Source organism: Capsella rubella, unplaced genomic scaffold, assembly GCF_000375325.1.
Source record: "Capsella rubella cultivar Monte Gargano unplaced genomic scaffold, Caprub1_0 scaffold_4, whole genome shotgun sequence".
Classification (NCBI taxonomy): domain Eukaryota; kingdom Viridiplantae; phylum Streptophyta; class Magnoliopsida; order Brassicales; family Brassicaceae; genus Capsella; species Capsella rubella.
In genome coordinates, this window is record NW_006238920.1 from 3,276,877 (window position 1) to 3,348,965 (window position 72,089).

The 72,089-nt window shown below is 33.7% G+C and overlaps 6 protein-coding genes across 7 annotated transcripts; 2 read left to right on the forward strand and 4 right to left on the reverse strand.

Moving 5' to 3' along the window:
- The first annotated feature begins 5,295 nt into the window (after positions 1-5,295).
- On the forward strand, positions 5,296-7,572 carry LOC17890255. Its single transcript, XM_006294798.2, has 8 exons — positions 5,296-5,408; positions 6,163-6,386; positions 6,478-6,517; positions 6,591-6,661; positions 6,743-6,837; positions 6,923-6,990; positions 7,096-7,206; positions 7,284-7,572. Exons 1-8 carry the CDS (start codon positions 5,311-5,313, stop codon positions 7,414-7,416), a joined length of 840 nt encoding a protein of 279 aa, XP_006294860.2. The 5' UTR covers positions 5,296-5,310; the 3' UTR covers positions 7,417-7,572.
- Positions 7,573-7,834: 262 nt separating this feature from the next.
- On the reverse strand, positions 7,835-10,938 carry LOC17887593 (peroxisome biogenesis factor 10). Its single transcript, XM_023784236.1, has 11 exons — positions 10,735-10,938; positions 10,623-10,654; positions 10,443-10,532; positions 10,196-10,290; positions 9,898-10,105; positions 9,740-9,809; positions 9,571-9,649; positions 9,350-9,483; positions 8,997-9,094; positions 8,543-8,619; positions 7,835-8,283 (listed from the first exon to the last, which is right to left on the reverse strand). The coding sequence occupies exons 1-11, from the start codon at positions 10,913-10,915 to the stop codon at positions 8,181-8,183; spliced, it is 1,167 nt and encodes a 388-aa protein (XP_023640004.1). The 5' UTR covers positions 10,916-10,938; the 3' UTR covers positions 7,835-8,180.
- Positions 10,939-30,061: 19,123 nt separating this feature from the next.
- Positions 30,062-30,796, forward strand: LOC17890365 (putative F-box/kelch-repeat protein At5g03000). Its single transcript, XM_006295779.1, has one exon. It carries the CDS (start codon positions 30,062-30,064, stop codon positions 30,794-30,796), a length of 735 nt encoding a protein of 244 aa, XP_006295841.1.
- A 10,713-nt stretch (positions 30,797-41,509) lies between these two features.
- LOC17888686 (S-adenosylmethionine mitochondrial carrier protein) lies at positions 41,510-43,490 on the reverse strand. 2 transcript variants are annotated; one of them, XM_023784841.1, is made up of 7 exons: positions 43,105-43,490; positions 42,967-43,044; positions 42,747-42,873; positions 42,532-42,650; positions 42,373-42,451; positions 42,066-42,299; positions 41,510-41,985 (listed from the first exon to the last, which is right to left on the reverse strand). In XM_023784841.1, exons 1-7 carry the CDS (start codon positions 43,386-43,388, stop codon positions 41,662-41,664), a joined length of 1,245 nt encoding a protein of 414 aa, XP_023640609.1. In that variant the 5' UTR covers positions 43,389-43,490; the 3' UTR covers positions 41,510-41,661. The 2 variants fall into 2 exon arrangements, with proteins under 2 accessions (XP_023640609.1, XP_006294383.1); XM_006294321.2 differs by lacking the exon at positions 42,967-43,044 and having other exon boundaries at positions 43,105-43,489.
- Positions 43,491-44,387: 897 nt separating this feature from the next.
- LOC17889192 (beta-glucosidase 30) lies at positions 44,388-48,440 on the reverse strand. Its single transcript, XM_023783835.1, has 11 exons — positions 48,288-48,440; positions 47,808-47,863; positions 47,640-47,715; positions 46,620-46,697; positions 46,418-46,505; positions 45,952-46,326; positions 45,247-45,464; positions 45,123-45,157; positions 44,923-45,025; positions 44,688-44,796; positions 44,388-44,577 (listed from the first exon to the last, which is right to left on the reverse strand). The coding sequence occupies exons 1-11, from the start codon at positions 48,361-48,363 to the stop codon at positions 44,388-44,390; spliced, it is 1,404 nt and encodes a 467-aa protein (XP_023639603.1). The 5' UTR covers positions 48,364-48,440.
- A 9,134-nt stretch (positions 48,441-57,574) lies between these two features.
- Positions 57,575-59,744, reverse strand: LOC17888706 (serpin-Z3). Its single transcript, XM_006294316.2, has 2 exons — positions 59,367-59,744; positions 57,575-58,590 (listed from the first exon to the last, which is right to left on the reverse strand). Exons 1-2 carry the CDS (start codon positions 59,742-59,744, stop codon positions 57,802-57,804), a joined length of 1,167 nt encoding a protein of 388 aa, XP_006294378.1. The 3' UTR covers positions 57,575-57,801.
- Positions 59,745-72,089: the final 12,345 nt, after the last annotated feature.

Consider the following 72,089-nt stretch of genomic DNA (forward strand, 5'->3'; position numbering starts at 1 on the left):
TGTGGCAATAACGTGGCTAAACGTTTTTTAGTTGTTGTTAATTTATAATATGGATGATGTTGATGTCGTATCACTTTCCATACAAAGACTATAGCACTAGAAACCTTGAGTTTAACCCAACGCAAGGTTTTCCTGGCAGCAGGAAAGAACGCTTCTTTCTTTGTTGCCTTAAATATAATTTCACAGCTAGAGTAAAAAAAATTACAATGAACAAGAAATATTTAAAAAAAAACTCCATGGTGACAACATCAAGATCATCCATTTTAAAAATTAAAGAAAAGGGAAATGGGTGAGAAGAAGAAATATTTGACCATGTATGATTATGCGAAGTTGCCGAGAAAATGGTGTTGAAAAAAAAATATATATATATATATATATATATATATATATATATATATATTGCACTCTTTATGTATATATATATATATATATGTATATATATTGCACTCTATATGTATATATATTACCTAGTGCGGTTTTAATTTGTTGGATTGTTATGTAAAATAGTACCTAGTTTTTTAAAAGTAGTTCATGTCTATATCTACTGATTAATTATGCAATTTGTTTTTGCAAAAAAAATATGAAAAAAGAAATGTTAAATGGTGATATATGTGAATTATTGGTAAATTTTTTGAAAACAGCTCCGCTTTTAAGTTCTTCATTTAAGGTATATATATGGAAGAATTTTTTTATATAATTAATATTATAGTGAACTACAGTATTATATGTTTTGTTTTTATGACAATATATATATATATAATCATTTATTAAGAAGATTACCATAGTAATTGAATTTATTAATCATTTAAAACAATCTTCATAATTTGAAATCAGTTAAATCATTGGGTATTTTTTTTACAGTCTCAGTTGTCATATAACAAGTACAGGGTAGCAAAGCAATTTTGATATGGTAACTTCCTTGTCTTTCTATCATAATTAAAATCTAATTATTTGTAGTACGAAGTTCTCTCTTTCAACAACATGAAAATAAACCAAATTATCACACTTATATTCACAAGGCTTGATCTCTCAAGCTATAATATCTCTTCCCCCATTTTCTTATAGTATACAATATTGCTTCTTTCTTCCTGATATTTTTCTTAAAGATTGATAAAGAGAGTAATTAAGATGATGGTGTGTGTGTTTTTTTTTGTTTTTTTTACAATGTAAAGCGATTGGACAACAAAATCATTGGTTACTATATATTATCTAACCTTGTGAAGCAAGTTGTTTATGTTATAAATTTTGCCAACTCTAATTTGACACTTATAGTATATATATATATGTTATAAATATTTATTATCTTACGTATGTGCTATTGTTTCTCACTGCACCAAAATAATTGGTTCCAAAACTATAGAAACAATATCATCAAATAACCATTTTAGTTAATTATATAAAAAATTGATTTATAAATTGCTGACTCAGCAAAATCTTGGATATGTTTTTGATATTGACCATAACCTAATTCTTAAATTTGTCTAAATCCAGATTATTTGCATCCAGTTTTAGCTTGATTTTCTATTCGCACATATTTTGACATTAGACAACCTCATTATAAATTTTAAAAATAATTTAATTATAAAAATAAAATATTTTTAGACTTTAGATGAGGACTGTTAATTTGAAGAGAGAATTCTTTTTTAACGTGGAGAGAGAGAGAGAGAGATGTCATCTTAGATCACATAAGACGCAAGAGAATTTTAATAGAAACACGTATTTATCCAGAGGGATCATACATTCATACTTGGCTACTTCATAAAGATAGCTAGATCTTAAGATAAGTAGATATAATAATAAACATGAGTCTTCATTATTATTCATAAAATCTTAAGTTACCTAGCTCACCAATTAAACCTCAAGCAAACTCACCATATATACCAACATAACAAAGTTTAGGCATCGTTGCTATCGCCACCGTCACTACCTTCTTTGACAAAATAGTCACCGAGACATCGACATTGACCACAACCTAAAATCTTAATTTTTCTAAATTCAGATTATTTGCATCCAGTTTTAGCTTGATTTCTAATCGCACGTATTATGACATTAGAAAACCTCATTATAATTTTTTTAAAATTTTAATTATAAAAATAAATTACTTAGACTTTAAATGGGGTATGCTAATTTAAAAAGATAATTGTTTTTCATGAGAGAGAGAGAGAGAGATAATTTTAAAATATAGATTTTATTATTATTATTATTATTATTTAATTGATTATATGTAAAAAGTGAAAGAAAGAGACATCACAAATACAAATTTAAGTGGATACAAATAAGAAAAGAGATTTTAATTATATGATCATATAAAATTGCATATATTCATAAAATTTTCTCCTCTCTCTTCCCTTTTCTCTCCCCCTCCCTCTTCTCCTTCGTGACTAGTATGAGTATCCAAAATTGCATAGGTTTTCGGGTTTGGGTGATCGTAATTTTTGTAGTTTTTAGGTTTTAGTAAGGGTTTCCAAGTTTGGGTGATCGTATTTACAGCATTTTTTTGGGTATTTTTTGTAGTTTTTAGGTTTGGGTGATCGTATTTACAGCATTTTTTTGATTTTTTAGAAGAATTTTTTTTTTTTTTTGGTCAATGCCTTAAGAGAATAAGGTAACCAATCGCAGGCCGCCACGTGGGGCCCAGAAATAGTAAAATACCAAGGCAGAGGACGTCCCTCTTCAATTTTTTCTTTTTGATTTTTTTTTTCTTTTTGGGTGGGGGACTAGGCAAGGACGGGCCAATGCCCATGCTCTTAGAGGTTTTGGTTAACAAAACTAGGCAGCAGTTGTTAAAAGATATTCTGTTCAAACTTTAAAGAGTGGCTAGATCTGCTTGTTTTGGTGGTTTTAACAAAGAAGATGAATCCGATCTGTTAGATTCCAGGTGTGGGTTGTGTAAAACGTCGTCTTGCTCCCAAACGTAGATCTGGTAGCAGCTCGTGTGCTTGTATTCGTTTTTTCCGCCAGGAGAGTCTAGACGTGAGCTCCAACCTTTAGCCCTCTGCTTGCTATTTACCCCTTCAGCGTATTTGTTCTCTATTTACGTCTATTGCTTGTCGGGTTTTGAAGTCCTTGTTCTTGGTTTCGAGAGATTGGCTCTCTTTATGATAGGAGGAGGTTGAGTTTATCATTGGTTTGGCCATAGGTATCCTTGGTAAACCACATTCATTGGTTTCTTTTAAGAAGAAGTCGCTTTGCTTCCTTGGGATCTATCTTTTTCAGTTTTAATTCATGTTGCTTTCTAGCTTAGTGTTAGGTTTAGACCGCTTTCAAGTTGTGTTTAAAAGTTCTGATTTGTATTTCTAGTTTGTGGTGTCTCCTTTGTTTGGAGTTTAGTTAGTTTTTGGGAAAATCTTGTCTTCCTCGGGCCTTTGTCTCCGAGGAAATTTATGTTATCCGCCAGATTTAGTCTCCCTTTTTTGGGCATTTGTATTCAGGGCCGGTTCTAGGATATTAGAGGCCTATATCAATTTTTACATATGGTTTTTCATAAGATATATAAACTATACATAATATCATATAGAAATTAAAAATATAGAAAGTAATAATAATGCACCATTTGAAGGATCAAACTCACTCACTCTAACACATATAGAGGTTACATAACAATTTTCCTAGGAACTACTTGTTCAGTAAATCAAATAATTGGTATATATAATGTGGCCTAAAGCACATGTTTTAGCTGCCCATATGGACGGGCCGGGCCTGTTTGTATTCTACCTTGATTCCACAATAAGTTTATATATAAAATTGCAGTGAATAAACAAAACAAAATGAGGAAAGAGAGTATTAAAAGAAATTATTATGTGGAAAAAGAAATTGTGTAACTAAGTAGTTACGCTTATATACATTTATTTCGAAAATTCTAAAGATATGTTTGAAATTCTAGTCACGAGGGCTTCAATTTGATATATTACTTTCCCAAATTTTACAAACGTGATAGGAGCGAAAACGGGCTATATTGCGTATTTATTTTAACTTTGCGGGATTGACTTGCATTTTTTTGGATGTGGATGGTAAACTTGCAAAATATGGCGACTTAAACGGAAATATTTACATAAATCTAACAGTTAAACGGATTAGAATATGCTACATTTTTTTTTGTAGTGTAGTTGATTGCGGTGAATCATATATTTGTGTAATAAGTTTAGATAAAATAGTAAAAGGAAAAAAAACGAGTAAATGATAATATACTGAGTATTGATACAATAGAGAAAAAAAAATGAAAATTTAACAGGACGAAAGACTATGTATCGAAAGATTATTCAATTTGACTATTTTTGTAGCAGAAGTAAGAATATACGTAAAAGTTACATACTTATAATACAGTTTTTGAAGGACTAACCCATAACATATTTCATTTTCTAAAAACATTATTAATATCTCGCTCTACCAATATAATTGTGAGTTTAGCAAACTAACCCGTGAACTACCTAAAATTTACATTGTTTGATATATAATATATTTTATCAATAAAATGTATATCTCCAAAATTACATCTATGTCTCCAAAAAAATTTCTAATATTTTAAGTTCTATTTTTTTTTTATATTTGAACCTTTTAGATTTTCAATATTCTAATATTTGAACCTTTTAATTATAATATTTTGAACTTTTAAATTTTATATGCTTAAATATAAATGGTTATAATATTGTTCATACTTATAATGATTTAAAACCATCGTCCAAACTATTCAACCAAGTGTAGTTGAGTATGATATGTCCCTTTTGAAAAATTCAAATTGCAAAATATGCAAAAAAAAATTAAACTTTTATTAAATTTTTTAATTATATAGTATAATATCATAAATTAAAAATAAGATCAAATAAAGGTGAAAGAAGAATAATAAATTTTAAATATATTATATTGAATTAGTTAGAGAAGTATTAGAAAATCCTAAAATTAGTTATGGAAATATAATCCTAAACTTAGAGAAAATTATATTCTCTGCCATGAACAGTGCTATTTCTTGTAAGAACTGCCACTTTCCATTCAATCTTCTCTACAATGCCATAGGACCCACTTTTAATTCATTAAAATGACAATTTTATCTTTAACTAAAACATTCTCTCTTTTCTTTCATTTCTCATCTCTTTTTCTCTATTCTTCTTCCATCTTCTCTTACTTTCTTCGACAACAAATCTCTCTACAATTCCGGCGGACTAATTCCGGCGAACTAGTTCCGGCAGACCATAACCAGTTCCGGCAGACCATAACCAGTTCGACGGACAAGATCCCACGGACAAGATTCGACAGACCAATTTCGATGGACCATAACCAGTTTCGTAGCATAACCAGTTTTGGCGGACCAGTGCCATGAGATCTGATGGACCAACAATTCCTGGGGACCATATCCGGCAAACTAGTTCCGACAGACGAGATACCGATGGACAAGATCTGGTGGACCGGAATCGGTAAACCGAACTTGTCTATCCTACATATCTCTTGAAACCACAAATAATTAAGTAGAAAATGAAACAAATGATGCATTTATGGAAGATATCCATCAACGTTCTATCTAGGTGTACACTTTGAATCACACATTTGTGTGTAGATAGACTAGATCCGGTGGACTAGATCTGGTGGACCATATCCGATGTCTGTAATATGTCCGTTTTTGTTTCCTAATTTATTGTCCATCATACGTATATAGTAAAGTAAATCTAGTTTTTCATAAACGAACTTGTCCACAATACATGTGTTAGATGAATAGAAAAGAAAATTGTCTATGATTGAGTGTGGACAAAATTTTTTTGTCTATTGATTAATGTCTATAATTAATGTTACAGCTGTCAAAATGTCACATCTCAAGTCAGCTTTTTTGTCTTTTTTTTCCAGGGTATTTTTGTTTTTTGGAACCATATCATTTATACTAATATGGCACTAAATAAAATACTAGAAAAGAAATGACACTCTCAATTTTTTTAGTTAAAAAAGTGGCATAACTAATAATATTTCCCTAAACTTATATATGGAAAGTATCCAATTTATGTATCAAAATCCAATTAAACATCTAATTATTGAAGTATCCAATTATTAAAATCAGGTTAATATTTTAATTTTTATCCGATCCATATTCAATTTTGTATTTTTATTTTACTAATATGAAAATCGTTTTCGAACTAATCCCAGTTAAATATCTAACAAGTTTATAATGTATCTGCATAGCCCATTAGTAAAAAGAGTCTTTAATATTGATAAGAAGATGCCTCTAGCGTTATCCCAAATGACATCACTTCACGCTACGCCGACGAGCCTCACGACGCTTCGCCACTGTTCTCACCGCACAAAGCTAACGTGCGCTGCTACATTATCACCTCCGCCATGGAAACAGAGCCGCCGAGTCATCTCCGTCTCCTTCTTCCTCTCCCGTCTCCTCCTCTTCCCTAACGGTACACATCCTTCTCTCTCTCTCTTTTCGATTTCAACAATTCAATTGGAAAAATCATTGATTCGAGTATTTGTGATGATGATGATGATCAGATGCTATGGCTGGTAGCTTAATTGATAAATATGTGAAGAGGTAAATTTGAAATCTTCTCTAAAGCTTTTTGGTATCTGAAGTTGGGATTTTGAAATGTTTGTGTGAAGTATAGGAAAAAACTTGATCCACTTGAAGCATATGTACCACCAGTGATTCTAGCTCAGCTACAGATTCAGGATCTTGGTAAGTTTTGCTACACATTTGTATTTTAATTAGTCTTTGTTGTATAGTTAACATTGGTGTTGTATGTTTATGGTGTTGGAGAGGGGTTTTTGAATGAGGAGAAACCTGAATTCGAGGCGTGTAGACGCCAATTGCGGTCTGGTCCTGCTAGTTCTTTGCGTGTGAACATTCGAGCTGTGAGTTTGAAGTTCAGTTGATGTTATCCGCAATCTTGTTTTTGTATATGTTTGGTGATGAAATGTGTAATGGAAACTCTCTCAGGTTGCTCAGTATGCTTCAGATGATGGGTTTTCCAAAACTGCGACTGATGATGTTGATCGTTGTTTAAGGTATTGATGTTTCTCGGTTGGGTTTAAGATTATACACAACAGATGATGACCTTTGCGTGTGTAGTTATGTTGGGGGTTTTTGTTTTGTTTTCTGGGGGTGTAAAGAGCATTGGAAGAACTGGATTCGTTGTTTTTACGAGCGTCTAGGAAAGATTCAAAGGCAACTGTTGAGTTGATGAAGTCGCAGCTTGGAACAGCGTTAACCGCTCTGGACAGGTAATTACTAAATAGTTCATACAGACATACACATCGTACTCATAGGAGAACGTTTTCTAACCGAGAAGAACTTGCAGCCTACTACAAACGGTTCCTTCTCAAGTGCTTGATAGAGGGAAAGCAATGGTGGAAGTCTACAGATCAGCGTCTGAACAAGATGCAGATGTTTCAGACTCCTCGGAGATACAGCAGCTCCAGTCCATACTGTGACTGACATCTCCACATAGACTCTTACTACCCCAATACAGTTGTTGATCTTACAACTTTGGTATCAAACTCTTCTGATTTTATGTATATTTTGTATCCGTGTAAAACATTTGCATATATTCAAACCTGAAAAGTCAGCAACATGACATGATCCACACACTTACCAGTGCAGCAGTAAACAGCTTATTTCGCTATATGACGATGACACATTCATATTTCTCTATCAACTGATAACCCTTTCATAGAAGAAACTGCAACAGCCAACTTCATTGTCTCTAGCAACAAGCCAAAACAACTAAGATGTAAAAGTCAAAATCGTAAGAGTTATACTCAATTTTTATTTCTCCAAAAGCAGGACTGCATGAGTTGTTTAAATCCAATGTTAAGTTTGTGTCGTTAACATTAAAATTGTATTGACTACTATGAGAATCTTGTAATAGATCTCCAATTGAGATTATTATGAAAGATAAAAGAGACTAAAGAGTAAAGAGTAATATAGAATGCTAAAATCCACCTAACATATCCAAACCTCTATGGCTTCTGCACTAAATATCATAAATAAATGAAGTTTTTGAAATACATTTATTCTATGTCTTCCCATAACTTGACGATCTGAGTTTCCAAGTCTGAAGCCAAAACAGAGTCCATTCCTGTACCAGATGCAATGCCCAAAGTTGTCACCTTACAAGCTTGTGTGGGCTAAGGAGAAATGGAAACTCCTTGAGCTTCGTCTTCTGCAGTGTGCTATCATTGTTGATCCGTTGTGCTTAAAAATCAGAATCATACAAACATACCAAACTTGAATGGGAATTGGGCGTTCGACAAAGTGGACATTCTTGCTTCTCATTGCACCACTCCATAATGCAGCTCCTGCACATGATAGATGATTCTTTTAAACATGAGCACAATGTTTTCGTGTCCATTTCGGATTGTTAATTCTGTCATTAGAGTGGATATGTGTTGTACATACAAGGTTCAACTTATCAAAGCAGTCTGAACCAATTGGACACCAAGACACTAAACTTCGGATTTTGAAACTTATTTAAGAATTAGAGGTAAGACATTGTAAATTCGTTCAAGATCATCTCTAGAACAAGAGAAACAATTACGGAAGAGGTAGGTTTATTACCAACAAAACACATGACCACAAGGAGTGGCAGTTGGGTGCTGACGGTTGCTTAAGCATAAAGTGCATTTCCCTACTGCCTGCAACCACAGTACATAGCAAGGTAATTCAAAACAAGAGAAAAATAACCCCATATGGATTTTTAATTCAGACAAGCAACAGAATAGTCCCAAAGTAGGATTAACATATAACCTTGTCTCACTAGAAACTATATGTAGAGCAAGATCAGTCGGGTGACTATCTACCCTTATCAGATATCATGAAACTAAACTACCATTTTTTTTTTCTTGATTACACTTATACAAAATAACATTTGCGTAAGCGAATGGATTATGCTAAAAGGGTGTGCCTCGCTTTCAAGTATATACCTTTTGTTCGTTTCCAACAATGATCACTATTCAGGATACTAGCCATTTAAACGTAACAGAGGTTTCTAACTTGTTTATAATTAATTTACCTCCGTAGTTGAAGCTGAATCAGAGGTGGACCAGTTTCCCTTTTCAGCTTCTGAAGTTATCAAATTTCCGTCTTCGTTTAAAACAGGTAACCCTCTTCCTGCAGGAACAATACCAAAACTATATTTGTGATTAATGTGAAATAAGGTTGATGCATAACATGCAAAATATCTCAGCCTATGTTATTATCGTCTCTTACATTGCTCTCTAAAAGCTTTTACTGTGGTGCCAATTCAGATCGTAATTTATTGAAATTTTAATATTGACAATTCAACATATACAGCCTCCACGAATATTGTAACTGTTAGGAATTTCTAGATCGCTAAAATTCATAATCAAAGACATAGAGCCAGACCTCCTGAAGTTTGATAAGATCCTATAGATGCCTGCTGAACTGAGCTTGCGATAGATGATAAATTACTCCGACGCAATCCCTCAGCAGCAAGGATACACAATTGTACTAGAAGGAAAACCCCAAGAATTTGGTATCTGTTCAGCAAGACTTAAGGGAGTTCAGTTACTCCGTGATAGTAAAAATCGACAGCTGTAGGTGGAAGAAGACAGAAAGACCATTACCTAGGTCTCTGATTCAGTTGCTTTCCAATGAAAACATAACGAATCCCGGATGCACGTTTCGATATATGGTAATACAAACCTGAAAAGAAACAAATATTACCAGTTCAGAACATTATAAAACCAGTCTGCACAGTCTCTACAACTGTTAAAAATTTCTAACAAAGTTCACCTTCAAAGTAGAACAGCATCAAATTGGCACGCAGAACCAGTTGTAAGACTTCGCGAGCAACAGGGAGAACCTGAAAGCACAACCTTAAATAAAATCATTGCTAGCCAGAAAAAAACAAACTGAACCATGAAAATTAACACCTAAGAGGTATACATTACCACAGGCCATCTCTGAATAGCTCGGTGCCAAAATCTCTTAACTCTATCTTTTAACCTAGATACTACAGAAGCCGAAGTTTCAAGTTGAGAAGAAGATGAAAGATCTATCATTGACAATGACTGGTCATGACTACCACTCTCCCGGGAACTACCACCAAAAAACTCATCAGACTCATCAAAGGTAACTGCTTGCGTCGCAGCTCGAGTACTGCAAACAATTACATTCATTTCAGCAATACTTCACTCACAAGGGTCAAATCTTCCATCATAAACAACAATCAGAAAATTCAATGAAAACCTTATTCTCTCTACAATATAAGGAACTGCAGTCTGGTACAAAATGAACAAAGCACGCCTAGCTGGTGTAGGCGACAGTCCATAAGGTCCTGAAACCTAAATTAGCCCTTTCAACATCAGTAAAATATCCAATCTATTGATCTTCTAGTAACAGATTTTAATATTTTGTTCTCCTAAGCATAATTACAACTAGAATACTGAGAACATAGCCTCCGAAGGCAAATTGGGTTTGTGTAAGCATAAGAAACCTGTATAATGTCACAGTACTCCTCTCCTAAAGTTTGCTGCCCTGAGCCTGTGGTTAGAACATAGTAAAGCATCTGCCCAAGAAGCTTCATCTAAACAAAAAACACCAAAAGCTCTAATCAAAAATCTCAAAGAAACCTCAAAGGAATGAATATAACTTAGTCCATGAAACTTTATGTTACCTCTTTCTGGTAAGCTAGAGCGATTCTTGTACCTAAGAGTGATCGAAATCAGTGGAAAATTTTGGAGAAATTAATGGAATTCGAAGACGATGATGGATGAAACAATTAGTACCGAAGAGGTGACGGAAGGCATCGCGGCAAGCTTCGTGGATGAAAGAAGCGTATTGATCGTCTTTCTCAGCAGCTCTCATAACCTCCGGCTGAGCTGCTAACGGGAATTGCCGGATTCCGCCGTGAAACCCGCTTGAACCGGGTTCATCCTGACCCGGACCCGAATCCCCATTAAGCATCATCGTTTCTTTTCGTGGTTCGATGGACTTGCCGAACGAATGATGTTTATTCGGTTTTTATTTTTATTTTTATCAAGTTTATTCGGTTTTTTTTTATATATTATTTTCAGATAAACTACTTTTTAACGCACAGTACACTGCATTACTATGTTTAAAATATATATATATATATATATATATATATATATATATATATATATATATATATATTTATTAATTTTGTTTAATATATAAGATTGTATTTTGATTATTAATTCTAGAAATTTTTTGAGGAATGCTCCCTTTTAGTCTACTTTTTTCAAAAATACTTCTTTGTCCATCTATTTTAAAAAATACTCTTTTTTCAAATATGAAAAATTATAATATTATATATGGTTGATAAGATAATTTAAAACAATCTAAATAAAATGTCCGGAATTACGGTATAATTATAGATTACCGTTATCTGAGTTGTAAGAAGAAGATTCATTTTCGTCACTAACATCTAAATTAGACATTTTGGGAGCATTGGCAATGTTAATTGGTTTTGATGACACTCAGTTGACTTTCTCTATGTTTAAGTAGGCATGTCAATCGGGCTGTCTCGGCCCGGTCCTTATATATTTAAGCCCGGCCCGGCCAGATCCGAAAAATATTTGGGCCTATATTTCAAAGCCCGGCCCTGCCCTAACTGGGCTACAGGGCTTTTTAGCTTTTTCGGGCTTTTCTTGAAAATAAAACTGACTTCAAATTTTATATATTTTTTTGTTGAAAATGACTGAAACAATTCAATTTAAATATAAGTAACCACTAATATTTATTTAAACTCACTTTATTTTAAAAGAATAAAGTTTTTTTATTGCTGAAATTAAAAAAAAAATATTTCAAAAGTAAACAAATCCAAACAAAAGTGTTTAAACTCATACCAAATAAAACACAAATCAAAAAGACTTCAAATTAGGTATTAGAGCCAAGATTTGGCTCTCCTTCAAAGCCTTCAGAATTCTCCTCCCCTTCAGTGTCTTCTAAATCTTTCTCATCATTAAGAGCTATATACAAACATTTAACTTATGTTTATAATGAATTTTGACATGTATAAATCAATAAAATATCATATATAGTTTTTTAAAATTAAAAAAATTAAATAATTACAAATGACATTATTACCTGGATCATCATACGTAAATCCATCCAACCAAGTCCGTGTACAAACCAGTGCTACAACGTGTCTTGGTAGAAGACGACTTCTATATTTATTCAAGACATGCGCACCAATACTAAATGAAGACTCTGCTGTCACTGAAGTTATAGGAATACTCAAAACATTACAAGCCATACGAGCTAGCTCCCCATAACGTTGTGTTTGATTCTTCCACCATTCTAAAACATCCATGTCTTCATAAAAGGTCATTTCCAACCTATCGTCTTCTAAATACACAACCAATTTATACTAGGCATGACCAAAAGCTAACCTTAACCGTATTTTTAACCGTAACCGGACCGTTTATCAACCGTAACCGGACCGTAACCGTATAAAACGGTTAAAAATTGTAACCGGTTAAAAAATAATAATAACCGTAACCGTTAATTAACCGTTACCATAATTAACCGTAATTAATCGTCGGTTAACCGTACGGTTAAACGCTCGGTTAACCGTACGGTTAAACGCTCGGTTAACCGCATATTTAAAATTTTAAAATAAATTATATTATAACTGTATACAATACCCAGATTTAACTAATTCACTATAAATAATTGAAATCAAATATGTTTTTTACTTGTAAAATAAATAATATTTCATAAAACTTTATCTCCAATATTAATATTATAATAATCATCAAATAACCGTAACCGTATTTAACCGTAACCGTAATTAACCGTAACCGTATATAACCGTAACCGTCTTAACCGTATATATAATGATTAAGGTTATGGTTAAAAAATTATAACCGTTAACCGGTGGTTAATTAACCATAACCGCATTAACCGTAACCGTGGTCATGCCTAATTTAGACTTTCCTTCTTCTAGAATAGTACGTTTCTCATATGCTTTGAAATCCTATTATTGACAAACCAAAATAAATAAAACTCTAGTAATCAAATGGTTAAATTAAAACCAAATATATAAAGAAAGAATCTAGTAATCAGATGGTTAAATAGTTTAAGAGCAACAAATAAAAATGTCAGATATCATTTCACCGCTACTATGAGGACACTAATATAATAGTAAATAACATAATAGGATAAATATTTACATACATGTAGAAACATCCGGCGTTAATTTATTTGCGCTAGGTGGACATAATGGAACCTCTTTATCGATATGTATAGTACTATTTGTAATATTAGTAATATCTGAAAGTGTACCATTGTATCATGACATTTGGTTGTAGGTAGGAGAGTAAAAGTTTTGATGAAGCTAATCTAAGAAAAAAATTGAACAAAATATAAATTTAATGATACGTCAGAAAAATAATTAAAGGCTAATTTTAACTGTACCTAAACTGATGCAGATTTGTAGGGCTAATTTTTTATATTTGTTAGTCTCGGATAGGATTCAATGGCAAACGATTTACCATTAACTGATAACGATTGGTTGGATTCCTACAGACTGTGACAAGCTTCCCAAGTTCTGAACCTTTTTCTCTTACGACTTTGTAAGAGTTATATCAATACTATTAAACGAAACAGTAAGAATGTCAGTGAATGCCTATATACGGAATATAACATGCTTATGTCTGAAAATAATTCATCATTGGTTAAGATAGCTAGGTTTTCCTTCTCCATGATATACTGGTGGTCAATAGGTAGTGTAGAAGTTGGTGTTCGATAAACAATACCTAACTGAAAGAGAAATACGTAAATGAGTTTGAGAAAATGATTATAAATTAAAATTTCTTAATCTCTTAATGAAATACATTTGTAGTTAACACTTGTATTAGAAGGAGGAGAGATAACTGAATGTTGACGATTTGTAATATCACTAGATTTTAACCCGCGGTACACCGCGGGATAAATATTTTCTTTGTAATTCATGTCTTTAAAAATTGATAGATTTTATTTCAGTTTATTTAATAATTATCAAAATTGCATAATATCAAACTTTATTAAATCAGTTCAATTATACATGTGTTTATATCGGTGTTGTTAAAAAAATAGTAAAATGATCCGTACTAAACTGTGAGATTAATAATATTATTTTTCTTTTGTAATATCCACTTAAACATGTTCCGTCTTACAACCCGTAACATGTTAAAAAAATGGAAAATTCAATAATATTTTTGTTTAAACTTGGTGTAGAGCTAAATACTAATAACACTGAGAATTTTTAAAATTTTCAAAATATATTAAATTTTCTATGTACTTAATAATCAATCCCGTCTTAAAACCCGTCCTGTCATTTATTCCCCCAAAAATTAAACCCATGTTTATATTCCCTTCATTTGTAGTTGCAAGGTTATAATCTTATTTATAAGGATTCTGAACTATTATCAAAAAAATTCTACTCAAAATAAGATCATATAAAAATTTTGAAGAAATTTTGAGAAAATGCAGAAAATAATAAATGATATTATATTTATTAGGGAGAGATTTTAGGGATTTTGTTAAAAATGATTATTATTAGTTTTCAAAATTTTAACTAAATAATTAATGCCAATGGCATAGCGTTGTAAATAACTTTCAACTCTAAAGTTTTGTTTTTCAAAAAGTGCTGCAAAAATGTTATTATAGATTTGCCAATTTTAAAAAAAATTGTTGGTACTATTTAAATTCATTTATAGAAATTTTGAAATAAATTTCGTTTTTTTTTAAAATTGCATCATACAAATAATTAGAAGATTATTTATGTATTATTTATATATATGATTAAAAATTACTGTTAAGATTTTTTTTAAATGTTTTTGTTAATAGATCAAATTAGATAGATTTGAGGAGAATGAAATTAGGGATTTTTTTCTGATTTAATCGTTTGTTGATGTGTATCTGATTTTTTTTGTTTCTAAAATTAGGGAGAAATTCAATTAATGTGAATGGCAATGGCTTGTAAATAAGTTCTAACTCCATGGTTTTTTTTACAAAACTGCTGCAAAAATGTTAATATAGATTAAGAACTCTTTAGAATACTGACTTGACGGTTACAACGGAATTGTGTGAGTTTGAACTAAATTGCCTTGGCGACTTATGTTCTTTCCCACATCATTTTCTTTGAATAGTTGTGGTTTCATTATCCTTTCTTGTAAGGTAGTTCTTAAGTAAGGTAGGACTCGGTGTCCTATAACCAATACATATTGACAACCAAAGAAGGGTTATTATGTTCGCAAAATATATCAACATAATTCAATTGTTAAACAATCGTAAATAGATATTTTTACCTGAATTAGAAATAGAAGAGCTAACTAAAGATTGGCGATTAGTAATATCATTTAAAACTCTTGGATAATAAGATTTCACATTGCCTCCGGAACTGGTTATGTTTGAGCACATCGGGCTAGGAATTATATTCTCATTTCCACAAACATTTGTAGACAACATCCTGTTTTTGGGTTGTTTAGAAATGTTAATTGAAAGATTTTCGTTGGCTTCTTTTCTCTTCTTCATAGTGAGAACTTCATAGGGTTTAATATTAAGGAATAAGAAAATATTGTCGCTTGGGGTAATCACGACTTATTTATTTGTAGGATACCTTTAATTTTGGTATCTAATAATAACGACTAAGATTTGATTGAAGATTATCTCCAGTCCTTGATTTAATTTATTAAATGCAAACATTTAGAAGCAAAAATCTCAGAAAAATCAGTACATTACCTGAAGAAGATCTCGTCATCCTCCTCTTGAGATAGCTCTGATCTACGTGAAGTACCGTCAGAAGTCTCATCATTCTCGAGTGCAGCCAACGTAGCTTCCTTGTTCTTCTTATATTCCTCATGGACTTCTTGAGCTTTCTCATCAACAAAGGTTCCATCCTTTTTGGTTTGAGTCCTGATAAAAACTTCACCAATAGTTGGAGGTCTTCCCAATTCCACTTCCTGAAATGTTAAAACAATGTTAAGGTGAGAACAAGACCATCAAATGTAACATATCAATTCAAATTTAATGTTCGTAAGTAACTTATTATCTCTCGTTCGACTTGTAAGTAAGACTTTTGTCTCGATATATGCTTGTGAGGACCACGACCAATATGGTCTGACATTCTAGCTGTTGATGTTGTTGCACTCTTTGCTCGGGCTTATTCAGTATCCCAATAAGCACACATTTCCTTCCATAGAGTTCCCTCAATCCAAATTGGTTTCTTTCGTCGAGTTGCTACCTCGGAAACCATGTCCTTCATACGGCGTTGACACACTTTATAGAACTTTGCTTAGTCTGTGTTTCCTTCCATGTGTGTTCTTTCTACAAAACGAGAGGTGTTAGTGACAAAAACAATTAACAGAAAGGTTACAACATTAGTATAACGGATAGAACTTTACCGCAAATTCAAGGAAGTATCTCTCTCTTCTTTTGGTAGGCACAACCCCAACTGTAATATGGCCCATCAAACTTGTTTGTGAAAACCTTTGTAATCTTCTGGGTAAGTGCTGACCTGTCCTTACCAAACCTACAAGCACAAAAGCATACAAACACAAGTCAAACTATTACAGAGACTAATCATAGAGACTCCACATTCTTAATCAATTACAGAGACTAATCATAGAGACCACACTATCCATTTCTGATACCAAGGCATACTTAGAACTACAATCCTAATCATACAAACTACACAATCGCACTCAATCGCAATCCCAATCTCATACTTAGACACAAGAATAATCGAAGAACTAAGTATACAAGCTTACCAAGTTGTTCTAGGCTCCAACTCGAGAGAGAGGACAGTCGTATACAATTCACGGCCTGGCACACGAAGCATCTCATATAAAGCAGCGAGCTGATCTTCTGGGAGAGTTGGTTCTGTTGCAACATCTTCCTCAGAACCAGATTCATCATCTTCTTCCTCATGTTAGTTTTTCGCTTGAGAAATGTGGTGTTGACACAGAGCCTCGAGGTTGAGGATAGGGTCGATGTTGATTCGAGCAAGCAGGGTGACTAAACACTGAAGGCTGGTTCAAGAGAGGAGGTGTATTCGATGTAGAGGCGATATGTTGAGGAGATGAACCATCTCTTTGAGCTTCATAAGCAGGAGATGCACCAGGATAACTCCTCGCAAGGTGGAAAAGATTCCTTGGAGGAGGATTCGTTGCAGGTTGAAAAACGGGGACATGACTCTCCTGAGAAACGTTTGTTGTGCCATGAGGGTTCGCCGGTGTGAAGGTGTACTAGCTGGGAAGCCCCTTCGGTCTCCAATTCAAATTTTGGGAAACCCCAACAGCCGCCGGTTGAGTTGAGTTGTTTCACGGAGCTCTTCTGCCGCCTTTCTTCTTTCTTAGAGGCATCGGATTTGACAGAAAACAGACTGACTGGGGAGAAAGTGGCGATTAGGGGAAAGAGGCGATTAGGGTTCTAATCACAATAAGATTGAAGAACAGAGAGATCGAGAAAGAAAGAGGCGCCTAGGGATCGTAGAACAGAGAAATCGAAGAACGGAGAGATCGAGGGAGAAAGAGAGGCGATTAGGGTTCCTAGAACAGAGGAATAGAAGAACAAAGAGATCGAGAGAGAAAGAATGATTAGGGAGAATGAGGCGATTAGGGTTCATTGTTTAGAGTGGGTGTCAATAGTCGAGAAAAAAGAGAGATTGGGCCAAAACAGGCCGAGACCAAAGCCAATTAATTTGGGTCGAAGGCCCAATTAAAAAAAGAGTGTCATTAATCTGTAGCGAAGTAGTCGCCCATTTGCGACTATTTTGCGACAATGAAAATCAGTCTGAAACTACCGACGATTTGGCGACTAAATCGTTTTTGTTGCTATTAAGTGACAAGCCAATGGCCATTTAGTCGCAAAATTTAGCGACTACAGTTTCAGTCGCGACATGCAGTTGCTAAATAGCTGTTTTCTTGTAGCCTTGTCCTGCACTCAAATCTTAAACAAGAAAGAACAGCAACGAACAGAGGCTAAGAGGGACGAAAATAAGCTCTCCTAACACCTTACACCATGAATCTATCCCACCCTTTAGGCTGGAACAACTGGGAAGAAGCGACACGCCAAGGAAGGGTGTCGATTGACACCACCTGGTTTTCCAGACACCAGTGTTACAACCTCTATCAATAATCTCAGGAATGAGGTCATATCGCCTTAGTATGTATTTGGATTTCTGGTGTAATCTAGGTTCTTTTGCTTGAGTGATGGCTCCATTGTTATCACAATAAAGATCAATGGGGCCAGAAATGCTAGGAACCACACCAAGTCCAGTAATGAACGTTTTGATCAAAACAACCTCCTTTTCTGCTTCAGAAGCAACAATATACTCAATCTCAGTCGTAGAGTCTGCAAAAGTGCTCTGCTTGGAACTCTTCCAACTCACTACACCTTCGTTAAGACAAAAGACAAATCCAGGTTGTGATCGAACGTCATCTTTGTCTCTGTCAAAGCTGGCATCAGTATAACCATTCACGACAACTTACTCATTTCCTCCATATATCAAGCATTTATCCTTAGTCCTTCTTAAGTACTTAAGGATGTTCTTGAGTACTAGTCATGCTTAAAATACATTCAACATCTGCGCGAGTGCAAAGCATAGAATAAATTATAGATCCTATAGTACAAGCATATGGAATCTTACTCATGCACTCTCGCTCATTATGTGTTGAAAGACATTGACTCTTGCTAAGAGTTATGCCATGAGACATTAGTATTAAGCCTTTCTTAGAATCATGCATATTTAATTTGCGTAAGACCTTATCAATATAAGACCATCTCCTATGGTTGAAATCTTTATGGGGTACTTAACGGGAAAAGGGTATATTTCAACCTGTACTATTTCAAAAGTGTAAAATCCTACCCAGACAAACGAATCGTGTGTATTGCAACCTGAACCCTCAAATAATTCAAATAAACAACCTAAAATTTGAATCGTTAGCATAATCCTACATTGACTCAAAGATCTGATGTGGCACTTCCTTCGGTTTTGACGGCTAAAAACGGCGTCGTTTTGTTGTTTTAACAAAACGACGTCGTTTCAATTTGGGGAAAAATCTCAAATTAGGTCTCCTCATTCGTCCCTGATTTCATCTTCTTCCTTTCATCTTCTTCCTTGGTTTTTTTTTAAATTAAGAACTTAACCAATTTTTTCCCCCTCCAATGGTAGAATTCTTAGTAGGGTTCTTAAGACATTTTTCATTAAGCAACATAAACACATTTACAACAAGATTATTAAAATCCCTTCTCATGAATATCTCTACTCATGAATATCCCTCATAGAAGATCCAACCATTCAAGATTTCGAAAACTTCAAATAACACAGATAATGAATCAAAATTGGAAGCAGTTGTCACATAACATAGATAGTCTGATACCTACAACCTAACAGAAACATGCTTCAAAATCAAAATTTCACACATAATTGACTAATTTGATTGCAGAATAATTGAAATCATAGATGTTCATGGAAATATGAATAAAAGGTAAAAATAAACCTTTCGACCAAAAACATACTATAGTGCTAAAAAAACTAGCAAACGAGTCAAACGAAAGTAGAACCATACAAATTATCCTCACTTAGAAAGATAGACAGTACTTGTCACCATCTTAACATAGCAAGATACAATTTTCACGCTCAGGATTACAAATTCACATAAAGCATAACACCAATACTAACTTAACATATAAAGATTATAATTCATTTGCTATTGAACATATGAGAGTGTCTACAAATCACAGAATCTATATAGCTTCTGCATTCATAGATCCCATAGATTCATTAAGTGCAAGTAGCTTATGAACAATATCAAATCTACACAATATCACGTTCTTCAGCCAAAATAGAGAAGCAAAAGTTGAGATCAAACAATTTATGCCTAACCACAATTCGTCATCAATCATGCGTAAAACTAAACATAGAGACTAATCAAATTACCCTACTTTAACAAATAACAAAAACCTCTAATTTTCCCCAAATCAAATATCCTAATTTTGATCTAATTAACCAATAATTAACAAGAATTACATAGATTGGCAGATCATATCACCCAAGTTTCGATCTATTAACCGTACCTTCACAAATCGATTGGAGAATCCTACAAATTTAACTCCAATTTTGGCTTTAAACTCTTCGATTCTCTGGCCCAAACAAAGGCTACGATTCTTTGACAGGGACGGAGATATAAGAAAACACCATGAAATCCTACTAAACTTCCTACAAAATTATGGTAGGAAAAACAAAGGCTACGGTAATTTTTTCCTACCATAATTTTTGTAGGACATATTTCCTACCATATACCTACAGTTTCTTTACGAATATCAACTTTCGTAGGAAATTTGATAGGAATTTCCTACACAATACAGTAATGAGAATTTTGTAGGAAAATTCCTACGATAATCGGCATTGAGAGAAATTTAATAGGAAAATTTGCCGGAGGAATTGGTGGGAAATATTTGTTTCCAATTTTCTACCATCTTAACAGCGAAGGAATTTCGTAAGACTTTGGTAGAAAATTTTCCTACCACTTTCTTTCAAATATAGTGTCCTAGGATTATGTTAATGTGATTATCTAGAAGTAAATTATGTTAATGTGATTATCTAGAAGTTAAAGTTAAAAACTTTTACGAAAATTATTTAGTGTTTTTTGTAAAATTATTTCAAGGTAAATTTAAAACTTTATTAAATATTTATCTTATTTAAAATTATAAATTAAAATAATCTTATGTAATTTATGTACTTTATAAAATTATTGAATTTTCAAAAGTTTTAATAGTTACATTTGTCAACAAATACGTATTTTAACCAATTTTTGGTGTTTTCTCTTTATTATTATTTAAATATACCAAATTCTTACCAAAGACAAAGAGGTAAAAAAATTTTGTCCTATTAAATCTTGAGTCGGTAACTCACACGACAAAAAAAAGCTGAGTCTTTTAATTAATTTGTTTCTCTCTTTCGGTTTCAATTCTTTAAATGTTAAAACTTCATAGGGTTTTCAACTATTTTGGCATCTCTAGATTTAAACTTATGTCTAAATTGAATTGGTTCCTAAGGCTCACTTGTAGTTTGTATGTCCTATGGACTTATGATATATTTAGTATCAAATGAAAAATATGTATTTTTATGGCTTTGTTTCCTTAGTTAATGATAGTGTAATCCAAGCTGTTGTTTATGAGAAGATTTCTAAACACAATAAAGGGATCATAAATGAGCAGACGTAAGGTACCTGTGAGTGGAAGAGAGCGTATGGTGATGACAAATCCTGGGAGGAGCTACAAGAGGAAAATTGATAACAATGTGATCAATGACTTGGCGTCTTCGCTTGCTCTACGCCACTGCTGGTACTTGTATTCAAATGGGACGTATTCACTATCTCTTCAAGTAATATATGTTTTGCTTGTACTATTTACTTAAGTAATATATATTTCCTTGTAACAAATACTTTGATTTTATAAATAAATAATTTATTTTTGGATTAATAAATTTCGTGTTTTGATCATTTGCAATTATTTTTACAATTTTAAAAATTAAAATCGATTTAATTTGAATTTGAATCTGAATTAATTAATTAATTAATAATTATTTATATTTGTAGGAAAATCGAATGAAAAAATTGTAGGAAACTGGAGTGAAAATTTTGGTAGGACAACAGAATTAATTAATTATTTGTTAAATTGAAGGTAAATCCCTATACTAGTAAAAGAGAAGAACAAAATTATCTTCCGGGGCGGGTAAAATTAAGAAAATAACCCGAAAGTTTAAATTGGATCTTTGATAAACGGATATGTAAATGGTTTCGGGTTAGATCCATAGGTGAATGTTTTAATTAATCGTTTATAAAATTATGTCATTAATTCTATAATTATGTCAATAACCGTTTCTAAAATTTTATTACTTAAAAATGGTAACAGTAACTGATTTATTCTCTCGGCATTAAGAAAAATATTAATTAGTTGAATTAGTTAAATGATTCTTGAAACAGAAAAATAAAATTTAAATATCTATATGCATAGCTATAAAAAACGAAAATAGTAATTAGAATTAGTGTGGTGTTTATATTTTTTTAAAATCTTTATTATAATTTTTTATATTTTGTAATATATAAAATGAAACATTTTAATCCCAAAAAAATATATTAAAGAGGTTCCAAGATTATTCCATATCTTTGTCAATTTAAATTGCCTATAAAAATGGTAAAATAGTTTAACACTAGCATAATTAATGCAAAATTATAGAGATCCATGTATATCTAGAAATGATTATATTTAAATTTGGAAAAAAGAAATTTATTTTGACAATCATCATATGAATACATTTCAATAATAGGAAATGGATAGAAAACAAATAATTAAAAATTTAGGATAATTATAATTAACTAAAAATACTTTAATAAAAATATTTTATTTTTAGTTAAGGAAATTTTATGACGATTTTTTATGAGATTAAATAATATTTTTTTACCTTTGTAATTAGTAATAGGGGGATGGATTCTCATAGATATCATTATTTTATGTTTTATGCCACAAATAACACACAGTCCAATGATTTCCAATCATAACATTATTATTGGGATATGAATGTTGCACTCTTTTTCCATTATTTAGGATTTTTCCCAATGGGTTTACCTAGAAAGGTGTTTAATGAGGCAACACCAAGTCATCAAGGAATCATTCACCATCCATATGATTCAGAAAAGCTGATGTACATTCTGATCCACTCGCGGACAAGCATGCTGAACTACTCGCTGACCGACTGGCTGAACTACACCAGATTGCGAGCTGTGAGGATTTGAAGTTTTTTAACACTTGGATCAACCATGAAGGGAGCCCACACACTCATTTGATTCACCACAAGGCCCCAGCCCATGGAGAACAGCCCAAGAGAAGACCCAAGTCTAAACCACCCTTTGAATCAAGGCCATTGATCTACTTGGAGCAAGATAAAGAAACTCTCCTTTACCTTCATATGGACTTGTCTTAAAGCTACCTATGGAAACCAGGAGAACCTTTACAGCCATCAGAGAATATGTGGAGGATATTCACACACAATAATAGCCTTCGGATGAGGAGGATTCAATCATATTACAACTCGCCTTTTTGGAGTCGATCATCATCAATGCACGACGAGTCTTTCCTATTAAGTTCATGTGCGTGATACAGCATCTTCATGGGCACAAGAAGCCTCAAAGACGTCACAACTACCTCCCCAAGTTGACGAGATACAAGGCACACCTCACTTGCCTTACTCGGACCGATTCGACACTTAATGGTCCAACGACAATATTTTCATTAATTGTTGCGATTTGTTTCTTATTTTTCAGTAGTAGAACGTGTAGCTGAGCCTATATAAGCTCATTAGATTGTTCATTTGTAATTACCCTTGATCAATTTAAAGTAATAGAAAATATTCTTCTTGTCAAAGTTTGAGTCTTTGCCATTGTTGTTCTTTAGTTCTTTGTGAGTGAGTCACTTAGTTCTTTAGAAACTTGCGGATTAAGTTTGTTGTGTGATTCAACATCCTTCATTTGTTCATTGATCGAGTGAGTTGATTATCCCACCGATTTAGCGAGTAAATCACCTGAACTATCTCCTGTATCACCCCTTGATTCACAAGAGAGTGCTTTAGAGCCAGCTCGTGAATTCCACATTCCGCAAGTTAAGCTTGGAATCTCTTGATCATCAAGTGATCTAAAGTTGGAGTGATTCCAATCTTGCATCAGTATGGAACTTTCATCACATTCATAATATATGGATATGTTGATGAATGAAATGACTTGATATGGGGAAATTAAGGTTTTCTATTTGATTTGAGGAGTTTGTTTTCTTTTTGTTGTGGTGCACAAAGCATAAGTAGTTTTGAAGGATATTACATGTTGCATATGTCTGCTTATGTAGATGGAAGAAATTTTAATGTGGTAGTGCTCTTTCAGCGTTATGTAACTAAAATTCAGGAAGGGATCCGTAAAAGTTAGGAAGACCTTCCTAAATATAATTGGGAAAAATGCCATAAAAATCCTGGAGAGTACGATTTCGTTGATTTAAATCCCGAACTCTCCAACTGTCAATTTAAATCACAAACTTTATGTTGACTCTCTCTTTAATATGAAACTTTACTTGACTTTGCCAATTTAGGCACATCTTTAAAACGCCAAACGGAGCAATTAAACGAGGTTAGATGTCGTTAACGAAATCCGTCAAATATGAAATGAAACCGTTTTTAACATAACCCAAACACTTTATCGATTCAACTTTCTGTTAAGTGTTTTGGGGAAAAAGTTGAATCGATTAAGTGTTTGGTTTATGTTAAAAACGGTTTCATTTTGTATTTGACGGATTTCGTTAATGACATTCAAACCCGTTTAATTGCTCCGTTTGGCGATTTAACGATGTGCCTAAATTGGCAAAGTCAATTAAAGTTTCATATTAAAGAGAGAGTAAACAGAAAGTTTGTGATTTAAATCAACAGTTGGAAAGTTCGGGATTTAAACCAACGAAATCGTACTCTCCAGGATTTTTATGGCATTTTTCCCAAATATAATTTCTCATTTCATTAGTTTTTACATGAAATGTGGTTCTTTTGTGACTACTTGTTTTGCTTTCTGCTTATTCTAAAGTCATTGACACCATGCAATTTCTCACATAAATTTTGACTCGATTAAGATTTTTGAAGTTTTAGGAAACATTGTTGAAAATTCAGGAAATGATCAATATATTTTAGGATGACTTTCGTGACACGATCTACTTTTTTTTTTTTTTTTTTTTACTACGGGACGTGGGAGATCCCTTTTCCAACAAATATCAAACTACCTAAGCTCTAACATAAGAGAGGAGACAAGATTTAAATATTAAATAAACTGGTTTACGAACCATGATTATATCAAGGAGTCAAAAGCATACTTAACTTTTTGTTTGTAATCATCTATCTTGGATTGTATAATATTCGTGATGAGGTTAATGTATAACAATTTTGATAGCTTTCAAATGTTCAATTGTTCTCATTTAGGAAGGAGTACATGACGTTAAGGAAGGCCTTTGGATTTTTTTTTCAAATAATATGGTCATACATCATGCTAAACCTCTATTATATAAGTAAATCACCACGATGTCCACAAAATCCAGTCACTTTTCCTCACTAATGGAGTAATACACTATGGCAAAGAACTTAAACAAAGAGATTTAAAATCACATTTCTTAAAATTTTGGAAGAATTTCATAATGTTTAGGAAGACTTCCTTGAATTTAAGAAGGTCTTCCACAATAACCTGCAGTCAAACTTCCACTCAATTGCTATCTTTTTATTGTCATCATCGGTTGTGCTCTATACTTGAATCATCAATCATTTGAGTGTAATGCCCTTGAATTAACTAATAACGTTCCTTGAATTTTCTCTTTATAAATGTACCATCAACATCAATCATTGTTCTCATCATCTTAGCTTCTTCTAAACATTTTTTTCGATAAATTATTGCCTCAAGGTATACATTGCATCTCTCTACATTGACAATCCATCTTTACAATAATAACACTAGGAAGCAATCACTACAAACGTTTCTGAAGATGGTCACAGATTCAACATGAAGCTTTAAAGGAAGTGATAATGGTCACAAACCTCCAGCAACAACGTCTTCCTCATAACGCCAAATAAGAGCAATCTCTAGAGGTTCATTAGTCATGTCTTTGAATGCTCTGCTTTGGTTGAGTTTTATCCAAGGAAACGCATCACTGTCCCCATCTCCTTAGTGGTAATGCAACATAGAAAATGAAATCAAGGATTAGAAAAAGTGAATCAAACTAGTGTCGCTCTATTAATCTTGAACAGAACAATTAAATTGAATTATCTATAATTATGGAACTCAAAACATATAACAAGCATGTCTCTGTAAAGAAGAATCTAAAGCTTGAAACCAAGATCCAACAATAGCAAAATCATATGCATTCACAAAAACGTTTGAAAGAGTTGAAGGATAAGAAAACAATATACGATCACCATCTTTATCAATAAGATTCTTAATCAGAGATATGATCAATGAACAATTATGTTGAGATGCGATTAGAATTGAGATCGAAACGATTCAATTCACAAAACGATGATGTCAGAGGAAGATATAGGAAGATGATGGTGAGGATTGACGATACCAAATAGACGATGATAATGAAGGAAGATGACCTTACAGTCAAGATGAAAGTGACGACGTGAGAGGAAGACTGAGACGACGTACATGACGGAGACAACGTACACGACAAAGATGGTGTCCTAGCTAGACGAAACCACCAGACCTCGCTGGAAACAACGTCGGAGTATGACGACAGATCTCGGCGGACAAAGATGGGACGATCGATCTCGGTAAACCCAAAAAACTTCATCCATTTTGTGTTCATACCACATGGATATAATGGTCTTTTTAATTATTCATTATTGGTATTATTAATAAATTAAGGAGTGTATGGTATTTTAGGAGCTAAAATTTTTTTGATGGCATCCTAGGGTATTTCTCTTATTAATAATCGAATCACTATTAATACAAAATCAGTTACAAAGAGTATATTCCATAAGTTAGTTTAAATAAACTACCTAAAATCCGAAATTTCCTTAAAATTATCTAAATATATTTATCAAATTTTAGGGAATCACTTTAAATTTTTGACAAGCTAAAAAGGTATTTTCTATGAAGAATTAAATTTACTAGCCCTAAAAATTGACACACTCTCCTCACTATATAAAGTCATACATTTCGTTCAAACATGGTATTTTGAGTTTTTTTTTCTTATGACTTATCGTTTACTATTTTAGTTCATGTTCTTTTATTCAATATGATGTATATTAATATGTTTTATTTTATTTTACAGGATACATGTATATAAAAATTAGCTACTTCTTTGGTTATCCATCACATCGCTCAAACAAGCAGAATCGAGATAAACTCCTTTAGCTTTCGCAGATATATGTCTGACTTTCTTCAACGGTTGTGTTTTTTACGTAATAATAGCAAGCTACTACACGTTAAGCGTTCAACAAAATGCATGACCAAGATACCCTAGCGTGGAACAACAACACCATGTTGACGAGCTATTCCCATTTTGGTCTATATCTATCATCAATTTTCACCCACTTGAGTTTCAAAATAAAATTTATGTTCTTTCCGTGACGGTGCCTCGAAAGAAACCCGCTAATTCACATGTATACTGCTCTAACTCTTAGCAAAAACAAAGTGTATCGAGATATTTGCAAAACATAGTGTAAAGGTCTTAAAACTAAAAAAAAAAACAAGTCATAAGTCAAGAGAAACAAATGCTAAATACAAAGCAAAACAAAGTAAAATACAAAGCAAAATAAAAGTAAAATACAAAGATATCAATAACTTAGTGCCCAAGTCATTTCCAATGTGATTCTTCAAAAATAAAATTGGAATAAAGCACCAACGTCGTTGTCAACGATCAAATGTTTCACATAATTTTTTAATTATAAAATTTAACAATCAACACATATATCCTTAAAATTCAATCAGCTATTCTTTTGTTCTGAGAGCTCCTCGTTTGCAAGCTTACTTAATAAGGCAGAGAGATCCTTTTGCATTCCTTTGATCATGTCTCCACGAAGTTGTCAATAAATATGAAGCCAGCTGTTGAATTAGAAACCTGTTAGACACCAAAATAAGAAAAAAAAAAATTGAAGGTTTCTATCAAGAGAACACAAAGGGTCCAAGAAAATAATAGCTCAAAAGAGTGATGGATTGAGGAACTTACACGCATAAGAAGTCGCATGACCCATTTGCGACAAAGGACAATAGGAATTGCTTGAGCATCTTCGCCATCTATTGTCTTCATCATTTATGTCACTTGGGTACGGAGGACATGGAGTTCAATTTTACGGGGGAAAGCCCTGTCGAGACAAAAAGAAAAGTGTATTACTATGTCAACAACTAATTGGGGATATATGTCAACGTAAAAAAAAAAAAAAATTGCTTACTCTTCTAGAGAGAAAGAGATGTCGAAGGCAAAATTTTGGAGCCACGCCTTTGCTGAACTTACCAAGGAGAATTTAGAAAATTTGTTCATTGCTTCAACCTAGTAACAAAGCTAGTTAGAAGATGACTAGTAACGGGATGGTGGGATATATGGTGCCCAGCTTTTTACTATAATACGTGATAGACTCCTTGCCGTGGATCTATGCTCCAAGGACCACTTTGATGGTTTTGAAATGGAAGTGGCGAGATTGATGGTGAATGATGGATAGATCTTGAACAAAACAGCGGAATGACGATGAATGAGGGTGATGCGAGATAGAGTGGATGCAGCGGAATGAAGGGGAGAATGAGGTGTACTTCCAAGAGGGATGAGAAACTCTTAGACTACAAGCTTGGATCCAACTTAGATATTACACACTAAGAAGAAAACAAGTTGAAAAGATATTACACACTTTTCGGATCAAACAAGTAAAGAGAGAGTTTTAGAATAAAATGTTTGATGTTTTGCAAATGAGAGATACATGGAGTTTATATAGAGAAGGGAGGACGAAGGAGAGGAGAGAAGACAAGAGAAAACATGCAAGAGCATGCACAAGTGTCTTGTAAATTACACTCATGCAAGCTCATGCAAGAGTCTTGGAAATAACAACAAGTAATAAATGCAAAGTTTGAAGAGAAAAGGGAAAATGGGACAAGGCTTTGTGAGTGGGCCTTGGACCACGAATTGGATTGATAAAGGGGCTTGAAAATGTTACTTAAGCCTCATTAAAAACCTTGTCAAGAAAACCCATTGGGACAAAACTTGACAAGGGAAAAAGAGTGCATAAGCAACACTTAACCCTTTACCGATCCTCTTGAGCCGTGATCACTATGAGTGAGGATTGAACGACCTCTTCTTGATTCTTGTTTAGCTCCTTAAGTAATCCATTGATGGCTTGGTTGAACTTCTTGGCTCTTGATCTTGTTAGAGGACCCGCCGGGGCGATCAATGCTTCCTCCGGTATAAGCTGTTACTCGTGTGGTTCAAGTGGATTGGCCATGATCTCATCAATACGGCTTACTAGAACTATTGAGGGACTAGAGCTTGATTGATGTGTAGCAACGTCATAGCTAAGCACTTGTGTACCACCACTAGACTGCAAGTCGTCATTGTACCCACCACCAGCTGAAGATGCTGCAAGAATAATCGGGGGCAGTTTTGTCGGCTATCTGCTCATACAAGAAAAAAAGAAAAAAATAAAAAGGTCACAAGAGGGAAGGGAAAAAAAGGTTTAGTTATTGCTCACAAAAGAGACTTGCTGAGTTACTAGTATGCTTCCGTGCACAAAGAAGAAATCCAATTGACGATTGGAAAGTAGCAACAAACAAAAAAATCATAGAGAACAAATTGATATAGAACGAGGAGAAATTTCAGAAAATTTGATGGAGATCTTCGAACCTTGTTCTTAGGTTTTGTTTGGAGTTTTCTGAAGAGGATGATTTTGTCGATCAGATCGTGAGCAATCGTCAACGAAATTTTTAGGGATTTGCCGACTGAAATGAAAGATTGAGAAAACTAAACAGAATATGTAAAAGAAGGAAAAGAGACAAACGGTTGAATCCACTACTTCTAAACGATTATATATATACTGTATATAGAATATTAAATAATAAAATGAAATGGGAATCTTGAATAGTTAAAAATTCATTACAAAATCTCTCAAATAATAATTATGGAGATAAGTTTCTTAATTATTCAAAATATCCACATCTAATAATTTATTATTCAAGATATCTATGTAATTACTCACTGTAAAACTACTGAGAGATGCTATATAATAAATATAGAATTTGTAGATGTAGAAGGACGTATCCTTGGTTAAGAAACACGTGTCACGGGGATTATATTAATTAATGTGTTATCCCACTCCGTAGGGTTAAAATGAAAATCATTAAATTTAGTTGATTTTTGATGACTTTTACAAAATTGAGACTTAATTTTGCATAATTTGGTGCAATAATTTAGATATCAAATTGTAAGTAATTTGTTGAATTTACTTGAACTTTTGAAATTAGTTATTTCAGTAAAGTTTAGACATATATTGGTTTTAAGTGACTGATAAACAATTAAGAAGACATATAGACGACGAAAGATATGAAGAATTCATCTTCTCCGATGTTTTTTTCTTCGTTACCGGAGGAGAACGTTCTCCATTGTTTGTCTTGTGCCTCGAGATTCTCTCTTCCAACTTTATCCTTGGTATCCTTATACTTACATTCCCTCATAGCTTCACCTGAGTTCAAAGCCACAAGAACACGCAACGGAATAACAGAAGATTACCTCTACGTTTGCTTAGACCTGAATAAGGAAATCCCTAACCCTAGTTGGTTCACAGTTTCCTTATTACCCAAGCAACAGAAACAAATACCCGTCCCTTCCTTTCCTCACCAACATCCCAAATCCTCGAGTGTTGTTTCAATCAGTTCAGATATTTATATAATTGGGGGACGTGCTAATGGAATGAGAAGCAATAGAGTCTTGCGTCTCGATGGTCAAATTCATCAATGGCTTATACTCCCAAACATGCTTCAACCTAGAGAAGCTGCAGCTGCTGATGTAATCGACGGTAAGATCGACGTGATTGGAGGCTTTGGTGCCAACATTATCCAGGACTGGGGAGAGGTTTATGATCCAAATAACCAAACTTGGGAGCCAATACTAACAACAACGCTAAATCTCGCCACTCAAGTGAATGTGGTGCCAGGTAAATTGGTAATGGGTGAAAAGGTCTATGCCATGAATGGTTTGATAGTTAACTTGGAGAATGGTATTTTCTTGTTTGATAACTCGTTGCGTCTAATGTATGTTTCCCATCAAAACCTTTTTTAGAATGATCCAAAGCAAGATTCGGTTTGAAGGATGGTTAAGGACTTGAAGAACTCTCTAAGTATCCATATTTCTCTAATCATTTTAATTCGGTCTCAAATCAAGAGGAGGAAAAGTAATAGTGTGGTGGAAGTCGATGGTGACTCGCTCTCAAGATCACCATTCTACTGAGGAGTGTAAAACGGACCTTTGGTGTGCGGAGGGAGACACGATTTAGAAGACGTTTTGGGTTCCGTTGATAAAAAAAGAATGTGTTTACCTTTGAGGGATGTGACCCTCGTTTTGATTTCTTTTTGCATTCCAAGATTATCTCACATTTATCCGAGGAGTTTTAGAAATCAAAGGTGGATTAAGAGTTAATACAATGAAAATGCACTTTAAAAAAAATATTCACACGAAAAGACACTTCCTAAATTTTGGAAAACTTCAACAACTATGGGAAAATATTGTGCACCTTTAGCCTTGCTTTATATTCATATTAACAAATTTGCCACTTCTTCCTTTCCAACTAGTTATTTACATATTTCATTTCTTTTTTTCTTTACTTTTTACACTTTTTATCCTCATTTTTTATTTATCTCTATAGACCGTTATAAATCTTTTGGTGTAAAACTTGTCACATAGATCTAATTTTAATTCAAGGTGTACTTTTGAGCTTTGTTTGCTTATTTATTTTTATTTTCTTTTGACGATTTTGCCCTTAGTTAAGATGGTGAGAGAAAAAATAAATTGTGAAATGTTGATAGGTTTAAAACCATTGGCTTGTAACTAGATAGAATGATCATGTGGCTATAATAAATCGCTCAAAACAAAAAAGTGTAACTAGATTTTAGTTTTATTAGCTTTGATAAGGACCGTTGGATTTCAAAGAGAGAGTTTAGATTCTATGGCTTATGTTAAGCGTGGATACCAAAGTAATAGAAAGAGATTATAGAAGTTTGGTTAGTGAAACAAATATAACAAAAGAAAATTTTAAGTAAAAATTAATAGTTTTTTTGGCACAACCGATTATAATTATTTTTTTCTACATTTTAAAATCCACTTTGATATATTTTAAGTGTATATTTCTATTAATTATTACCCTTCCGGTTTTAACATGGATGCATATTAAAGTATTCATTTTGTATTGTTCATTTGGACAACGTATTTTGTGATTTGGTGTCCATCAATTTTCTATGAATCGATTTGTATGTTAGTTTGATATTGTTCTAGATTTTCATATCCACACAAACCCAACCACAAAAACAACCCGCTAATGCTTTAAATACTAAACTCTAAACAAAAATAATGAATCTCAAACTTTAACCTTATCCAATTATATTTAACTCTAAACCAACCCATAAATCATAAACTACATCCTAACCCCTAAACCATAAACCTCAATTCCAAAACATGAAGTTTCTTACCCTTATCGACTCAAAAGCTTCATAAGGACACGGAGTTGCAACCTGAACCCTAAACCTCTAAATCCTATACCCTAAACCCTAAACCATAAACTCTATCTTTAAGCACTAATCCCTAAATCCTATACTATAAATCCTAATCCTAAAATCTGACCTTAAATTTAAATCTAAAACCAAAACCATAAATCATACGATACATCCTAACCTCCAAACATTTTAATGAACATCCGAGCATATCCACACTTTTATAACCACATGGATATAAATGGTCAAGGTGTCCATGAAATCAAGTCCAAATTGAATGTTATACTATGGATGGCTTATCATGGATTCGATATTATGGTTTCCATCAGCCATCATCATGACATTGGCCGTTACTATATCACTTGCATCTGAAAAATATCCATGTGTAGTTCTTTTTTTAACTTTTTAATATGAATTTTATACGATACAAATATTTACTCCAACCAAAGACAATACAGTTGAGAGATTATACTTTACCTCTACTTTTGCTTCATATACACAATAACACAAAAAGTGTTCCATAAGCCAAAAGAAACAAGTAAAAAGCAGATCCATCAAAACTTGTACCATATCGTTTTTAAAAATCTCAGCAAAACAAATAAGAGAGACTAACTCATGACAAAATACATAAAGCAACATCTTAAAATGAGTTAAAAGCCAATCCCATCTTCTTGAAGTATATATTATTACTTTCTCTTTATACCATTCGGAGTTTTCCTTTCTCTACCTTATGGTGGTTGTGTTGAGGTGGCTTTGTTGTTTATTATTGTCCACGAAGTAATGCCCACATTTTCACACATCCTTTTTATCCACGAAATTATGTCTAAGCGATGTACCCATATGGAAATCCGTAAAACTGAAATCATCTAGCAGTCCATTCTCATTAACAAACTAATCATGGTACCGTTAATAAACTATCCATTAGAGATTTTTACGTTAATTCTAAACTGTAAAAATCTAAACTTTCATAATGGATGCAAATATTGGAAACTAAACTTTGTGAAATAGAAGGCGTGGGAGGAGGGAGTGGAGTAGTCTATTTCAAAATCGATAAAGAAAATACGGAAAAATCCAAAGTAAATAGGAAAGAAAAAAATACCTATGAGGGAGGCGACTCTACGGAGAGAGAGCTCTCGAGATTTAGATCGAAGAGAAGAAAGAGAGTGGGAAGCAAAGGAATAAGAAGAAGAAGGCAGTTTGGAGGCTGCATCAAAAACAAAAACGAGAGATTAGAGATACTAGAGAGGGAGAAAAGGAGGATAGAGAGAGATTGGTTGCCAAAAAGAATTAATAATAATATAGAGAGATTTGAGAAACAAGGGAAAGAAAGGAGAGTGATGGTGTAGTAATTTTCTTAGCCAAAAGTATAGTATTAGCAAGAAGTAGGTGTAAAGGAGAATAGTTTGTGCAAAAGTGGGTGTGGGTGCTAATATCCCATCTTTTTTTATGTTCCCTACACTCTCTTTCACTTTTTTATTTCCTTTCTTCTCGTTAAACAATTCGATATATTTTTCTTATCTTATATCTCTTTGTTCATCTATATAAGATTATACCAACCATATATTCTTTTTATTTCCTGGGTTAGTTTCGATATACTAATTTACAATCCATATCAGAAAAAGAATTTGAGAAACAAAACAAAAAGAATATACAAAGGTATATCGTATATGAACTCGAGAAACGAAAAGAATATATAAATTTAATTATCGGATTTATATATTCGGTGGACGAAGACAAAATGTCCGTATGTACGCCTACACAGCGTCCACACTTTAGCCTACCACACTTTTTAATGGGAAATACGATTGGATCGGGGTCAATGGACATCTACCTTTTCAATATTAGAACACAACCTTTCCACTTACCTTTTAATCTACTTTCTTCTCATCTACACTTAAAACCCTAATACTTGTTTTGTATCCAACATTTACCATCGTCGAATACTTTCTTTTCCTCCATCGCCTTGACATTTTTTTGTGGAGCCAAAACTATTGTAACTGTTCGGAATTTGGTAGTGTCGATCGACACGAAGGGTAGGTGTGGATCGACACCAGCAAAATTGGGTTACACGGTTTGGCTTTGAAATCGTCGGTTTGACTCATATCGGTTTGGGAGCAACCCTAGTTTGACTTAAACTCGAGCAGCCGCCTTTCTTCTTCAATTTTTGTTGTTTTGTTGCTTTCTAAAAGAGATAAGAGGAAACTATGAGTGAAGGTGGATCCTAAGGTGCTGAAGGTTGGTTTCCTAAGTGTTATGTGTCATGTTCTTGGGAGTTCTAGCAAAGAGAAGGGGGTTTTTGTGGATATGAGTGTAAGGAGAGTCATGTCCTTCCTCTGTTCTCCTTGTTTCCGTCCCAGTTCATTCTAATAAAAAAGGTAAGTACGTGACCATGGTTGATCTGATCATGTTAAACCCTTCTAATTTGTATTTGATTGATTTAGATGGTTGGGAATTGTTTTGTGTGTCTTGTTTCTGTGTGTTTGGTTGATGTGTTTCCATGTGAATAGACCCAACCCGTTTTCTTTTTTTTTGGATCATGCATAACCGTATTAACCCAATTAAACTAGCTTAACCAGCTACACCGATCTAAATCAATATAAACAACTTAACCAACTATACCAGCTAAACAGGTCTAAATCAATTTTAACCAATTAACTAACTAAACCAAATATTTCAGAATAAACACTGTAACCAAGCAAATTCAATTAAACCAAATAGAACCAGTGTAAGACATTTGATTTAACAAAATAATAACAAAATCATAACAAGCAAGTCAACAATATTCAATACCAACCAACCATCATCCAAATATAAAATAAAACCCTAGCATGTTTCTAAATTGCATAACTGACATTCCTAGCAATAGTTCTAGTAATTATGCAGATCACCCAGCGTGCCCCTAGATCATCTTTCTCTCCTCGCCATGATTCCACGGTCAGACCTTTCCTTTACCTGCATCACAGAAAGAGATGCATAAGTATTTCCAGAAATACTTAGTAAGGTGATCCTCCCATATATGAACTATACACACAAGCAATGTGATAACAACCACACATATAATATAACCAACCAAAAAGACAAACATCCAATGACACTTCCAATTCACCTACAAAATTATCACAAACAAATCACACAATCCCAATCGCTTAGATAAGCTCATGGTCACGCACTCACCTTAACAAGCTGACTGGAATAGGAAAAAAAACAGAAAATAACTCCCCTTGAGACTGCAACAGCCCAGCAACACCCTACAACAAGCCACACAAACAAAAATGCCCTTGAACCAAACAGGACAAAAAACAAAAGAAACAAACAGCCATAAAAACGAAGCCCTAAAACGGAACCTAACCGTTGACTTTCAAATACCTTCGCTGGAAAGCACGACCTAGACGTCACGAAGCTTCCCACAAAATTTTGTGCCGATCAGATAACCGATGAAACCACAATCTGATTTACAAACTCCCCTGATCCCAGTTCGCGAAGAAGATTCTCACTAAACTGCACATAACTTACTGAGACTTAATCCGAATTCACTTCTGTCAAAAGGAGAATCAACGTACACGCCTTACGAACAACCTACCAAATTTCGTTACCTTTGGATATGATTTGATAGGTCGTAACCCTTTTTCCAAGACGTGACGAATCTGGTTTTTTTTTTCCTTATACACCAAAGCAAAGCTAACACTCTCCTTCTCACAAGTGAACTTCTCATTCTCCTTTTCTCTAACTATTTTCTCAGAAACAAACAACAAAACTAACAAAAAGGGGAAGGCGACGTTCTTTATAAAATAGGGATTTTTGTTTAATTTGATTAAACCAAGATTTACCTAAATCGACATTAATTAAACTTCCCTTGGTTCAATTAACAAATCGTCCAGCTTATTAAATCAACCGGAATTAAACCAACTCTACCCCAATTCTTATACAAACTCAAGTCTTCTATTATTTTTCAAAACACGGGCGTTACACCATGATTGAGTGTTAGGGTTCATGGCTGGAGATTTGGAGGTGGTGTTTTCGCTCTCTGGAGAGTTGAGAGGTTATTTTAGGGAGTTTGCGGATTCAGTGTAGGTCGACACCAGTTCGTGTGTCGGTCAACACCAACCATGCATCTGTGCCGGTCGGTACCAATTTCTGGTGTCGGTAGACACCAATTTTCTGGACAGCATTTTCGGGACAGCAAGTCGTTCGTGTCTTTTTATACCTGGTTTGTTTTGGTTGGTCAATTTGATGCATGTTGGATTGGTTTGATATGCTTTTGTGTATAGCACAGTAGATGGGAGGATTGCCCTGAGTATTTGTGATAATACTCACGCATCTCATTATGTTTGTGGTGTAGTTAAAGCAAAGTGTGACCGTGGAATCAAGGCGAGGAGAGAAGAATTATCTAGGGGCTCGCTGATTGTGTTATGGTTTTTGTTATAGCATTACTAGGATTTGTTTTCTTACTCAACATTGCTAGGATTTGTTATTTCTGGAATTTAGAAACATGTTAGGATGATTATGTTGTTTTTAGATGATTTGATGGTTTTATGATATTTGGTTATTGGATTGTTTTCTTTATTTGTTCTTCTGTTGGTTTATGTTTGGGTTAATCTGATTTGTTTGGTCTGCTTTGGTTTAATTGGTTTAAATTGATTTAGTTTGGTTTAGCTGGTTAGGGTTAGTTTAATTCGGTCAAATCTTTTCAACTATGGACATACATTTTATGGACTTAGAAACCATAACCCTACATGGAAATATTCTTAGAGGGTCTAGAACTATACATGGAGATCATTTTTGTGGACTCAAAACTCTCGACAAATATTTTATGAGATAAACTAAGTTTCTTTGGACACAAATCAATGGACAGGTGGCCTTGTTTATATTTTGGGTTTATGAGATAAACTAACATTCCAAAAGATGTTAATGTCTTAGGGTATAGATTGTGTTTCTTTGGACACAAATCAATGGACAGATGGCCTTGTTTATATTTTTGGTTTATGAGATAAACTAACATTCCAAAAGATGTTAATGTTTTAAGGTATAGAGTGTAACCTTTGGTCCTCTCTGCTTACTTAGTGTTCGATTTTTCTTTCCATTTAGTTTTTTTTTTATTCTAAGTTTGAGCTAGAAAAGTCATCTTTGTGCTTCTTATAATAAGGTTTGGGAATCCCATTCCATTAAAATATGGTTAAACTACAATGGTAATGCTTTCAAATTCAAAGATGATAATTTTTTTAATCATTATTAGAGTGACACTTCCAAACTTGTGTCCCTTTTTATCCCCAATGTTTTGATTTTTATCATCTAGTCAATCAGTGTTCTACTCCATTCCAATCCACATAACCCCCTCCCCTTATGTGAAACCACAACAATTGGTTACCATTTTAACTGTGCTTCCTACAATTATTTGTCACATGTAATCTTCATATCCAACTATTATCGTAGTGAGTAACTTTCTAAATTCTAACCCCTCCCCCCCCCCATATATACTATTCCCCTAAAGTTACCATGTTTAGAGTATAGACTTTATGGGTTTGATGAATAATGTTTTAACATCTTTGGTCAGACTTGTGTTTGGATATTTTATTGTCCCAAACAGTCCATGGACAGATAACGATGAACACACAACTTCCTCAATATCTCCCTAAATTTTCAGAGTTTAAGGTATAGACTTTTTTGTTTTAATGAATAATGTTTTCAAACAATCCATGGTGACCAGAAAACAGTATGAGCTTAAGACTGTATCCGGTGGACAACCCCTTAGGTTACCCTTCATGAGTTTTTTTCTTTTTTTCCACTTTGTTTCCAGGCTGTCCATGCTGCTATATGCCCATCAAACAAAACATATTTTGAACGAACCAAACTAAAGGAACAAACCCTTTCTCTCTCTTTCTTTACCAGCGAAGGTTTGTTTACCTTTATTAGGGCAAAGAGGTCTTTTTTTGGACAAACAGTACAGAAAGTTTTCCCTGCTTATATTGTGTTTTTTGCGTATATCTTAAAGAAAAAGTGCATTTTTGCGTATATCTTCTTGTTTTCTAGTCATACTTATTTTATACTAAAACTAACAAGGGTTAAATGGATCATTAAAAACAAGCATGACCGTATAAAAATCACGTTCTAATTTATAATAACTTTTATACGTGCGCTCGACAAGCGCAATAATTTTTTTTTCTTTTTAATGTGTTACATATAGGTTTTTTATCGTTTTTAGATTTATTAATTATTGCAAATTATGAGAACTATTACAGAGATAATTCTATCATGGCAGTTCCTTTCGACCCTATTAGATTCAAAATTGACAACACTCTTTTTTTAGCTTAAATACCCCCTTCTTCAAGCTGATCTTGGACACGTTCTTCTTCTTCAATAGCTTGAATCCCGCCGACCGGCTTTAATTGCGCATCACTGGAGATTTCCTGTAAATTTGTCTCCTTTAATCTGCATAATTGTTAATAAATCTCATTTTTTGGGACTCGGACCCCAGACCTCTTGGTGTAGAAGTATTACTAAAGCCTTAGTCAACATCACTAGTACAGGGGAAACCCATATTTCATATAGGTTTATTTTGTTCTACAAATTTATATTTTATATCTTTTGCTCTGAAAATTTAATGTGAATCCTAAAAAACCCACAATAAAATACCTAAATTACTATACAAAATAATCTTCCGCCTAAGTTGCGACATTTTATGTGGCAGGTGGTTACAGGCTGTATTTCGGTCAATAAAAATTTAGCCAGTAGAGTTTTAAATTGTGACCCATACTGTAGTAGATGCGGGGAACTAGAGTCGGTTAATCATAACATTTTCCAATGTCCGTCGGCACTACAGGCCTCGGGGTTTTTGCCAGTACCCACGGCACTAGGGAGTTTCCATCAGACTCGATTTATGTGAATATGAATTATTTAATTTTGCGGAAACCCAATGGGGTTGATATTTCAATGTATCCTTGGATTTTGTAGTATATTTGGAATGTCAGGAATGAAAAGGTATTTGATAATGTAGATAAGGATCCTAGGGAAATGTTGCGCCTGGCTGGAATGAAGCTTGTTCATGGGCAGTTGCACAGACGGAGGTTTCAATTGCGAAAAATCATGGGATCCCAAGCAACCAGCTCCTTCGGTGGAGGACCCTATGATAAGTTCTATAGGGTAACATGCTTCATTGATGGCTCCTAGAAGGTCGACGATAACTTTTCTGGAGTGGGCTGGTGCTGCATTTCATCGAGAGGTCTCTCAACAATGGGTGCGGCTAAACTACAAATGAGTCTTTCACCGCTAATACGGAAGTCGAAGCATTGATGTGGGCGATGAAGTGTATGATCGATGCATCCTGAAGTGCAGTGACTTTCATTACAGATTGTTCAGATTTGGTAGAGATGGTGTCTTCCCTAGCAGAATAGTCAACGTTCCCGTCCGACATATCTAGAGGAGATCCAAGCAGATAAGGAAGTGTTTTCTTCTTTCTTTTTATAAAAATTTCTTCATTGTTCTAATATTCAAGTGGATAAGTTGGCACGCCGAGTGCGTGTTGAATCGCTACTTTGTCTTGGGAATTAAGAGGAATATAAAAAGAGACTAAAAAATAAAAAATTTCCACCCTTTCTTTCCTCTGAGTTGGCTTGCAGACCAAGGAGGATCAACGTCTCATTGTATTCCGCAGCTCTTTCAATTGACGACTAATCTCCCAACATGCTCAAGAACCAAGAGCCGCCCAGGGATTGGACGGCCATAGGGAGCTTACTTATGAAGATAGGCCGGTCAAACAAAAAAAACGCGCAACGGGCTCCCCGCTCCTACTTGCCTCACTAATTGGTAGGCTGAACCGCATCAGGCCACACACGCTGAATCGGTATCACTTTCGTTGGGAAAGACAAGACGCACAGCACAACGGGGTCGGCATCGGATAGCGAGAATTTTTAAGGTTTCGCTCTCTCCTTATTGGTCCATTTAGCATTTATTTTTAATTTTAATATTTATTTTAAATTAAACCAAATATCAAAAGAATTTAATCATATACTTTAATTCATACTTGAAATCCACACTTTACTACTAAATTGTAATTGAACCCTCTTTCTTCTCCCGCTGCAGATTTTGCCCTGCGCGGATTCTGGAGCTTCTTCTTTAGTCTAGGATAAAGGACTTAAGGTCGCAGACAAGGATAATTTGAATTATATAACTTGTGAAATGACTATTTGTTTCCTCCATTCAATTTCAATTAACACACTATATATTATAATTATAACTCCTCTAATTTAATTATTTTAAAATTATAACTTACATCATATTTTATCCTATAAATACACATTCTTACATCCTCCCCCACCATATCAGATACCCTCAATATTTTCTTTGTTTTATTTTTTAATGTTCTTGCATGGGTTGAAAGCTCAATTAAGATATCATTGTAAGAGCTTGATTATATATTTGGTTTAAATTTTTGTTTTGAATTATCTTTCTTCTTTGTTTTATTTTTATGCACTTCTTCATTTCTTCTTTGTTTTCTTATATTATTAAATGTATAATAATATTTTATGGCTATAAGAAAATTACTTTATCGATAGAATTCAAAAATATTGATTTCCGACCATCGCCCCATAATAAAATCAACCTAAAGAAACCATCTTCATTCATTTACTTTAGATGTTTGTTTCTTTCTCACATATTCATGTATATTTATTTTATTTTCAAAAGTATGTAATTATTTTAACAAAATAAATTTTTGTTATATAATTATCAAACCAATTTGTAAGACATTGAAATGAATAAAATTTTATACAAAAATAAAGGTAATTTGTGTGTATATTTATAAGCTTACACACATATTTGGATAAATTTCAACATTTTTAGTGGTTTTTTGATAAAGTTTTTAAAAGGAGTAAATTTAAAAAGTGGTATTTGAAAAGGGGTATTTTTAAATTCTCCCAATATCATTTCTATTTTTATCATTAAGAATATTATTTTTTTATAAAAAAAATACTCAAAAGTATTGAAAAAATTACCATCAACATTGAACAATTAATCAACGAATGAATTTAAAAGATATGTATGTATGCTTCTATTGTATGATTTAAATAAATAAAATGTAAAAATGTCATAAGCATTAAAATTTATTTTAACTATTTTTCATAAGTAATAAATAAATTAAAATTAATTAACTAAATATACAACAACCCGCTCATATGCGCGGGCATTACCTAGTAGCATAAATAGAAAAGTTATTCATGGATTGGGCCAGCAAATTCTTATCACACAAAAACTTGTATAGTTTTCTAGAGAGGATCCTAGCAAGGATAGTTCGTTCTTAAGTTAAATTTATGGACTTGTTATTGATTTTTTTACTAGCTACTGTGGTTGAGTTTTACAGGCAAACTGAATAACCAGAAGTTACGATCAACAATTAACACATAAGAAAGAATGATACTCCAATAGTAGCTATGTTAAGTAAAACAAAACTCAGTCACTATGCACTGACTGATTCACAGGTGTGATCATAGCCTTTTGAAGAAGTTCATAGCCAGCTAAGTTCAAGGCTCCAAGAGGAGCAGTCCAGAAGAACCTTGGAACAGCTCCTTTGTAGAAAGCCAGAGGACCCTCATGTGTGAGTATGGAATAAGCAGCCATCCACATCGGAAATTCTACGCCTTGTGGAGCAGTCATCATTCTAGTTTTAATCACATCGAATGGCGTTGTTAAGACAGCAGTGAAACCACCGGACAAGGCTCCAACCGCAATGGCCTCCCACGGCTCTAACTCTCTTCCTAATTGTCTCTCCACCACCTGTGAAACTCAATCCCAACCACAACATATTAAATACACGAAGACATGTGATGGTCCTGCTTCTGTTCTATCATGATTACCTTCTTTGATTGGTTGTAAAGTCCCATGCCAGCAACGTAAAACGGAACCTCGCGTAGAAGTGTAACACCAGTCCCACGGAAGAGTCCTTTGAGCCCTTCTTGATTCCAAGTCGAAACTGTAGCTTCCACTATGTTATCAAACTGGTTAGCTTGTAACCGTTGTTTCAATACCTCACACGGTATTCGCAGTGTAGTCCCCAAAACAGTGCCAAGAAAAGACGCGATTGACTGAACCTACAAGAACCAAGAAGAAAACCAAATTTAAAGAATGAAACATGAAGTTGGCAATGAGCTATTAACAACTAACTTGAATGTCGAGGAGAGAAGGAGCAACGAGAGGTAACGCCAATTTACTTGCTTCATATATACTTGTTCGTAAACCATGGCTGAAACATCAAAAATAAGAGATAAGATAATGACCATACTTAAACAAACATACCCAAGTCAGAGCATAGGAGATCAAAACCTTGCAAATTGACCAACAACAGCAGGAACAGAGCCTTTATATAAACCTCGAGCACCAATCTCAGGAATCTTTGACAATATCTCCACAAAAGACAATGTTGTTGATGCTTGAACTTGTGTCTAAATAAACCAAAACACAATCACATAACTAATAAGAACAATCTCATAAACACTAACACAAGAACCTGAAACTTAGTCAAGAGATGATTATATTACCTTGACAGTATCCACAGGATGCATAAGAAAAGCAGAGAAAGCACATGAAATCCCTCCAGCTAATGCAGATTTAACAAGATGACCAACATCTAATCCAACTCTTGTCCTAACAATTACAGAGTTACTCCTACACATAACCCAAAAACCATATCAAGTCTCAAGATGTTCCAAAAAAAAAAACAGTATCTACAACGACAAGGCTATTGTCCTCACTCCTCACCTATTATCAAAGTTATTGCCTTTAACAAGATGACCAACATCTAATCCAACTCTTGTCCTAACAATTACAGAGTTACTCCTACACATATCCCACTTTAGTCTCAAGCTACAACTACAACTACAAAGCTATTGTCCTTACCCAGTAACAAAGCTATTGCCTTTATTGATCAACGGAGCTATATCATTGGATCTTGAAGTAAAGGTTCCAACTTTGGCAAAATTTAAGCTACACGAATCTGAATTCTTTGTTTTGCGCAAACAAGGATTTTGAGAATAAAGAAACAAATCATTAAGAATAGAGAGAACTAGAGTTTCATGTGATATATGTTCTCTACTCAGAGCTTTATCCACCATTCTTGATTTCTGTGGATCTTTGGATGAACTTTGAATCGCCAACGTAAACAGTTCTTCAATCGTCGTCATCAGAGAAGAAAAAAGAAATGTGATATCAGTGGGAATATTTTGAGATTTGGTCAACGTTTGATCCAAAGTTTAGTTGGTATAAAATAATGTTGCCTTTAAGGTGTTCGACGAAATGATAAGTGTGTTAAAATAAGGTCTCGTTGTTCCCTTTATTGAATGAAATAAAGGTTTCGTTGCACTTGGTATCCTAAAAACTAACTTCAATCTCTTCAAGTTCATAATTTTCTAATTACACAGAATCCTCCAAAATAATGATTGTTATAAAAGATGTGGTTTTAGATTAAAGAATAAAGAGAAAAATATAAATTTACGCGAAATTTTTTTTTTACGTATGAATTATCAATAAATATGCAAATAAGTGTAAATTTAACAGTTTTTCCCCATACTAACTTAATGCCTAATGCCCAAAACGTCTAATATGTAATTAAGCGATTGTAGACGGTTTAATGTTTACAACTATATGTGTTATTAACTGATAAAACGAAATTTCATCAAAATGTAAAGCCAAAAATTTACATATCTTTAGATGACCGCAAACACATGTTTTGTTTGCTTGGCTTCAATGTCGGCTCTAGCTATGTGATGTGAAGGGAGACACCATTTTGCATCGAGCAATGGACTCAATCCGTCTCACTCTCATGCCACCGGAAAAGAAATAAATATCTACTTTAGAAAAGAAGGAAAAGAGAGAATGGAACGATTGTCCTTATCCTGTTCGAAAATATTTTATATTTTTGTTATTTTGCTTTTCTTTTGTGCTAGCTTGTCTAACATTTACTCTTGGAATTGTTTTAACACCGAAAATTTTACTTTAAATTATTTTAAAAATGTTTAGAAAATTCAATGTCTTTGTAACATAAAAAAATCTTCACACCGAGGTTATTATAAGAAACACACTCCAAAGATAAATGATTTTCACTCTACTCTCTCCACCATGGAAGATCCAAAGATACACTACCCACGTAGCTTCTCACATGACCACTCCTTCACACTTCCTCTTTATTTGGTCTCTCCGACCGATCTTTCAAGGAACTTCTTGAACCATTTGGCTGAATCTTTAGGATAACGTTTGAGCCCATCAGCATAGTCAACATAGTAAAGACCAAACCTAACAGTGTATCCATGTTCCCATTCAAAGTTGTCCATCATTGACCATGCATAGTGTCCTCTTACATCACACCCATCCTTCCTATAAACATAATATTACTTTCATTAACATAAATGGTCTATATCTAAGATACTGAAATAAACATTGTCACAAAGATGAAGATTAAACCCAAAGAAAGATCAAGAACTAACACTATAGCATTGTGAAGTGCTTCAAAGTGTGCCTTAAAGTAATCAATCCTAAACGTGTCATTAAGTATCTCTTCTCTTGGTCTTGTTCCATCGTCCGTCTCATGGATTCCTAAATTTCAATTATCAAAAACGTAAACTATATAAATAGTTTTATTAAAATTATATAATTTTGGTTAATAATTGACTAAATATATATATATATATATATATATTTAAATCAAACTAATGTTCTAACCATTCTCCTTGATGTAGACTGGAATGTTATTGTATTTATCCTTAACATAGTTAAGAACTTTTCGTAAGCCTTCCGGGTATGACAATATTAAACCACTTCCAACCTAAAATTTTAAAAATTTTAAATATACTTTAAGATGATCAATTATATATAGCATTGAAAAATTAATAGTAATTATGAAAAAATAAGTATATTCTTACCCCATTTCCAATGATATGACCACTATGATCAGCCACTGTTTCAAAACATATTATAAAGTATAGTTAAAAACTTAAAATTAGTATATGAAACAAGTCTACAGTAATTTTAATTAGCATTACGTACGTTTCCTTTCAACAAGATTGTCAGTCTTGCACCGAGGCTTTTCAGGGTCGATGTCATCAAGAAGAGTTGCGAAGCGTGCTGTATAGTAATTTATTCCGACAAAATCAGTTGAACCTTTTAACAGTTGTGACTGTTCTGTAGTAAACAAAGGTAATTTGTCTCCGGCATATTTTTTTACAGTCTCTGGGTAATCTCCATATATGAGTGGATCGAGATGCCTATACGAATAAGAATTTTAAAAAGTTAATATTACAAGTAGATAGAAATGATGCACGTAAAATACGTACTAAACCACTATTGAGGATCTGAATGGTGACAGCGTATTTGACTGTATGGGAGAAGCGGTTTTAATATGCGGTACGATTCAACTGCGGTATTTAAAAAAATAAATTTGTGGGAAAAATGCGATTTGTGATTTTTTTAGACCGCTAGGTTAATACTACTTATGTTTTTTAAAACGTTTCATGCATATATATGTTGGTTAATTTCGCAAATCTCAAAAAAAAAATTCAAAAAACACTAACAAAAACAAAATTGGCTTGAATGGTTACATATGTGCATTATTGCGGTGCAGGACGAAAAACGCCCGCTTTTATGGTCACTATTCATGGCCTGAGTTTGAGTTGCTGGCGGAAAAAAAAAGTAGATAGAAATAATGATATAAGCAAAATCATCTTAAAAAGGAAAAGTCTTTAGATAACTTACCATCCAATTTCAAACGCAAGAGCTCGTTCAACTGCATCTTTATCATCATCCGAGTCTGAATTATAAGGCTCATGCCATATTGGTGCCAATACTATTCCAATTTTACTATCATGAGATATTTTTTTGCATTTTCGGAATTCATCTACGGCAGTGGCATGAGCAAGAAGAGTGTTGTGTGAAACAATGTAAGGCTCAGTACTAGAATCGCCGGCCTGACTTATTTCATTTACCCAACTCGAGCATCGTCCGGGCGCCTTGTTACCATTATCGTAACCTGCAATGGCCATGATGTATGGCTCATTGATAGTTGTCCACATTTTAACTTTATCTCCCAATTCTTCAAAACAAACTCTCGCGAAATCTCTAAAATCTTCTCTGTTTTAAAATTAATCAAAAAAATTAACATCAGTTGTTTGTAAAATAACAATAGTTTTGGTGTTGGATAGTATATGTTAATTAGGCTTACACGATTTTAGGACTTAGAAATCCACCATATTCGTCATCCAAGGATTGTGGATGGTCCCAATGATACAACGTCATTGAAGGTTGTATGTCTTCATATTTAGCAAAACATATAATTAATATGTGACGATTACATCAATATTATGATTTAATTGTATTAAGTATATAATTTTAGCATAATTACTGGTGTAATGTTATGTTCTTACCATTAGCAAGAAGTTCGTCTATGAGGTCCTTATAGAACTGTACACCTTCTTTGTTTACCCCATCCTTCAGCTTTCCAGCTATTGACAAATTAAATTTCACCACAAAATAATTCGTTTAAATCATTAGGCCCACTAATTGGAAAGTACATTTCAGAACAACTTTAACTAAACTTAGAATATCATTGAAAATTGTGTAAATTTAGTTATCTCATTAAGGGTAAAATAGTTTAATACAGTATAAATTAAAATAATTAACTAAAAACACAAGAATATATTTAATCTCTCTTCATATGATGGGTATATCATTTAGAATTTAACTAATTAAATATGTTTATTGCATATTAACCAAAAAAAATATGTCTATTACAGGATTTATTTTTTAAGAAACATTTTAGCATCAATTTCTAAAAATGTGTAAACATAAGAGCCTTGACATCCAATATATATATATTAAGCAATTGTCTTTAAAATTCGTTGTTTGAAGCAGTTGTATTTGACACCAAAAAAAAAAATGCAGTTGTGTTTAAATGTTTTTGAATCAACTTGACGACCCATCACTAATCTGCTCTGGATCCAATATTAAAATTTATTAATTATTAATTTGGTAAAATCCATTAAACAAACCAGAAAAATTAGTATTGATCTGTGACCCTATATTACTAGTTATAGATTTAAAATCATACCAAAAAAAGTTATAGATTTAAACAGTTGTTGTGTTGTATTTGATAAAATACTATAAGTATATTTATTATATCACTATTGATGTGTTGTATTGATGATAATGATGTTGTAATATTTATTACAATGGTGAGATATATTACAAAACTTATCTACAATTCTTATTATATTACTATTGATGTATTGTGCTGATGATAATGGTGTTGTAATGTTTATTACAATTATGAGATGTATTACAAAAATTATCTACAAATCATGGTCCAAGTATGGACCTAGTTGTTATCATCAACAAGTCAGAGAGATGTTTTTCCGACATAAAAAAGAGACATGTTTAAAACTTACTTGGAATTATTCTAGACCACGAGATTGAGAATCGGAATGAGTCCATGTTTATCTCCTTCATTAATTTTATGTCATCCTGTTTTGTTTGGCTAATTAGAAAAAAACATATGGACTAACCAAAAATGGAAACTAAGTACATGCAAGTGCAAGCTTAGGTAGAGAGTGTACCTTGTAACGATGATAAAAATCAAGAGCTACATCTCCATTATGCATTTTGGTCCTTTCTGAAGTCAATGATGAATTATTAAATCAATCGTAATTAAGTCTTTTGTCCCAAGTCACAAATAATTCTGAATCAATTTTGAATTTTTCCTTGTTTACAAATTTTTGATTTTACCATTTTTTAAGTAACAAAAATACGATTAAACATGCATTTTATTTGTTATATTAGAGTTTAGTCGGTTTTAGTTGTCTTTAGAATTAGTATTTACTATTAAATACGTATTTTAGAGAAAAAGACATTTTTAAAAATTCAAAAATGAAAAACTCATAAGATTTGAGCAAAAAATAACATTTTCGTAAAATTTATCGTAGGAAATAATATTTTTTGTAAGAACTCCCAATAATACAATAGAAATGTCAAATGTGGTATGGTTGGTAGGTATAGTGTCAAGTCCATAGATTTTATTTTTCTGTAACCGGACAAACCTGGATAAGTGTGGCTGAAATGGTCCCATATACTTGGAGACTTGCCACCTTCATTGGTTGCACCTTCGTACTGCATTACATCATTTATATTTTAAAAATAGATTCAGAGCTAGGGTTTGTTTTAGTTTTTTTTTATCTTTTTTTTTTGTTATAATTAAATGAATACAAAATTACAAGAACAAGCTATGAGCTTTTGGGTAATAAAGTTTCTACTTCTTAGAATAAAGTTTCTTCTTCTTAGAGAGTGGTAGAATAGTAATGGATTAAGTATATAGACTTAAAGATGAATCTGATGACCATTTCAAAAGCTTAGTTTATAATGACAAAACATGATCTGTTTTACCATGAAAGTGATCGAGTAGTATGTATTAAAAATATGTAATTTGGGAATGAAAGAAACTTAATTACATAATAAAATATGGTTTAGCTAGTTTTCTCTGTTAAGATGATCGAATAATCGAAACTGAATTACCCAAAAGCTAGATATTCTTTTGTCCCCAAACAAAACATTATAATAACTTTACTGTGCAGGTTTTAATTTTTCTTTATCTACTATTTATTATCTCACATTTTAATAGTTTTCTCTTCATCTTTTATATACATATCAATATCTACATAATTTTGTTCACATGATTTTGTTTTTAAATGAATTATTAGCTAAACATCATCTTTTCCAGGCTTAATATTAATTTTCTTGTGTCTTACAATCACAATTTTATTATTTACCATATTTTTTTGAATATTTTGTGTTAATAAAACTAGAGTGAACACGTTAATAAAATGAAAAAAAAAATCGAAATTCTCATTAATCAAATTAATAGATATAATCAAGGAGAGAAAATCATATGTGGACAAAAAACACACACGAAACTATTTCAAAATGACTTTACGTTTTATTGGGGTCTTTGAAATATTAATCAATCACTATCTCAATGTTTTTGTGAAATTTAGTCAGTAAGAAAACTTTATCTTGCCATCTAAGATTAAGAGTTAAGATGATGCAGACTACTTTGTCCCATATATATTATATATTTGACTTTCCATTCATTTTACATTCAAATCTTAGCTGTCTTGATTAAGTTTTACTGGTTCACCTTTCTAATTACATAGACTAAAACCACCATGTTTTGCAATTTCATTTGTCAATAGTATATAATATACGAATTTAAGTCCGGAGTAATACTAACATAAATGATTAGCTTACATGTCTATAATTGAATTTTTTATTACTAAAATAGTATTTTCAAAGACAAATCTTATCATAAATACCTCTAAAATTGGAAAAGTTTCTAAAATATTTATAAAAAACATCTCAAAAATACCACAAAACAAAAACTAAAACTAAATTAACTTTTAACATTCAAAACTAAACCCTAAATCTTATATATTAAACTATACCCCTAAAACCTATACCTTAAATCTAAAATAGTCAAGCCAAACCCAAATAAATATATTTTTTACACCTTTAACAATCAAACTTTGAATTTATGTTATTTTTAGAAAACAATATTTGTGATATATTTAGGAGAAATAAACTTTGTAATAGTGTTATTTCTGGAAAAACAACTTCGCTAATTCTATTTTAAATTGGCTTGATATATAGAAATCTCAATTATTTGTTTTACATAAAACTGTAAATTTCAAAAATAGAAAAAAATATAATCCTATAAAACACAAAAAAAAAACCATTAAACAAAAGCTTAACTTAACTGCGAAATTACGTACATAGTTTGAGAATTGTTTTATCATAAACTAGAGAACTTCATGTATTGATCAAAGTCTTATAGAATCACATAACCAACACAAAGTGTGCTTTACCTGAAACGATGAACCAGCCGTTCCAAAAAGGAAACCATCAGGAAAACTATGTCTATCTAGTTTTAGAGAATCAATCGTATTTGCCATTTTCATATCTCTCTCTCTTTCTCTCTTTTTCTGTTATTGTTGTCTTTGTGAGATTTTGAAAGTGATGATATAGACATAAGAGAGTTTTATACTTGGTCATATATATAGAGGATTATATTTTCAATACGTTATCTACGTGGAAATAATTTAGTCTTTGTTTTTCCTTTTTTGGTGTAATGACATACATATAAGCATATATCTAGCTTAGATAGTGTCAGAACTCAGTTTTCTTGAAAAAAAAATTATAATATTTCTTTTTTTGGTCCTTTACACCAACCAAATATATCTTTATTCCACATGCATACAGACTACTTTTGTTTTGTCTTTGATATTCCATTTCTGGGTGTTTAGGGTTTTACCATTATCTGAATATTTCCATGATTACTGTTCATTTAAATATATTTTTCTAATACTTTTCTCACATACATATGTGTGCAAATTATAATTGATTAGGAAAGAGTTATTTTTGATGGCATTTTTAGATTTTGCATTTTGGTGTACATATTTTAGATTTGTGCCATTTAAAAAATTTAAAAACATTTTTTTGCTTCAAGTTTGAGTTTTCTTGGTTCCATTTTTATAGGGTTTAGTATTTGTTATATGTTTTTGCTTCATATTTTAAGATTAACATGTGTTTAGTCCATAAGAATTTCCCTTGGATAGCATCTTTTAAGTATTTTTAAATACTATCATTTGTCTTTTTTACAAAAATACCACAAAAGTTTTATTTTTCCAAAAATAACAGATACATAAAAAATTAAATTTTGAAGATATAGTTTTTTTTTTATGTGTGGCTTGACTATTTACATTTAGGATATAGTTTTAAGGGGTATGGTCTAGTATTTATGATTTAGAAATTAGTTTTTCATGTTCAAAATTTAAGTTTTAGTTTTGTGGTATTTGGAAAAATTGTATTTTGTGGTATTTTTAGAGAATGAACTTCATGATGTTATTTTTGGAAAAAACTCAGTTTACTGATTTTAAGAGAATTCCCCTTAATTCATTGTGTTTAGGTTAAGTCGATTCTATTTTTTCTTACAGTTTAATATTTGTGATAAAGTATGTATCTTAGAGAAAAAAAATGTTCATTTGTAAGTGTTTAAAAAATGGCATATCTTTAAAAATAAGAGCGAAAACGACACATCCGTAAATTTGAGTAAGAAAATGGTAAAAAAAATGTATAAATTTTCAAGTGGCCAAAACGACAAATCTACAAAGTCAATAAGAAAATAGTATATCTAAAATTTTTGGATCATAAAATGGCAATTTCAACAAGAATCCGGTGCAAATTAATGTTGATGTTGAGTGTCGTTAACATCATGAGGGCTACATGCACTGTTAGCATATAGTGCCAACAGTGAAACTACTTCGTGGAACAATTAGAATTTCACATGTGTAACTTAAGTATTTAAGTACATCATCTAAACACTCTTTTAAGAAAAAAAATGTTTGATAAAAAAATATATCTATTTTTAAATTGTTACTAGGGTCATTTAGGTGATTATTGATATAAAAAAAAAAGAATGGAAGAATTTATGCTGATTGGAGTGATGGTCAAAGGTGGCGTCAGGTGGTCAGAGGTGGTGGTCGTTGGTGGTGGCCGGTGGTCGTTGGGCTGACAGTAATGGTGACCGGTGGTCGGAGATGGTGGTGGCCGTTGGTGGAGGATGTGGTGACTGGAAATGGTGACCGGTGGCCGCGGGTGATGGTGACGGGTGGCCGGCGGTGGTGGTAACCGGTGGCCGGTGGTGGTGGTGATCCGTAGCCGGCGGTGGTGGTGATCAGTGGTCGGCGGTGGTAGTGATCGGTGGCCAGTGGTGGTGGTAACCAATGGTCGTCGGTGGTGGTGACCGGTGGTTGGCGATGGTGGTATAGATAGGAGGTGGTTGGAGGTGAAGTGGTGGTTGGAGGTGGGGTGGTGGTGATAAGAAGGGGTAGAGGAGAGTGGGGTTAATCCTGTAAATAATACATAAAATATAGAGAATATCACTTTTAATAGGTTAGTTTGTAAATTATAACTTTTTTGAAGGTTGTTGGTGCCAAAATCTCTTGTTACTATGTTAAACCAAGAAAAATAAGTTGTTAGGCCATGTGCATTGCAAGGACTGCATTTGTTATAAAAAAAAACACAGACAACCAATCGCGGGCCGCCACATGTCAGTGAGACCCGCGAAGAAGGCAGGGACCGTCCCTCTTGGACGTACGTCCCGCTTTTTTTTTTCTCTTTTCAATTTTTTTTTTAGTTTTTTTGGGTAGGGGACATGGCAAGGGCATTGGGGACATGGCAAGGACTACCAATGCCCTTGCCCTTACTATATATAGAAAAAAACAAGTATATTTGTAACAAGAAAACATGAATCAATGATGAATAAGGAACTTATTTTTAATGGTATTTATAGATCTTCCTACTTTATCAAAAAACTTTTAAAATTGCCCTTTTTTATATACAAAACACAAATTTACACATGTTATTTGGGTTTATTAGGTTCTAGTTATTTTTGTAGGGTACAAAATTTGTTATGAAGTATGTTTTTTTATGAAAACAATTTCTCAATTATTTAATTTTTAAAAATAGAAAATAGCAAATTTGTAAAAATATTGAGAAAATGGCAGTTTTGAGGAATAGTTAGTTAAAATGTCACTTTGAACAATAATCCCGGAAAAATGCTATTTAACCATACTATAGCGTAAAAAAAAAAGTTCTATATTGTATCTTCTATAATACTATCGATAAGAGTATATTGTATAGTGTTTTCATAAAATGTAACATTTTCTTCTATGAAATTGTAATACTCTTATAATATATATCACTTCCATTTTTGTTATTATGTCATTATCCATAGAGATCTGAATTTAAATTTTGAATTTTATACTTTTGAAATATTCATCAATTATAAGGGGCAAAAGAGATATTATAGATACTGTCAATTTACAAAAACCTTATACCACTAATTAATATACGAATATAGGTGATAAAATCCAGCTTTTGAAATTGGTCTCCAAATCTTTAAAAAGATCTTTACGCTACTGTGAGGTCATTGTCACAATTTCTGTGCTATGACAATCCAACAACGACCTTGCTGTTAACTCTACAAAATTACAAACACATGATTCTTGATAGCAACAGTGAATTCCTCACTTGTAGCACTAGCTTTAGGCCATCGGAATATCTTAGATGGTATTTTAGGGTAAGATTTTTTTAAGAAAACATGTTATACAAATTACCGTTACAAAGTTACAACCAACAATTCCTCTTGGACTATCCCAAGAGAGAGCAATGAACTGATATAAAGCCCCATGTGTAACAAGTAAATAGTTTTGTAAATTTTGTTAGGGCACCTCGAAAGGGAGGTTGTTAGTGAAGTTCATAAGTTTATTGTGGACAAAAAATAAATCAAAATGAACAATTAAAATCACAAGGAAAAGCGACGTTGATTTGGGGATTTAAGCATTTCGTTTAAGGCAGCACGACGTCGCTGGTCCTTGTGATTCTCATTTTTCGACTTAACAGAGATCGATTAACGATCCTAAACGGTTGTTAAATCCTCTGTTAGAAGATTTGATTTGACGACATGTTCAATCTGGCTCAGTCAACAGAAGATGGTAATTTAAAAATAACGTCAACGAGAAGTCTATGATTTTAATAGTTACAATAGAAATCGAAGATTAAAAAGACCAAAATTTGTAAGTTCAAAATTTAAATAATAAAATATCAATGTCGTATAAGTTTGCTCCAATGAAACATATTTGAACTAGATGACCTCGACTATTGTAATAAAGAAACATTAAGTAAGATCTTACGTCATGCACATAGGTTAGTTTTATTTTATTATTACCCTTTTTATCTTTGCATTCACTATTGTTTGTGTTTAGAGTTTTATATAAGTATTAGAAATATAGTTTGTGGGAATAATATCGACTACATAAAGCAAAGATGTTAACAAAATACATAAAATGTTGAGATGCATATTATTTTGAGATTCCAAATCAAAATTTTAAATGCTTAGATTCATGGTTGATTTGATTAAAATAGTAGTTAATTACATGCACTTACAATAATTATTATTATATAAGTTTGTAAAGAATATGGCATAATTAGTCAGTGTATCACACATGTTCTAATTTAATAGCATATATATAACTTAAACAACTAAAGCTAATTTTTTTGTACAGAACACAAAATATTTAAAAGATCAGTTCACCTAGAATCAATTATGAATTTGCCCCTTTTTAGAGTAATTTTTTGGATTCGCCATTTTTCATAAAAAAATTTAGTTTTACTATTTTCAGGTTACAAAATGTGATTAAACATGAGTTTTACTCGTTATGTTTGACTTTAGTCGGTTATATTTGTTTTTAGATTTTAATATTTACTATTAACTATGTATTTTAGCAAAAATATAAAATCATAAATATAGATATTTCTAAATGACAAATCCAAAAGGTTGTAACAAAAGTGACATGCATAAAGTTTTCCTAAGAATCCCAGTAAACTATTATCTCCACACAATTAAAATGGTTGGTCCCATTTATTGATAAGTTCTCATGAAATTGATAGAGATGTGTATATATGGTGGCCAATGGCACGAGAGGTGTGTGTGGGTGGGGGTACATTTTTACTTTAGAAAATTTGGACAACAACATGCAACATAAACGTGCCTACACTCATCAATTCTCTAGAAAAAAACAACAAAAATAATTAAGCGTAACAACATTATTTCCTTCTTTATAGTTAGCCAAAAAACATATTCTTTAATAGGTATCATCATTAGCCTTCTATTTTTTTTTTTTCAACAAAACAAACTGAGATGAGCTCAAATGAGTCAACTGGAGCGACAGTTATTTATAAACTTGACAAGATACAAACTGTAACAAACTTTTCATGCTAAGGTATCCGTTTTTACATTTAAATTCTTTAGAATAAGAGATAAATAAATTTCAATTTTTTCCTATTAATGTTGATATCATAACGCTGGTCACTCGGAAGGAGAAGACACATCTTCACCAATTTTGAACAGTCATTAAGGAACATAACATCTCTGTAATTATGGTCAATCATGCATCTCATCGCCCACACCAGAGGTTCTATTTCAGTTTAGAGAGGTGTTAGACTTCAGCAGATATTTGAAGCTCCGATAATCGTCGAAGAATTCTGAGCGTGATGACAGAACCATCCTTCTCCTGTATACATATATGTATTCTTTCAAGAGCTTCATGTTCAAGATCAGTTTTTTACTAGGAGATGTAAAAAAATAAGGATAGGATAGAAGAAGGATTATCACAAACTTTTCCCTTTTTGTTAATAGCTATGCTCATGAGTTATGTTCTCTCGATGGTGAAATATGAACTTTGTCAATAGCGATATATATTTTTATATATAAATATTAAAAAATCTTTGATTTTGTATATCAAATATGTTTATCTTAAAGATAAGTAAATGATTCAAGAATTCTCTAATAATTATTTATTTTAATTTGTAACAAAAATATTGTATATAATAATATTTTATCAATATATATTTATTTAGGTGTATACACTTGTAGATTTAGAAATAAATTTATATGTACCTAAATCTACGTATAAATTTAGGTGTCAGCCTGATATAGAGATTTTATTAATAGTGTTTCTAATGCCAACCAAAATAAAAGAGACATAAATTTCAAGAAATGCACATTTTTTATACCATATTTCAAAAATATTCTTTCTCTTTAAAAATATGAAATCTACCTTATATAAAAGGCATGTCTTAGCATATCTTAAGGTAAGAGATGCTTAAGAGACCTCCATTAATGAGATGCTTAAGGTAAGTATGCAATACAGAATGTCCCAATTTTTGAAAATTGCAGATTAGTGATACAAAGCCTGATATATAAACAGTTGAACAATATATTTTTAAAAAGAGACACATCAAAACTAACATTTTTAAACTTTTCCAGAAAATAAATACTCTCCATTTTTACGAAATATAAAATCATTTTCAGAATTTTAATTAGTCTCATTTTCTAATTTATATATATAGTTTAAAGCGCTATCTTTTAATATAGATAGATTCAGAGTCTAAGACATAATGATTGGGCGTATTATAGCGCGATGCTACTAAAATATCCTTGTAGTGATTTTTTTGCTTAAAATGAATAAATTTAGAACAAATAATCCATTGCTGCAAAGTTAACTGACAACCCAACTTTGGAAATAATGGGAAATCTTGAAAGCACTAAAAATAGTAAAAAACAAAGAATTGAAAGAGACGAGACAAAAATTGTCCTATATATAGAAACACAATAATTTATAATTTATCAATGCACAATAACCTCAGAATTAGAAGACATCTAAGATTGTTCAAGAGGCATTTACAACAGAGAATTCAACTACTAAAACATGTGTTCAAGATGTGTTACAATTTCAAAATTTTCATACAAATAAATGGATCCACTTTCTTATTTTTCCTTAAACTTATTTAAGCACTCGAAAAGTGTAGTCAGTGTCATTGGATTCTATAGTATTTGACATAGGAAAGTGATTTTTTTATTTATAAATTGTCATATAAACTTTGTGTCTCATATATTCATAATATCTAAATTGTGAGATACCACAAAATAAAATGTTAGGATTGAACAGATTTCAAAACTATATCCACGATATATTATAGTCGGATCACCTCATTTATATTCTTCTTCACACCAAAATACTTACATTAGATAATTTTTTCATTACTGCAAAAAAGTTTTAAAAATGTAAAAGTATCTGGTATCACCATAAAATAATTTCAAAGCTAAACTAGTTTTTATTTACTAACAATCTGAATAATTATCTTTCAAGTCACCACTTCTTGGTTATAACTTTACATTATTACAAAAGTATATTTAAATGCAACTGTTGGATGAACCATTGCAATTTGCAACATTTAGTTTATTTTCGAACTATTGTATGAATCGTCGCAATCTTATGCCACTGTTGAGGTAATCCATGGATGGTAACATGAAGAATGAGATAATTTCTACTTTAGTCGTAAAGTAGCGACTACACTAAGAAAATTCATCTCATTATATAATAATATATTTTATTATACAAATTTTCATTAAACATAATTTTGATTATATAATTTTTGTCATTATGCGATTTTGCATTGTTATTATGCAATTATACAGTAATACATTTTAGGTAATTCTGATACGAAAGCAACTCTTTTACCACTAGACTACGTTAATATATTATTTCACACACTAGATGAATTATCCATTTTTTCGATATTAAAAAGCTTTTGATATCTTCCCTACTTTAACCGTATGTAACTATGTACATACAAAGAAGATTCTCTTATCTTTTAGTAAGATAAACTCATAATAAAGTTGCATCCCACTTGACAAGAATCAATTCTACTAGTTACCCACATGCAATAAGAAGAACCACCAAACTCAGTTACAACAAACAAGAAATAGACACAAAATACAACAAACATACTTCTTAATGCATGTTTTCTCCCACTAGGTAGGACACTGGAAGCACACTAAGAGCAAAACATCATTAGAATCCAAACAAGGCTCTGTTATTATTATGTAAAAAGTAAACGAGAAAGAGACTAGTCTAGTCTTCACACCACAAAGCACAATCAATGTTTAGAAGGATCAAGAACTTGACCCATGAACAAGACAACTCCACTCTTGTCTTCCCTCACCGTGAACAGGAATGGATGGTCAGCTACGAAATCCGGGTTCCTCCTCAAACATTGGGGCACTATGATGGCAACCGAAACGGCTGCAGCTTCGGTTCCCTCTTCATCCACCTCAATGCAAGCTTTATGAAGGATGCTTGAGACCAACAGGTTATTACCGTTGGAAGGCAAATCAATCATCTCAAGTAAACTACCTCCAGAACTAAAAGGCAAAGTCAGCCCCATATCTTTCAAAACATCTGAAGCTTCAAACTCAAAAGAGAAGTTAAACTTTGGAATTCTGAATGCATCTACTGAGACACGGTGGAGTGGTATATGGCTATCAAGAAATCCTGGTTCGGAGCTTATCTTCTCAAGCAAAGCAGCTAATCCATCTTTATCATTAGGAAGATAGATGTACATAGAGAACTGACGTTGATCCTCTACATAAGGAAGGCGTAAAACTTGGAAACCATCATAGCCTCTTAGATATTGGTCCTCGTAGTTGGTCATGAACGGGACTTTCACCGTGTTACCATCAAGAAGATAAAAATCGTTATCTTTTGTCAAATTTGCATCAAATTTGATACTCCATGCTGCTTTAAAGTACACTGCATTGGCTAGAACTAGTATGCTCTCACGAATGGTCTCGATAATCTCGCTAGAATTGCGTGAAAGAATATCTTTGATTAGTCCATTGGTGTGTACTTCAGCCCATGTATTCACCTCATCAATCACTTCCTCAGGCTACATGATAAAAGAATAAAACAGTTGACACATCATTCCTCAAAACTGATGTCATGTATCCTTAAGAAACTAAAGAAGTCAGCCATGAATGGGGTTCAACCACACACACACACACACTTATATATATACATATATATATATATATATATATATATATATATATATATATATAATTGAGGTGGCTCTCTTGTATGCATTATAAACATCTTAATAAAAAGAATATGTGGGTTTTCTTATTTTTCTAGAGATATATAATGTTCTAAAAGGCGGTCTAAACGGCCGTCTAGGCCAGCTAAGCGTTTTGATGGCCGCTTCAACAGCCGAAAAGTTCATAAACATTGTTGCAACGCATTGTTTCTATTTTTTAATCAATTTTCGAGTATAAATATTTATTTTTATAAGTTTTACCTTTGTATATGTAGTATTATTGTCATAAAACATTCATACGTTATAAAAAAAACTGTAAATTATTTGATATGAATTAAATAAATGTTCTTATATTTGTTAATTATTTATTATTTATTGTTTTCTAATAGATATTTATATGTATATATATATATCAAATCTTTAATCTAATTGTCTTAATTGCTTAAAATCATTTAGACTCCGGTTAAGCATCATAGACGTTAGACGTCAGTCCTTAAAAATAAAATTTCCAAGCGATGTTTTGAACATTTTATATACGTTTAAGTTTTGGCCCATAATAATACACTATGGTTATAAAATCAAAGCAAAAAACTTTAAAAAAAAGTTTAACCCATAATGAAAAAAGTTACCTTGGTTGCAAAGTCAACTTGACTACAAGAAGCCTTATAAGAGTTCTCCAAAAGCTCCTTAAAAGAAGCCTTCAAAGAAACAGACTTATCGATCCATACACCGTTAACCGCGGCTAAGCGCAAATCACTTCTCTCGGTGCCCTCCTCGGTGATCTTGGCTAAGACCGAGTTGAGGTGATCCGTTGACGGTGACATAAGGAATGAGAGGATTTGTTCTCTTGTAATGGAACTTGAACCAGCTGCGATGAGACTGAGCAAAACGTTGATCGACGTCGGTGAGAAGACAAGATTGGAGCCATTGGCAACGGTTTCAATAACTTGCTTAGCTAGTTTTACCACAACGTCGTTTTGTTTCTCGATTGATTTTGCTAACTCCATCTTAGAGGTGGGGATGAATGGATCTAACTTCTGAATATTATTTGATTGTTTTAAATACACTTTTCTTGCCCAAAATAAAAGAATACATTTGACTCATCAGCACCCCAACAAACACATACGCATTAAACTTTGTTTTAAATTGTTTTATGTATAAATGTCTACATATATTGTTTATCAAAATCGAGAAATGGAGTTAGAAAAATCAATCGAGAATGTGTCTACCGCCGATTGATACTTTTAACTCCTAACGTGGATAACATTATTTTTGTGCACATGGATAATAGTATAATAGTATTAAACCAGACCGATAGATGAACCAGACAAACATATGGATTACGGTTTAATATGGTCCGACCGGATAAACGAAGAATTTGTCGTGTTGATAAAATTTTACTTTTTTTTTTCCGCAACAAACAAGCTTTCATTAAGAATAAAGAGTTGTTACAGAGACATTATACAGAATTACGTGACACAATTATTATATACGCAGATGTATGTGCCAACCACTAAGAGAAATACAGCAGAAGGGATTTTGACGATGATTTCCTAAGAGTAGTCTTACTCGCTAATCGATCATAAGATCGATTATTTTCCAACTTCATATTTGATTTCTCTTTGATACGATTTGTATGCAGCTTTTTGTGGCTGAACATTATTTTTACAAATCGTAGCTTTAAACCTGATGTATCCAAACATAATTCTGAAAAGTAGGCACTGTAGCACAAAAATTTCCGTACCAAGGTCTTTTTCAAAAGACTCGACTTCGTAATTTTCTTCGAAATAAGCATAATAAGCTTTACCAGTATAGTAGTTCCGACGTTGGTATCCGTTGAATAGACCGCTTTATCCAATATGGTTCTACGTGGAAAACAAAGTAGATGTAGTGTAGCCATTGATGATTTTATTGATCTGAATCCAAGTATGGATGCATTAGTAGCGTTGGCAATGGCTATGAGACACCTTGCCCAGAAATTGTGTTCAAGTTTCTTTCCCACGTTAGTTTTGAAACATTGCCGTGTGAACTTGGCTACTCCATCATTGATGGTCATAACATGGGATGACTTCAAAACATATACAAACATTAATACAGTGAATTGGTTGAATTGGCATATCCCATAACACATTGATGCACCGTGATGCGGTTCTCTCTCTTGGATGACAACTTCGATCATGTAGTGACAGAACCACGACACTATCTTTCTTCCTAGTACAAAAACAACACCAAGGTTATGGGATTTCACTTAATCATTTAAAATCATTTAAATATAGTTTGCGAATTTTAATTTATATGTTATCAAAATTAAGAACCACAATTATCTCATATATATTAAAAGATAAGTACATTTGTGATTTGGGTCGGGTCAATTTAAAAAATTTAACCCGGAAATTATAATTGGATACTTTAAAATCGGATGTTTAATTGGATTTTGATATAAATCTAATACCTCCCCAGCAGATTACATTATTTACATTTCTAATTTTGGATTTATGCAAAGCCCTCAAAAAGATAAATTCTTACTAATACCCTTTCCATTATACCCTTTTGCAAAAAATACCCTATTTTTGGCCATTTTTATTTTTGTCCTTTCTTAATTTTTAATGGTCATTTTATCCCTAGTTAAATGAAAAATCAATTATTCCCGCCAAATATTTTTCCGCCAAAACTTTTCCCCCCATAATTTTATTCCCGCAAGGGATTTTTCTTGGATTAAAAAATTCATAAGGTTTTTAAAGGGTATTAAAAGTAAATTTTAAAGGATTTACAAGGATTTTTGAATGGTTTAAAAAACATTTACAAGGTTTTTCAAAAAGTATTAAAAAGATTTACAAGGGTTTTAAAATAGTTTTAAGAGTTTATAAGGATTTTTAAAAGGATCCACAATGGTTTTTGATGAGATCATGACCAGTCCACTTGAACCACACGAAGACGAGGAGCAGCTTGAAGCCAAGACCACACGTCAACCAAACTCGCCAGTTTCAGAACAGTCGTCCATTCTCAACCCGGCCACTATTAGATCAATCCAGGCACCAATCCGCACAAACCCGCCTGTTTTGGAACCATTGGCCATTCGCAAACCGGCCACGAAGAACATATTGTATTGGAGGAAGCATTGATCATTCCAGCAGGTCCTCTAACAAGATAAAGATCTAAGAAGTTCAACCAAGCCATCAATGGATTTCTAAAGGAGCTAAACAAGAATCAAGAAGACGTGGTTCACTCCTCACTCATAGTGATCACGACTCAAGAGGTTCGGTAAAGAGTTAAGTGTTGCTTATGCACTCTTTTTCCCCTGTCAAGTTTTGTCCCAATGGGTTTTCTTAACAAGGTTTTAAATGAGGCCTAAGTAACATTTTCAAGCCCCTTTATCAGCCGAATTCGTGGTCCAAGGAATACTCACAAAGCCTTGGCCCATTTTCCCTTTTCTCTTCAAACTTTGCATTTATTGCTTTTGTTATTTCCAAGACTCTTTGCATGAGCTTGTATGAGTGTAGACTTGTGCATGCTCTTGCATGTTTTTCTTCTCTTCCCTCCTCTCCTTCGTCCTCCCTCTCTATATAAACTCAATGTAGCTCTCATTTGCAAGGATCAAACATTTTAATCAAAAGCTCTATGTTTTACTTGTTTGATCCAAAACGTTTGTAGTATCTTTTCAACTTGTTTTCTTCTTAATTTGTAATATCTAAGTTGGATCTAAGCTTGTAGGATAAGAGTTTTTCATCACTCTTGGAAGTACATCTAATTCCCCCTTTCATTCCGCTGCATCCACTCGGTCTCGTCGTCATTCCGCTGCTTTGTTCGAGATCAATCCATTGTTCACCATCAACCACACCATTTCAAGTTCAAAACCAACAAAGTGGTCCTTGGAGCATAGATCCACGTCCAGGAGTCTATCAGTTTTTAACGGGGTTTAGAAGTTTATAGGGGGTTTTTAAAGAGTCTACAAGGGTTTTCAAAACTTTACAAGGATTTTTAAATGGTTCTGAGATTATTTACAAGGGTTTTAAATGGTTTTTAAAGTAATTTATAAGAGTTTTAAATGGTTTTTGAAGTTTATAAGAGGTTTTAAAGGGTTTACAAAGGGTTTTAATTGTTTTTAAAGATTTACAATAATTTTTGAAAGAACTTTATATTATAATTTGTATCTTATGTATGTTTTCAAATTCTAAATTTGCAATTATTACAAAATTTTCTAAAATTAAAAATTTTAATTTTATTTAATTTTAAAAAAAATATTTTTTCCTAAAAAACCCAACTTAAGATCCTACCAATAAACACATCTCAAAACCAAAAAAAAATGATAACTCTTAACCTTAACTTTTTCAAATTTAATAATAAATTTTTATGAAAATAGACACCAAGGGAGTGTATTTCTACAAAAAGGTAACCAAAAAACATTATTTTTGCAAATTCCCCTCAAAACAATATATTAAAAACAATTATTCTTCTTTTTCATATTTATTTGATCTTAATTTTAATTTATTATATTACAATTTATGATACAAATGTATAATAAAATTCAACATTTTTTTAAAAAATATGTTGCATTTTGAATTTTTCAATGCGCGAATATATTTCTCGATTGAAAAAACGTGTATGTACAGCGTCTCACATCCGCTAAAATTCTATTTTTGTGATAATTCATATCATTATAAATAAGACTAACATGATTTGAATGAGCAGTAAACTTCATATATCATCCATCCTAATTTAAAAGTTTTATTTGGTATAATCGGTTTCCAAGTTTGAGAAAATTAAAATTTTTGAAAAGCTTCAAAATATTATCATAGTTAAAATTTAAAAATGTATAAAATATTATAAATATTAAAACCTTTAAAAGTTTTCATATTTGATAAAATTTCAAAATATTATAATTTTAATTCTCTTTATAAGTTTAAAATACTATGAATATTGTAACTTTTAAATGTTTCATATATTACAAATATGAAAACTCTTAAATGTTTCATAAATTACAAATATGAAAACTCTTAAAAGGTACAAATGTTATAAATATATTAAACAATTGATAATTATGCAACAGGTCAGAACATATATTAAAATCATAGATAATTTTGCAACGAGTCCTAACATGATACGCATCACTTAATTTTTACAACCAAATAGTTTCTAATACCTAATCTAATGTATATATGATTTCAAATTATATGGACGAATTATTCACTAAGTCAAATTTTTCGATGGTTTATACAAAACCTTTTTAACAAAATACATTATCCAAATATTGATTCAATCAAATTTAATACGAAATACGTTTTACCGATAAACTAATACCAAATATTGATTAAATGTAAATTATGGGTATTTCACGGGTTAGTTTGCTAAACTCAAGACTATAGAGAAACAAATTAAGAATAATATTTTATGAGTCAATTTGTTTCTGGTTGATCCGTAAAAAAAAATATTATTAGTATATAATTTTTGTAACACATGTCACGCGATAGTGGCTAAGACGACGTGCTAATCATCGGATCTTGCCAAATGTTTTCTTTAAACTTCACCCACGAACAAAAATATTGCATACAACTCCTGAAGCAAAATAACTTCATGAAATAGGGAAAAGAAGGGGTGAGTACTCAGTGAGAGAGGATCCTTTCCGCCCATTGGGAAATACGAAAAAAGAAACTACCTTTAAACCATACTTATCAATCACATAGAAAAAGACACAACAATCTACTACTCTGCAACAATGCGCAAAGCTCCACCTCAATACCAGGTTCGATCATCTCTCATGACCTTTTGAACCTATCTAGTTCCAGTGGCTAGGTTCGATCGTCAGCCTTTTATTGAGCTACAAAGAATCCATCAATTCAATGTAGACCATTTCCAGGCTCGATCATCTCTCATGACCTTTGAACCTATCAAGTTCCACTGGGCCCATTAGCCTTTTATTGAACTACAAAGAATGTGTCAATTCAATGCAGACCATTTCCACTTTCATAATCCTTAAAGATGGTAATCTCCTTTAACATATCATACCTTTTAAAGGAGTCTTTCCTAAGACATTATAACAATTATTTTAAAACATTCATCACTCATCAAATTATCAATTCCTGATTTTCAACACAACACTAGTTCACAAGCAAATTTAATCATATGTAAAAGAATCATAAAGTATCTATATATATAAAGTTAGCTTTTTTTCTCTTCTCATGATGCCACCTAAGCATCCACCTAAGCCACATTTTTGTTTAAACATTAAAATAAATTTAAAAGATTCATTTAGTGCATATTGATGTTACTTATTTAATTAATAGAAAGTTTATATAAATAAAAATAAATTATGTAAAAAAATGAAATGTTAAAATAAGAAAAACAATACTTTAATTTTTTATTAGTGGTAATAATATAATTCAACTTTCATTTTAAATTGATCATAATTTAATATTTTAAATATGTTACTGAGTTTTAGAATGGAAGTAAAATTTAAATTTATGGTAGACTAAAACAACATTTATGTAATTGTATATATAAAATTATAAAGAGGAAAAATAAAATGAAAGTGAAATATTAGTTTATAACATGATCAAAAAGAAAAAAAATGATATTTCATAAATTGAATCAAATGCTTTTAATCCAAATTTGAGTATTGAAAGATAATAATTAAAGAGAAAATAATTATAATATTTTTGAAAATCAATTAAAAATAATAATAAAATATCACTATATGAATAAAAAATTAACGAAACAAAATTATATACCTCTCCCGCGGAGCGCAGGTCAACTGCTAGTAACTTATAAGAGTAGAACATATAAATGAATTTATGCAGATCACACCCTCACCTTAGCCTTAAGATGCTACGGTCTAACACTGATTTCTAACTTGCATCTCCATCACCAATGCATAGCTTCTGCCCCATCCAACCTCATTACCAAAACAACAATAGAACTTGCATCATTGACTCTATAACGAACTGCCTCGGAAGCAAATGAATAACACAACAACTAACCGTCCAAATTCGAATCCCACCATTGAATATCGAGCGTGTAATATCATGAATAACTACACCAAGTTTCACCTTGATTGGAAAACTTATTAACCTCCAAAAGACGCCATGAATAACCGATCTTGGAATTGTAATTTAGGGTTTATTGGTTTACTTTGTAGTTACTTGCCTTGGAAGGAACACCCATAACTTCTTGAATTCAACTCAAAATAATGATCCGTCGAATCCTGCGCACTCTTGGCTTGGTGGTGATCAATCTCATCTCTTCACCCTGTCACACAAGCATCATCTCCGGCGCCAGCAAGCCTCCAAACATGCCTCCTCTAAATTGTTTGTCTTTTCTTTTTCCTTTTTCTTTTCCTCTTCTCCACCTCCGCCTACACCGGCTTTACTCTTCCATTACCATAGAAGCTTCTACACAGTCATGGCATGACTACACAGAGCCATTAGCAGCCTCCACCTCCTCCACCTCGTCCACAATAACTAGCTCTCTCTCCTCCCCACATCTCTGTTGTATATGGGCCACGAGGCCCCTCCACTGTTCTGCGACACGCTCGAGGACGCCTTGCATCGGGCGACCCGATACGTCGAAATGGAAGAAAAACAATACATAGTGTCCAAGAAGTACATGCCCCTCAAGCAGCCGACCGTAAAAAGCAAGGACAAGTACGTCGAACCCAGGCAGCACCGATAAGGGCTACGTCGTAGACGCTCGTAAGAGACCGACCTTGTCATATATGCTCAGCGATGCAGACCAACAGCCTCAGTTAAACGTTCTGACTCCCTAAACCGCCCCCACCCGACCGCAACAGGCCGAGCAAAACCACAACCTATAGTACGACCTTCACGAATTAACCGGACATTCTATAACTTCCTGTCGACATCTACAAAGTCTCTTGCTTAACAAGTACCTAAAGGGGACGTCAAGATCACCCTACAACAGTACAAAAGCGGTGGAAAACATGGTCAAGGAGGCCAGCGTGGCCGCGCCCGAGGTCGAGGCAACATTTAAAACCGCCTCAGCCGAGTAGGAGACGATCGCCAGGGGTCCAGAAACGGAAATGATGCCAGGTACGCGTAGAAGATCCCGAAGGCGGCCAAACAGTCAACTAAGACGACGACCACTTGCTCCCGGCTCCGGCTAGGCACCGAGCTAGGCACCTTATGATGTATAGCGAGCAGTATGAACGGGACGACTACCCTGACCCCCATAAGGGGAGGAGCCGACCATTTTTCACTGCTTGTAGGGACTCTGTGCGTTCAATAAAGGACTACGTCAAAGCCGGCGCGGCTGTCATTGGGCCTGCAAGCCTGAGCCGCACATCCCACCCATCAAATTTACTTTCAAAGATCTGATCAGAGTCATTTTTCCACACAATGACGCTCTCATCATCAAACTTCAGATCGGCGACACAATGACCTTCTCGTCAATGAACCAAGAACGGTTGGCTAATCCAGTCGTCGTGAAAAAGAAAAATAGGAAGGCACGGGTTTGACCTTAACAAAGCATGCCCCAAGGATAGTTACCCATTTCTAAGCATTGAGCGGCTCGTCGAGGCAAAAGCCAGCAAACGCACAAAGACGACCAGTAGAAGATGACATTTATTACCGATCAAGGTACCTATTGCTACAAGCTGATGCTGTTCGGCTAAAAGATTGCTGGTGCAACATACCTACGTCTCGTCAATAGAATGTTTGCCGAGAAATTAGGACAGGCAATGGAGGTCTATATCGACGACATGCTAATCAAATCTGAGAAAGCCGACGACCACGTCGTCCACCTCAAAAAGTGTTTCGACACTCTAAATTAATACAACATGAAATTAAACCCGGCCAAGTGCTCGTTTGGTGTTACCTCTGGGGAGTTCTTGGGCTATATCCTCACTAAGCGAGGAATCGAAGCCAACCCAAGCAGATAAAGGCGTTGATCGACATGTCGTTGCCTCGGAACAAGCGCAAAGTTCAACTCCTAACAGGTCGAATAGGCGTATTAAACAAGTTTATCTCTCACTCGACCGACAAAAGTTTGCTATTCTATCTCTCTCCAAGCCCGACGAAGGTGAAAAGCTCTACATGTACATTTTCGTCTGTAGCTCAGTAGTCAGCGGTGTCTAAGCTCTACATGTACATCGCGGCGAGTAGCTTCCAATATTATATGTCAGCAACACGCTAGATGGTACCGAGTTACGCTACCCGACATTAGACGAATTCGCATTCGCAGTCGTTATCATAGCGCATAAACTACGACCATATTTCAATCGCACACCGTCGCCGTGCTCACTTTCTCTAGACAAAGAACAAAGATGGAGAAAGCTTGCTTGAAACTCCAAAGTTTTCTCACTTTCTCTAGAACCCTCTTTTGCTTGTCTTGTCTCACCTACTTCCTCTACTTCTCTTAATGTCTCACACATTGTAATATATAGGAGTAGCATTGGATCAAGATCTCTTTTGTCCTTCTTCCTCATGTCATTTTTGTTTGGCCCATTTAAGGCGCACGTTAGTGTGGTTTTGTCAAACCAACAACAATTTTCCACCTTTTGACAAACACCACACACATCGAGACATTTACGGCATCGACGATATCAACCTCTGAAATTCTGAATAATACCCAACCTCATCTCTTTCTCATCTTGTGAAATAAACACCACCACCGGATCTTAATTTCCTCCGGCGATCTACTCCAACCGGTGATCAATCGCCTTTGTTCCCACTGGTCAATCTCCTCCCCTTTTCTCCACCAAGGTCATTCGTTCTCCACATGTAGAAGATGGAGATTCTTATTTGCCCATGATACAACTGGAATTGGAGGCTAAGTTCTGGTACCTCTGCATGTTCTCCGGCGAAGCCATGTATCACCTCCGGCGAAGCCATGTACCACCTCCGGCGAGCTTCTCTTCCATCTCCGACGAACGTCTCCTCCACCTCCGGCGAACGTCTTTGATCCCCACGGCCACCAAACGAATTTGCAAATCAAAGACATCATCGATTCATCTCTTAGCTTCCCCTATTGTTTGGTAAGCCATGAATCACCACAACTTTCACCATAAATTAGTTATGGATGCGTTTTACTCTGGTGGCCTTCTCCATCATCTTCTCCGGAGTTCTCCTTTGAGATCAACTTAGAGACATGTTCTTAGTCTCTTCCAATTAAACGTAGCTCGTGCGTCTTCCCAGGGTACCCCCTAATCTATTTCTCTTTCATGTAGCAACAATTAGAGATTAGATTTTCTAAATTTCCAGAAAAATAAAAACTCAAAGTTTCAATTTTGATGCCAATTCAGGGTAAGAGCTCCATCTCGTCTCGGGTAACTTTGGCCATCACTTCCTCTGAAAAAAAATTCCAGGTACATCTAATCTCTCTCGTCTCTCCTTGACACTTAGAAATTAGGATCTTCTGAAATTTCCAGAGATTTTTGAAGCCCTCTTAAATTTCAACCTGAAACTGTTTCAGGTTTCTCCAACTAGCTTCTCCTCCTTTTAAGGAATGGTTCTCCATGAACAGAAACTTCATCTGAAAAAATGTATATCTTTCAACATATTTTCAGAAAACCTTAAGAGATATATCCCTGAATAACTTCCTCCTTGAGAGATTCTTCAATCTTACAATATTATGATTCTCTCTGAAAATTTTTTTCGGTTTCTCCACCTGGAACTTGTAACTCCTACACAGTTCCATTACTCAACAGGTAACACCAACTCCAATTTTTATTCCTTACTCAATTCTGACACTTGAGTACTTCTCACAAAACTAAAGCATCACGAAAATGACATGAGGAAGAAGGACAAAAGAGATCTTGATCCAATGCTACTCCTATATATTACAATGCGTGAGACATTAAGAGAAGTAGAGGAAGTAGGTGAGACAAGACAAGCAAAAGAGAGTTCTAGAGAAAGTGAGAGAACTTTGAAGTTTCAAGCAAGCTTTCTTCATCTTTGTTCTTTGTCCTTGATCATTGTTCTTCTTGAGATTGTATCTGAAACTAAAAGACCACATCACAAGTTAGTGGTGTATGTAACCTCATTCTCATAGTGAAATTTGGGAGCAAGAGTTCTCCCCCGAGACGTAGCGGTTAGAGGCCGTGAACTCGGCTACCAATTTATGTGTTTTGTTTCCTTTACAAGCAACCATTTCTTACTCTTCTCTCAACACCTGGGCAATGGATATCGTTGGGCCGCTGCCGACCTTTCGAAGCAAAATGTATCTCCTCCTCATGACGAACTACTTCACCAAATGGGTCGAAGTCGAGGCCTACAACAAGATTCAGGCCAACAAAGTCCAAACATTTGTCCGGAAACTCGTAATCTGTCAGCACAGTCTATCCTACAAGATCGTCACTCACAACAGATCACAGTTCATCTCCAAGAAGTTTGACAATTTCTGCACAAGTTGGCGTATCCGGCTAAGCAAGTCAACCCTCCGCTACCGTAAAGGAACGGCCACACCGAGGCCACAAACAAGACTATAATCGACCACCTTAAAAAATGCCTGGAAGAAAAAAGGGTTGGGGCCAATGAGGTGGACAACGTCTTGTGGTCACATCGAGCAATGCCACACCGCGCTTTGATTAAACACCATTTTCGCTTGCTTATGGAATGGAAGAGGTTGTGCCCGCCGGAGTAAGTGTCGGTAATCTTTGAAAGAAAATGCTCGTCAAAGACCCCACGCTCAACGACGCAATAATGCTCAGCAGTCTACACAAAGTCAAAGAAATCTGCGATCGAGCACTTCGTCACATCCAAAATTACCAGCACACGAACATTCTCTGTTGGTAACCTCGTCCTACATAAAGTCTTTGAGAACACCATGAAGACAAACGTAGGAAAACTAGGCGCAAAATAGGAAGGCCCTTACCAAGTCTTGAAGATCGTTCGGCCCGGTGTCTATGAAATCCTAACATTGTTCGGCGAAGAGATCCCGAGGTCATGGAATGCAAGCAACCTAAAACGATATTATTACTAAACAAAATACCTAGGCGGGTCGGCAAAAACAAACAGCTCATCAAATTCTTATGTAATGTGAATTACAATCGGCTTGATCCCCGAAAGGGGTACGTAGGCAGCCTTTGAATGGGCACAACTGGTTGTTTATAAAAATATATATTTCAGTCATCCTTGAAATTTTGAAGTTACAAAGAAAGCGAGACAGTTCGGCCCAATGCCCAAAAAAAAACAACAACGTATAACATAAGAAATAAAACTACTACAATGCCCTATTCGGCCTGATCAACGACGCTCGGTCTCGTCATCAAGGAGGATTCTCGGAAACAAGTCGAGATCCCAGTCAAGAAGAAGATGAAGCTTGCATGTAACTTCCGCCAGTGTCTAGTACGAGCGAATGTCGATGACCTGTTTAATCCGGTTGTCCAGTATTCGTATGGTCCCGGCAGATACTCTCTCAAGAAGGTACATTTCGGCATCCAACGACTGGCTACGGCACCTACGGGTTTCCTCGACGTCACGAAAAGCGGTGATGTAAGTTCTCAAACGCTTGATGCGAGTCCGATATCTCCAAAACTCCTACTCCTTGGTACGCACCAAGTCGGAAGAAAAAACGTCCTTAATAGGCTCGAGGTTGTGCTTTCCAAGAAGAGGAACCAAAACTCTATCCAGGTCGGCCCGACGAGCTATTAGGACGGCGGCAAACTCCGTATGCAAAAAAAATCTACTCTAGTGCCGTCGAAGGGTGTAAGCCGGTCGGCAAAGTCTTTCGCCCAACCACACATCTCAAACTTGTGGAGATCAGATTGTCGTTCATGAAAAGCAAGGATATGCGTGTTCATCCTGAAAATGCGAGCTTGACACTCTTGTGCCTGCTCATCTTTACCACCGCCCTAACAAAATGACGGTAGTCTCTTTCCCAAACGGACGACGATCCATGACGTCTTGAAGAGCTTGACATCAACAGCGCAAAAGAGAGCAGATTTAAGGAAAGAAGAGTGAAGTATGAGAAAGAAATCTCACTTGTTACGACATATTCACGATTGGTTGCTCGCCTGTTACTTCTCTGATACGCCTCCTTGGCACCAGATGAGAAGATTCAGCCGATATTGCCTCCGATTCATATCGAATTGGAGAGGAACAGCGACCGCCACTAGGCAAGCTCAAAGGAGTCCGCTCGGCAAGATAGTTTTTGCAAGAGCCCGACATCTTTAAATAACAATAGATCGTCGAAAGAAAAATATGACAAGCAAAACAACACAAGAAAAGAGAAAAAGGAGAGCAGGAGCACTACCTGATTTTTAGATGATTGGAAAAGTGAATGACAAAGCGGAAACACGAAGTATTTATAGGAAGGAAAGGAGAGCTGAACGCCGCTTACTGAGCAGACGTAATCATAACGATTCGCGATGATTACGCGCCTAACGCAAAAGTCGTGACCCG

Bases quoted from the DNA above. Each gene is read 5' to 3' on its own strand.
- LOC17890255 (XM_006294798.2), top strand. From the start codon at position 5,311: ATGAGATCTGATGGACCAACAATTCCTGGGGACCATATCCGGCAAACT. The intron at 6,838-6,922 runs GTGAGTTTGAAG...AAACTCTCTCAG, and splicing joins TGCGTGTGAACATTCGAGCT to GTTGCTCAGTATGCTTCAGA. The intron at 6,991-7,095 runs GTATTGATGTTT...GGGGGTGTAAAG, and splicing joins GATGTTGATCGTTGTTTAAG to AGCATTGGAAGAACTGGATT.
- LOC17888686 (XM_023784841.1), bottom strand. From the start codon at position 43,388: ATGACGACGATTGAAGAACTGTTTACGTTGGCGATTCAAAGTTCATCC. The intron at 42,874-42,966 runs GTGAGGAGTGAG...GGTTATGTGTAG, and splicing joins GGCAATAACTTTGATAATAG to GAGTAACTCTGTAATTGTTA. The intron at 42,300-42,372 runs GTTAGTTGTTAA...TGGTTCTTGTAG, and splicing joins CTTCTCTCCTCGACATTCAA to GTTCAGTCAATCGCGTCTTT.
- LOC17888706 (XM_006294316.2), bottom strand. From the start codon at position 59,744: ATGGAGTTAGCAAAATCAATCGAGAAACAAAACGACGTTGTGGTAAAA. The intron at 58,591-59,366 runs GTAACTTTTTTC...TTTATCATGTAG, and splicing joins AAGTTGACTTTGCAACCAAG to CCTGAGGAAGTGATTGATGA.
- LOC17890365 (XM_006295779.1), top strand. From the start codon at position 30,062: ATGAAGAATTCATCTTCTCCGATGTTTTTTTCTTCGTTACCGGAGGAG.
- LOC17887593 (XM_023784236.1), bottom strand. From the start codon at position 10,915: ATGATGCTTAATGGGGATTCGGGTCCGGGTCAGGATGAACCCGGTTCA. The intron at 10,533-10,622 runs GTAACATAAAGT...TTTTTTGTTTAG, and splicing joins CTCTAGCTTACCAGAAAGAG to ATGAAGCTTCTTGGGCAGAT. The intron at 8,284-8,542 runs GTAATAAACCTA...TATCATGTGCAG, and splicing joins TGTGGTCATGTGTTTTGTTG to GAGCTGCATTATGGAGTGGT.
- LOC17889192 (XM_023783835.1), bottom strand. From the start codon at position 48,363: ATGCAGTACGAAGGTGCAACCAATGAAGGTGGCAAGTCTCCAAGTATA. The intron at 47,716-47,807 runs GTACACTCTCTA...CAAACAAAACAG, and splicing joins ATTTTTATCATCGTTACAAG to GATGACATAAAATTAATGAA. The intron at 45,026-45,122 runs GTAAGAATATAC...TTAAAATTTTAG, and splicing joins GTCATATCATTGGAAATGGG to GTTGGAAGTGGTTTAATATT.